The following is a 72,089-nucleotide window of genomic DNA, read 5'->3' on the forward strand; positions in this document are numbered from 1 at the left end:
ATTTATGATCTAATAATTGAGCACTGGTTGCCTGGGAAAGCTACAACCAATCTTTTTTTTTTTTTTTTTTTTTTTCATTTCCCTGACTTGTGTATTCTTGTTCTAACAATCTAGAAAAATTCCCCTGGCATTATGCATAAAAACTCATTACTCACTTAGCGTGGAGAAAGCATATACCCTTCAAGCCTCATTTAATTTGTATCTACAAGGAATGAGGAATACTAAGCATGGTCTCTAATTATGATTCTAAATAGTGAGGTAAAACTTAAAGTAGTGACAACCCGTGAGCCTAGGTAATGGTGGTATAGAGTGCACTAGGGTGATGACAGAGACTGTCAGCTACAGCTGAGCCTCTGGATGATGGAAGTTTTCACAAAATACTGATAGAAGTCTGTTTGAATGGCAACTTTTCATCAAGTCTGTGAGTATTTAATGCATGTCACATACTCTCATTCCATGAAATATGGCAAGTTGCTTATTTCCTTGTGTGTATATTAAAAATTTGAATGAATTTAAGTTTAAAATAGGCAGATCATTTTATCTTTGATAGTAATTTGGGAATTCTTCATTCTCCAATCGTTATAATCCATATTTGCCTGTCATTTAACAGCCATGTAATATTCTTCCTATCGTTAAATTTGGTCTTAACCCACCTGTGTACATAGTGAACTGTAACTAGATTTAATGTGCAAACTACAACCTGAGAATATAATCTTTTAAAAAATAACCAAGGGGCTGCTGCTGTGGGGCAGTGAGTTAAAGCCTTGGCCTGCAGTACTGGCATCCCATATGGACGCTGGTTCATGTCCTGGTTGCTCTACTTCCGAACCAGCTCTCTGCCATGCCTGGGAAAGCAGTGGAAGATGGTCCAAGTTCTTGGGCCCCTGAACCCACGTGGGAGACCTGGAGGAAGCTCCTGGCTCCTGGCTCCTGGCTCCTGGCTTCAGATCCGCTCAGCTGTGGCCGTTGCGGTGATTTGGGGAGTGAACCAGTGGATGGAAGACTGCTCTCTCTCTCTGGCTATCTCTGTAACTCTTTCAAATAAATAAATAAATAAATCTTAAAAAAAAAATTACCAAGCTTCGGGGCTAACATCATAGCATAGCAAGTAAAACTGCCACCTATAAGGCTGCCATCTCATATGGGCTCCAGTTCCTTTGCCGGCTGCTCCAGTTCTGTTCCATCTCCTTGCTAATGGCTTGGAAAAGCATCGGAGGATGGCCCAAGTGCTTGGGCCCCTGAACCCTGTGGAGACCTGGAAGAAACTCCTGGCTGCTAGCTTTGTTCTGGCAGAGCCCTGATCGTTGTCTCTCCTTCTCTCTGTGTGTAACTGTGCCTTTCAAATAAAATCACAAATCTATTAAAAAAAAAATAGGAACCATCTTCAACCAAACATGACAGTACAGCTTTCAGCCAATCAGGCTGCAAACTTTTTGGACAAGTTCAAATCAGGCAAATGCTGAGCTGTTACCAGACTCTTTCCAGATGTCACTTCCTTTTTCTGCCTATAAACACTGCCTGACCCTGTAGTTGGAGGAACTTTATGAACGTTTTCTCTTTAAGGGTACTACCCCATTCATGAATGATTTCTTTGCTTAAATATAAATTCTGCTAAGTTTAATTTGTCCAAAGCATTTTCTTTTCACACTACAAAAAGCACGTATGCTCTTACATCAGTATCTCCAACATTGATTGATAAAGTAATCTTTTAAAAATCCCACCATTAAAATAAAGTTAGATCTGGTCTGTTTTCAGCTGTACCATATACAAAATGTAACTCTTTTTTTTTTAAGATTTATTCATTCACTTGAAAGGCAGAGTTACAAAGAGACACACAGAGAGAGAGAGAGGGTTTCTCCAACTGCTGGTTCACTCCCCAACTGGCAGCAAAGCCCAGAGCTGATTCAATCAGAATCCAGGAGCCAGTAGCCTCTAGGTCTCCCATGTGGGTGCAGGGGGCCAAGGGGTGGGTCATTCTCTACTGCCTTCCAGACCATAGCAGAGAGTTGGATCAGCAGTGGAGCAGCCCAGACTCGAATCAATGCCCATATGGGATGCCAGCACTGCAGGCGGCAGCTTTAGCCACTGCGCCACAGCGCCAGCCACATTTCAGTTACAAATTGCCTTCTCTTTATCTCACTCAATATGAAATAATATTAGAGGACCATGGTCAAATGAACATTTGAATGGTAAATAATCATAGGTAATTTGAAAAAATGTAATAAATGTTCCAAAGATTGTAGTGAATTCAACTCATATAATAGATCAAAACCAATTTCTAAGATGCATCTTGAGGGCTGGTGCTGTGGCACAGTGGGTTAAAACCCAAGCCTGCAGCACCAGCACCCCATATGGGTGCTAGTTCAAGTCCCGGCTGCTCTACTTATAATCAAGTTCCCTGCTAATGTGCCTGGGAAAGCAGCAGAGGATGGCCCAAGTACTTGGGCCCCTGCACCCTTGTGGGAGATCTGGAAGAAGCTCTTGGCTCCTGGTTCCAGGTTTCAAATTGGCTCAGCTCCGGCCATTTCTGTCATTTGGGAAGTAAAACTGCAAATGGAATACCTCTGTCTCTGTCTCTACCTCTCTTTGTAACTCTGTCTTTCAAATAATTAAACTAAATGTTTAAAAAAAGATAAGATGCATCCTTGATTTACCTTTTAAACATTTTATTTGTTTATTGAAAAGGCAGAGTTATAGAGAAAGAAAGAGAGATAGAGATCTTCTATCCACTAGTTAACTCCTTAAATGTCAGCAATACCCAGGGCTGGGCCAGGCCAAAGCGCAGAACCAGCACTCCATCTGGATCACCTGTGTGTGTGGCAGGGACCTGTGTTCTGGGGCAATCATCTTCTCCTTTCTTTGTCACATTAGCAGGAAGCTGGATCACAGTGGAGGAGCCAAGGACTGAAACTAACTCTCCTTTGTGAGAGCCAGTGTGACAAGCGGCAGCTGAACCCTCAGGGCCACGGTGTTTGCCCCCACGCAATCTTGATTTAAATGTCACTGATTTTTTTTGTTTGTTTGTTTTTACAATTGCCTTGCGTAATTTTGTGTAATTTTATCTGGGATTTTGGAGTTATTGTTCCTTTTGATATCCAAAGAAAACCACTTGAAGCACTTTTCTAATATACTTCAGAACAGGGGATAAAGATTCTTTCCAAGTTTTCCTAGAATTACCAAAGGGCAGGGAAACTTACTGCTCCTGTCTCTCTTTCCTCCAAATTTCTTTTGTTTTTAAACATTTATTTATTTATTTGAAAGGCAGAGGCAGCGAGAGAGAAGTCTTCCATCCACTGGTTCACTCCCCAAATGGTTGCAAAGAACAGAGTTGGACCTATCAGAAGCCAGAAGCCATGAGCTTCTTCTGAGTCTCCCACTTGGGTGTAGGGGCTCAAGAACTCGAGCCATCTTCTGCTATTTTCCCAGGCCACTGCAGAGAGCTGGATCAGAAGTGGAACAGCTGGGATCCAAACTAGTGCCCATATGGGATGCCAGCACTGCAGGCAGCAGCTTTACCTGCTATGCCACAGTGCCAGCCCCATTCCCACCAAATTTCTTGTCCTGTATTTCTTTAGCATCTCTCTCTGTCATCTCCACTTTGCTAGTAGGTAGGCGTAGAATCTTCTTTGGTCTAAAAAATTTTTTAAAAACATCATTTTGGTGTAACCAGGCTATTACTGAAATTTGAAGATGATATGTAAATGAAGCTTAGCACAGCAAAACTCCAATTCAAATATAAGAACTCAAAATTCACTGCTAATTCCGCATAAGGCATCACGGGGTTACCAACACTTCCTAAGCTTAAAAACTCTACACCTCTGATTTATTTTTCATCTCTGATAACACTGTTTTTCCATTTAAATTTTTGTGTATTTATTTTCATTTTATTTGAGAATCAGAGAGAGAGAGTGAGAGAGTGAGTGAGAGAGATCTTCCATGTGCTGGTTCATTCCCCAAATGGCCAAAACAACACTGACACTGAACCAGGCCAAAGCCAGGAGCCCAGAACTCCATCCAGGGATCCCATGTAGGTGGCAGTGAACTAAGTACTTGGGACATCATATGCTGCCTCCCAGACACAGTAGCTAGAAGCTGGATCCAAAGTGGAGGAGCTGGAATTCAAACTAAGCTTTTCTGATATGGAGATGGGTCCCAAGGGTTGGTTTACCGCACTGCAGGGAACCAAGTACTTGGGCCATCTTCTGCTGCTTTCCCAGGTGCATTAGCAGGGAGCTGGATCAGAAGTGGAGCAGCCAGGACTTTCATTGGTGCTCTTGGGTGAGATGCTGGCATTCCAAGTGGCAGCTTAACACTCAGTGCCACAATGTGTGCCCTCACACCAGTTTTTGAAGAATAAAACAAATAATCTTACATGCCACCTAATGTTTTTAACCAGCATTTATATGAATTTATTTTTCTTTATGTAGTAGAAACTGAGATCTAAGGCTTTCCATTAAGAAGTCCTAAGTTGCTCTTGGTTGCTTTTGAACATTGTCAGTTTCTAGTATAAAATATTGGTTGTCATAACAAATACTTAGGAAAGTGATTTCTTTGAGGAAAAGTAAAATATAAACAATCTATAGTTGTGCTTTTTAAAAAATTTAATCCCTTAACATAATTAAATGTTACTGGGAATTAATTTTTCTTAAAATGAGTCAGATTATTTTTGACAAACTGTCCTTTTGTGCCTAACAGTCTTTGTGACGTGTAGCTAACTTCACACCAACTTGTCTTCCCTGAAAATTCTGAGATAGTTGTCAATTTCTACTGTTTTTGATTATGTTTCTGTCTTATAAGTAGAAAAACATTTCAAGAACCAAATACAAGGCAACTATATCTTATCTTATTAGAAACTATAAAACTTTTGATTGTTGTTCCAAATTAAGTATAAGCGTATTGTCATCCTCTAAGGAATAACATATACATTACTTGTAAAACTGTTTTATTTCATCTTGTACCTCTATTTCCATCCTGTGTTTATACACAAGCTTTTTATTCCAATGCTGGACTGCAGTAAAATATGTTAAGTGAATTTGGTGATGTAGAGCATGCTATGTAAGTCCTCAGTTGAAATGATGACCAAAAGAACAGACAGATCTCTAGAAGTAATCTCCAAGGGATAAAAGTAACACCAAAAACATAGTCTTCTGTGCAACCTGGTAAACATTTGTAGTTCATTTCATACAAATACAATTCTGCTTCATTTTTTATTATCATTAACATAGCAAAAAATCATAAAAACCAAGAATATGCTATACTAATTAGAGCTGCCATAGTAATTAAAGTCTTCTCTAAGCCAGGAGGGATGCTGGGCGTTTCCCATGCCACTTATCTCATCTTAAACATTCCAGAAAGTCAGGTATTATTCATCTCAGTTTTGCAGTTGAGCAAATTCAAGAAGAGATTGTTTGTATAACTTGACTAAAATCATGTGGGTAGCAAGGGCTGGATTCCAAATATGCACTGAATCTCAGGATTCTTGAAGGGCATCTATCTTAGCTATTCTGTACAATAAATTACATTTAATTTGAGCTAAGAAAAATCACAATATGGATAGTTTGGTATTCGTAATATGTGAGCCCCCATTGTGACACAGTTGAGGAAAAGTATGTAAGACACATCAACAGCATCTACAGGACTCACAGGACACCAGAAATTCAAGAAGTGGACTAATTTCTTGCATCCTGTTCACCTTAGATTAAGCATTAGTTAGAAAAGAGACAAAAAGCCTTCTCTCCTTGAGTTCCTGCTGCCTTGGTGCAGTCATTCGGTAGGTTTTTTTTCCAAGCTCTCTTTGACTTAGGTCTCTGGAGACTTGCATGTCTGTCCCAAACGATGGGCTCTCTTCATCACTTTGGGAGCACTTGCTCTTCACAGCCCTGCATTCTAGCTTGGTCTTTAGTCACCAGTTCTGTTAGAATTAATAATCCGTGCTCTCATTCTAAAGCCGCCTGTTTAGACACACTTGGGTAGCTGTTTAAAAACACAAAAGTTGGGGATGAAGCCCAGATCTCCCCAATCAAGTTCTCCAGGGTGAAATTCAGGAATCTTTGTTTTTAACAGGCACTCTTTGTGATTCTGTTGTGGAGACAAGTTTGGGAACCACCTCAGAAAGACTCATGACTCAGGCTGACCTAAAAATCAAATCTCCAACCAGGACATTTTCCTCCCTCGGCTTCCTGCATTGGAATGACATCCAGTTAGCATTACCACCCTCATCTCAAGTAGAAGCGCTGTTCCTCATACAATCTAACATTTGTGCATTTATAATCCTCCAGGATATGACCTCAGGAGTTGGGCGGTAGATGCTGACAAAGCGATATATAAATCCACATTTGGCCTCTTTCCCCTAAAGGTAATTTAGATTTTGGTCAAATTTCTATATTTGAAAAGCAAAAAACATCCTTAACAATCACCATGTCATAAACTTATACTTACTATAGAAGAGTAATTTGTGTACACATTTCACATATGCAAAAAGTTGATGCTAACAGACATCTAAAATTTTAGTTTTAATTCTTAGAAATTGTAAAACTCTCTCTAGTTTCTTGTCTGAAGTATGACAAATGCTAGTTATAGTGGGAAAAAAATCTTTATAAATAGGATTTGAAATGGATAACCTTAGTCTGAACAATACCTACATGAACATTAGTGTATTTGTGCCGAAACAAAGGGAAAGAAGTAGCATGCATACTAAATATAGCATATAAGCAATATTGCACCCTTACAATAATAAGTTATTATACTCTTATAATAATAAAATTAGCATTTGTAGAATAGCTCATTTTCCAGGAACTATGCCAGCCCTTCAGTTACTTATCTAGTTTTACTACATTTATTGGCAAATATTCAGTACTAATCTCTGTTACGCATGAGAGAGATAAAAATAAATAATACAGGATAATTTCCCCTCCACCTCTATTTTCAGTCTATTTTTTTTTTCTGTTCTGGAAACACAAATGATGTCTTTTTTTCCTGGCTAAATATTATCTAGTTAACATAACAATGATTCTGGTCTATTAAAGGTGTTACTAACAGTCCTACAGGCCTTCCCTAACTAATTTTGAAAGAAATGGGAGATAAGAGTGAAAATGTTGGTAAAGTCAGAGTTTTGAATTTTAACTCTCTCCTTTCTCAATAAATGAGCTACTCAGTTTTAAGCTAGAACTTGCTCTATCAAGGATAAAATAACAAGAAGAGAGCCATGAACAATAAATACCTAAGATTTGTTGAGAATGTATCAAATCCACAGAATGCCTTACTTTACATAATTTAATCAAGCTGGAAAAGACCTAAAGAAATGTCTAATTTAACCTTTCCTTTTCTTTTTTCACAATTATTTTGTGACTAGGAATCTGCCATTCTGGAATTCAAAAAGTTTGTTTAGATTATTCAGGCTTCTAGTTCCCAGAGAGTTGATCTTGCCATTATTTATTATTCTCCTGCCATTTGATCAATTTTTGAAAGTCCCTAATGCACCTTAGCAAAGAAATAGGAGTCAGAAAAATACTGTAAAAATGAAATATTTCTAATGTTTTTAAATTATAAAGTTTCCATATTTTGAAATATATTTATGGTGAAAATAAGGGTGTCATGAGTAAACCATCACTTTCTTATAAAAATTATTGGCAAAATTGATGTATTTTTATTTTCAAATGGATTTGTTTATTGGTATGCAGAAATTATTAAATTATTCCTAACATATTTGGCCTATCTATATTTTAAAATTCATTTCTTTTAAACTAGAGTTCATTTTGTATCATTTCATATCCATGAGAATTAAAATTTATAAATAATAATACTTGAACAAACCCAAATATCTCAGAACTTACTTAAAATTCTTCTATTATTGAATTCTATTAATATCTTCATGTATATATGTTTTCACAAAGTTTGAAATATTTCCTTGCTATCTATTATGAACTGTAAGAGTATAGATTGAAAGCTATGAATCATTGAGGGTTGTGGGCTTATATACCATTTCCAAATCACTTTTCATGGTATTTACCATCTGCTATAAGTAAATCCCCATATTTGATTATTTTATTTTCAAAATAGAAGGTCCTTAATAATATGTATAATGGAGCTGGTACTTGTTAGAAAAGCACACATTCTAATAATGTTGAGAACGTAAGAGTTAGAACAATAAGACCTGGATCTTTGTTACTTTTAAATCAGATTCGTTATGGAAATCCTTAATAGCTTTGACAGCTATTTGTTTAATTATTGGCCACAGTCTGAATTATTTTTATTTATTTATTTATTTAGTTGAACCTCTGAGTGAGAGTGAAGGAAGGAGGACGGGAGAGAGAGAGAGAGAGAGAGGGAAACTTACATTCTCTGGTTCACTCCCCAAATGCTTACAACAGCCAGGGTGGGCCTGACCAAAGTCAAGAGCTGCAAGTTCCATTGGGGTATCCCAGGCACATGGCAGGAACCCACATACTTTGGCCATCATCTGTTCCTTCCCAAGGAAATATTAACAGAAGCTGGACTCCATTCAGCTGATGTGGAATGTAGGCTTCCCAAGCAGTGGTTTAACTCACTGCACCACAATGCCCTCCCCCATTGTCTTGTTTCTGAACTGATAAATTTTGCAAGCAATATTCATTTATCTCAAAATAATAATTAGTAAGTTTAATTTATTATTAAACATCCTATAGATTTGAATTAAAAATCAGATCACAAAGGATTAGTTTTTATAGAGATTAACTGTCAATATTTATTAAAATTAAAAATTGCATTTATCACCATTGAACCAATATTTCTACATCTAGCAATCTAGTCTCACAGAAACACACTGATAAGATTTATAAAAAGTATTGTAAATGACTGAGAATCACCTAAAATGCCCATGAGAAGATTAATGGAATAAATTATGATAATTGACAGGATGGATTCTCTGCTGCTCTCGGAGTATAGAATCTCTATATGTCCCATAGAGGGCGGTCTCCAGAATAACCATGTGTCAGAATAAGGAACGTGTTGTGTGAGCAAAGTGAAGTCCCAGTCTTTACCGTAAGCAATATTTTTAGAAAAAAAAAATTATATCCACATACATATATCATGTTGTACATTGTTTGAATAATTCAAGTTTGAAATCATCTACCTATTTCATTTAGAAACAAATAGGAAAGGGGACACCACTGTGGCATAGTGGGTTAAGCTGCCACCTGCAGCACCAGCATCCCATATAGGTGCTGGTTCAAGTCCTGGCTGCTCCACTTCCAATCCAGCTCACTGCTGATGTGCCTGGGAATGCAGTGGAGGACCACCCTCCATGTTGGAGACCTGGATGAAGCTCCTGGCTTTTGGCTTCAGCTTGGCCTAGCCGTAGCCATTGCAGCCACCTGGGGAGTGAACAAGAGACGGAAGACCTCACTCTCTGTCTCTCTTTCTTTCCCTCTAACTCCGCCTTTCAAATAAATAAGATAAAATTTTTAGAAAAAGAAATGAAATAAAGAGAGAACTAGGACAGATGTTTAGCTTAGTTAAGAAGCACACATCCCACATCGGGGTACTTCCTTTCAATTCCCAGCTCTGGCTGTTCGACTTCATCTTCCCACCAAGGAAGACCCTGGGAGGCAGCAGTGGTATTTCAAGTGAGTGAATTCCCAACTCTCTCACGGGAGACCTAAATTAAGATCACGACTCCTGGATTCACCCTTCGCCCAGCTCCAGCTGTTTTAGCTATTTGGAGAGTCATTCACTGAGTGAGAGCTCTCTGTCTTTGTTTAAAAATAAAAATAAATAGCTGAATGGTACTGTATGCATAAAATGTGGTGACTTACCAGCCTCCTGTTAAATTATGTCTAGTAGTTCCACATAAGAAAAGCATATTTTAATTGCTTCATTTGAATTCTCAAAATAATTCTCAAAATAATTATTTCGGATATAAACCTAGTAGCTACAAAATTTAAAAAACAAATGTTATTCTTAGGCCCAAAAGTTGCTGAAAACAAATTATATCTAGACTAACAAAATAACTATTCTGTTTTCTCTCACTGTTGAGATGAATTAGTAATACAATAGTGTTAATTTATTTCTGTTTTACTGGATACTATATACAGTCTTTAAGAAACTCATTGCAAAAAAAAATAAACAAACAAACAAACTCACTGGGGCCGGCGTCGTGGCTCACTTGGTTAATCCTCCGCCTGCGGTGCCGGCATCCCATATGGGCACCGGCTTCTAGTCCCAGTTGGGGCGCCGGATACTAGCCCCGGTTGCTCCTCTTCCAGTCCAGCTCTCTGTTGTGGCCCAGGAGGGCAGTGGAGGATGGCCCAAGTGTTTGGGAAGAAGCACCTGGGTCCTGGCTTCGGATCGGTGCTGCGTCGGCCATAGCAGCCATTTGGGGAGCGAACCAATGGAAGGAAGATCTTTCTTTCTGTCTCTCTCTCTCACTGTCTATAACTCTACCTCTCAAAAAAAAAAAAAAAAAAAAAAAAAAAAAAAAAAAAAAAAGAAAGAAAAGAAACAAATTGCAAGGTCATTTGTAGAAAGAACAAGTGAATTTCCTTATGGTTTAAATGAACAACTACTTAAAAAACTCAAAATCTATTCTAAGTTACACTTCGAAGAGGCACTGTAGTGACAAATTATAATTCATTGTAAAAGATTCACACTTTGTTGAGTGGTTTTAAGTTAGAACGATTTCATTCTAGGAAGCAAGGTAGTTTGCTATAAAATCACTTATTGAATTTACTAACAAACCAGAACAAAAGTATATAAAACCTAATAAAAATCTCTGTTAGATTTTATTTATGTATTTATGTAGTCAACAAATAACTGATTTTGAAATATATTATAAAATAAATAATATCATTCATAGCTATATAAAACTTATTGTCAACACAGTCAACCCACCCAGAAAGACAATATTACACTTAAGTGTTCAATGATGCTTTTATTGCTCTGTCAGTTACAGAAGTTGTATATACTTATATCTGTCACATCAGGTTTATTAAACCAATCAGGTAGTACAAAAAGAAACAGCCTAATATTTAAAAAGTGTATCAGGACTAAAAGGTATTCCTTTGTCAGTAGAAAAATATTTTTAAGTAGAACAAGAATCCTACTTAGAAAAATTATAAAATGCAGCAACAGAAATATATTTTGTTTTGTCAATAGATGCTTAAATAAATATAAAAATAAATTTTTAATGAATTAAAATATCTTCTACATACTAATGAAGGATCATTCATTATTACAAGTAAGAAGAAAAATATAATAGATATTTCATTTAGAATATGTTAAAATTATTTTGTGTGTCTACTATTTCAAACTCAACTCTATAAAATATGTTTTTCTTATAAACATATAATGGAAAGAGAAATTCAATAATTAACCATAAAATTGGCTAAAAAGATAATATCGTGTTGCTTTAAATCAGTAATTCTGTGAAGTACAAATAAGATTAAAAATGAATATAACACTATGGGGAGGAAGGCAAAAAAAATTAATGTAACATCAAAAAACCTCGTAGTATCATAGAGACTCAGTGTTCCTCTAAATTTTTTTAAAGCAGAATTACTTTTAATGTTTTAAGTCTGCAAAAATGGGTATTTGGATATTTATGTACAAATACACAAGTATCAATTACCACAAATAAAGATACAAATACAAAATTTCAATTCCTTAAAATGTAGGTATTCAATTTAAAAATTGAGTAAGGGGTACAGAAGTTGATAGGAGGGAGTTTAGTTAACCAGACAGATGATAAAGTAATATGTTAAGAATCCTTTATGGAAGGGGAATTGGATAAGAACATAAATGAGTATAACCTAAGCCAGAATATAAATGATGAAATAAACAAGAAATACATCTGAAATATTTGTGAGCTTACACATAAGAGATTACAATTGGTTGAATATAACAAAAATGTTCCATAAAAGTGATAGCACATTACAAAGGCTGGGAAAATGGATAGGACTCCAGAAGGTAGCAGATGGAGAGAAAAACAGGCATTCTGTGGGGAAGAATGCACTAGTTATTGCCTGTGAGAATCTAAGTCTTTTGATAAAAATAGAGTTGTCAGCTTTGGTTTACTTCTAGCTGCACACAGCAATTTCATAGTTAACCTCTCAGGTTACTGAAAAATTTTGAAAAATCCATAAGTACTGTATTTTAAGGTTTCTTATAAGTAATGAAAAACACTAAACTTTCTATCAAGTCCTATAATTACAACTTAAATTTTCTCTTAAATTAATAATGAATATCTTAGTATTCACAAATAAGAACATGGTATTTTAGTTTTTCTGTTTTCATTAATATATTAAAAATAGCTCTAAATTGGAGACTCACTATGGAAATTGATGAATGATTATGTACTATATTGATTAGAAGCACAAATACCTGTGTATAATTAAAGATCAAATAGAAATCCTAAAATGAATTTAAAAACCAATAGTTTTCCTCTCTACCAAGGGTTTTAAACATTATTTCCTATAAAATTTAGAATTGGCTTTTGGATTGCATCATTGTCTTTACCTCTATAAAAGCAGAATTGATTTATACAATCAAATTCTCTCTCACGTTCTTTCTTTACAACCTCTTTTGAACTCAGTAAAGTTACATAAGAATATAAGCAATGTATCTTTTTTCATGATTTTTCTCATTTAGGGTAATCCAAAGAGATTATTTTCACTTTAGGAAAGCAACATTTACAATTGTTTTATCACTTATGACAATCTTTTGCATTTAATCCCTCCTAGTAAACAGTGAACTTGTCAACAGCTCACCACATTGTTTCATAATTTAATGGCCTATTAGGCAGGTAAACTTTCATTTCACAAGTGATTATTATTCAAGTCCATTTGTGTGTGTATATATATCCCATGTTGCACTGTACTTATTGTTTATCACTGTATCTTTTATCGAATGGAAATTTCTACATTTCCTACCAGCCAACTTCAAAAATGGCCTACAAATATCTTAGTGCAAAAAATGACAACACAGATGCTATACAGTCTACATACCTTCCCAAATATGAGTGAAAAAATTAGGAGAGGGAAAAATACAAGGATATATGAAGAAAATTTAAGAAAGACAAAGAAAACAGTTAATGAAGTTGAAAAGTTGAAAACATAAAATTTTAAAAATGAAAAAGTAAAACTGAATCAAAACCTACAATACACTATATGTAAAAATAAATGAAAAGAAACATGAATTTCAGTATTATTCACATATTAAAACTAAGTCAAATATTTTAGTTACATATGCACTGGCTCAGGAAAGAAGATGTCAGCTACAGAAAAAACTAACTGCATCAGTAGTCAGTTCACATAATAAAATGATAAAAACTATTTTCAGTATGATTTTACCATGTGTTCACTGACAGGCAGGAAGGAAAGGAAGAAACAAGGGAAGGGAAAAGAGGAATGGAGGAGGGAAAATAGAAAGACAGCCAGGCAGGCAGAGAAAAAAGAAAAAAAGGAGGGAGAAAGCAAATTCATAACCATTCATTCATAATCAAAACCAAGTATAGTTTGGCATATGACAGTGTTCAAGATGGAAACTAAATAATCCACTAAGTTTCTTAGGTTTTTGGTAGCACTCTGGAGATATTGTAGATCCTTTAAAAGCTTTTTAGATGAAGTGCTAAGAAAACAAAAAGAATTGTAATGTAAAATAAGCTTTCTCCATATGGGATTTTGTACATTCAGAAACAAAATGCTAACAATTATGCATATAGAACTCTATTTTACCCACACAAAGGAGTAAAATTTCATTACTATAATGTGTGTAGATAGGGTATAAACAAACAAAACTATGACTGGTTTCCTCTGTAACCCACATCATACTTCATTCAAGAATGAGCCTGCAGCGAAACTGGTCTGATCAAAGGATCTGCATTGCTAGATAATAAAAGTTCATGCATATCTCCTAATAATTGTATTCTTCTTTAGAAAATTCACTGTGTGTGTGCAGCACTTGGCCTTGCCTCATCTGTTCCCTCCACTGTGTCTAATACACTGCCAGTCGTTATTCGTGTCTCCAGAGCAACTTGTCACTTAAACCTAAAAGGTAAAGGGCTCAAGAAGTGACAGACTTAGTAAGTTACACAGACTAAATATTAAAAGAACAAAGATTTAGATTAATATAGTTACAACATAGTAGCTGCCATTTTCTTTTACAAATTTCAATGGCAATGCAGAAAAAAAGATGTTTCAGTATGTTTTAATTTTACTTCTGTCATGTTTGAAGTTTCAGTATTTTGACTATCCACTATTAAGAATTGTTAGCTTATATAAATCATTTTTCATTGAAGCTGTGATAAATTATCTATGATTCTCAATTATTTCTGTGTTCTATACCTACAGGCTCATTCTGCTACTTTTCTGATAGTTCATTCTTGAAATTCTTAAGGTAATACTTAAGGTCATACTGGAAATCTTATAACCAAAAAAAAAAATGGAGTTCACTAGTTTTTACTAACTACCGAATACTTTAACATGATTCACAATTTTCAGAAAGTAGTATTTCAAATAAAGTTTCCTATTAAATTACGCAAACACAGACAACATTCAAGCAGATCGGAAAAGCCCATTTAAATTATGTTGACAACAACACCAGGTCTCCTGCAGTGTTCTCAGAGTCCTGACTGTGGTTAGAGCTGATACCAGTGTCTGAGTCTGTGTCATTGGTGTAAGTGTTAAATACTCTTTGAGTGAAGGGAGGAACCGCCCCGTCGCCGTTGGGAGCTTCTGATTCCTTCCCTCTGTTTTCCTTTAGCTGACATCCATCCTTGTTGCTAATGTGAATCGAATCGAGCTCCTTGGCCAGCAGTTCATACTCTTTTGCTTTCATCTGAAGCAATGAGTCACTATATTTAATCTCTTTCTGGATACCACTCAGATGAGAGTGGATTTTCAAACCAGCTCTCATGCTCTTCTCCAAATCACACTTCACGCTTTCCAAATTGGAGCTTTCCAGTTCACTCGCAGTTGCCCCTTCTGCATCTTCACCCGCGTCAACGCAAACGCTTCTCACCTCCTTTTCTATCTCGATGGAGAGCTTATCAATGAGCATCCTGTAATATCTCAGCCGCTCTTCCAGCTGTACCACTCCGTCACTTTCACTCAGGTCCTCCAGAAACTGGTTTTCCCCGCACTGCAAGTCTAGCTTCTGCTCCACTTCACTGAAACTGGGCATTAAATATGCATTCTGAACATAGTTTTCTCCATCGTTTTCTACCCGATCTAGGTGAAACCTAGCCTCACACTTCTCAATTTCCAGATCCAGCTCTTTCATTCTTCGGACTTGCTGATGAATGGTATGGTCTTGGGAAATAATCAGATGAACGAGCGTCTCCATGTTATCTCGATCATGCGACACTGTATCCTGTTTAATTTTAGCCAGTTTCCGGAACGTTTTTCTGACGATTCTCTTTTGTTTATCTGGTGGCAATGTCTTCATGTAATGGGCTGGGCTGAGCTCCCACAGTTTTTCTGTGTTTTGCACTAATTTGGCCTCCGCTGTCCGCCACAAGGGAACTGGAAGAAAGGCGTCTGCTTTCACCAAGACAAACTGCATGTTGGGCTGCTCGTCTCCCCAAGCCTTCCAAAGCTTCAGGATTCGAGTCAGTGGAGGAAGCACCCGTTCTGAGCCCCTCCACTTCTCCAGGATGCAGTAGTCGCTGGGGCTCCCCAGAAGAAATCGTTTTTCTCCAAACGTTGTCTGGTGTTCCTCGAGCAGGGCCTGGATGACATCAGCGGAGGTGGTGCGTTTCGTTAAGCCGCAGACAATCTTCTCCTCTTGGCAAACCCAAACCACAATTTCCCTCTCTTCGGAATCCATGTCTTTAGTGGGAGACCTGGAACAACAACAACAAAAAGACACACACGCAAAACACACATTATATGTCAAGCATCGCTACTGTAAACTTACAAGGTAGTGTTTCATTACTATCCTTTTTGAAAGTCTAGATTTAACCGTAAAGGGAGCTGCATTTTCAGGTTGGAGCGACATTCAAAAAAAAAAAAAAAAAAAAAAAAAAAAGAAAGAAAGAAAAATCCGGAAGAAAGGATTCTGATTATTTTTACCACTTGAAATGGTAAGTGCTGAGGAGACAATTATATCTACTCCCACTGCACATTGTGCAATGCATACATGTATAAAAACTTCACAACTGGTACCCCATAAATAGGTACAATTTTTACGTGCCAGTTAGTTTTTTTATTTATCAAAAATCAGAAGATTTAATGAAAGAACAGTTTAAACTATAGAGAATACCTTAATTCCCTTTTTATTTCCTATGTAGAGTTCAAATCATCAGCAAGGTAATGATACTTTCGCTTTTCTTCAGAAGTTAGTTACAATATAAACACAGTTAGAGCTGCTCCAGTTAAGACACCAATCAAGAGGGAAATGAATAGCAGGAGATGGAGTAAGACTCTTCTTTTGCAGCCTTAAGCCTGGAGGAGGACCACGAAAGCATAAGTAGCAATGGTGGGACAGTTATTGGAGTCAAGGAGTCAAAAACTGTTCAGGGGGCCGATGCTGTGGCGTAGTAGGTTAAGCATCTGCCTGTGGTGCTAGCATCCCAAACGGGTGCTGGTTCGAATTCTGGCTGCTCCACTTCCAAATCAACTCCCTGCTGATGGCCTAGAAAAGCAGCAGAGGATGGCCCAAGTGCTTGGGCCCCTGTGCCCACGTGGAAGACCTAGAAAAAGGTCCTGGCTTTGGATCAGCCCAGTTCCAGCCATTGAGGTCATTTGGGGAATGAACCAGCAGATGGAAGACCTCTCTCTCTCTCTCTCTCTCTCTCCCCCTCCCTCTCTTCCTCTCCTCTTCCTCTCTCCCTCTCTACCTCTCTCCCTTTCCCTCTCCCTCTCTTTTTCTATAACTCTGCCTCTAAAGTAAATAAATAAATCTTTTTTTAAAAGTTTTTAAGTTTTTTAAGTTTTTAAAGTTCAATATTAGAAATAGCGACCATTTCATTCAACACATGTTTATCGCATGCCAGTTGTGTGCCAAACCTATCTGAAGAGACTAAGGGTACAAATGCAAGAATGCAGACAGGATTATATGACCAATTTAAGATAGTTGTGAATGCAATGAGAAAAATAAACTGAGTGAAGGGAGAGAAGATGATTTGAAAGAAGGGGAAGTCTATTTAGAATACTTACAAGTCACTTTCCTTATGAGGAAAATGTATAAATTATCAAAAGATCATCAGAGACTAAGTACAGGTTCAGCCACTGTCTGCAGTACTGGCATCCCATATAGGCACTGGTTCAAGTCCCATCTGTTCCACTTCCCATCCAGCTCCCTATTGATGTGCCCAGAAGGGGAGTGAAGGATCGTCCAAGTGTTTGGGTCCCTGCATCCACATGGGAGACTCAAATGAAACCCTTGGCTCCTGGCTTTGGCCTGGCCTGTCCCTGGTCATTGTGGCCATTTGGGGAGTGAACCAGTGGATGGAAGGTCTCTTTCTTCTCTCTCTCTCTCTCTGTATTTCCTACTCTCACTGTAACTCTGAATTTCAAATAAAAATTTTTTTTTATAAAAGGAACTTTTATGGCAGTGGAACCGTAGGATATCAATAGAACATTGAACTGGTCAGAAAAAACTTCTCTCACTACAAGCCATGGAGAAAAGTGGGCAAGAATGTGTGGCCGTCTATGTCTTTTAAAATTAATATTAATCTTCTTCTTGAACTAATGCAGTTACAAAGGGTTTAGGAATGGACTAAGTGACACCTTTTGCTGACAAAACTGTCATGTCCTCAAAAGCCCTTACTGTTGTCTGTTTGCAGTAGTCCCTATGTCCTATCTGAGAAACTATCTAATCTAATATCTTATCTGATTGAGAATCACCAGTTCTGGGTCTATAGCTGAGGAGGACACACAACCTATAAATTCTTCAGGCCTAGAGTTGTGAGGAAGACTGAGAAAAAAGGAGCAGAGAATTCTTTTGAATACCAGAATAGTAATGGTATCAATGACAATACTTCTCCAATAGTTTCATGATCCCCACTTGACCTGGGATTATTCTTGATTTGGAGAGCTCAAATTTTGTCTATTGTGGTCTTTTATTGAACTTTGCTCATTTTCATCACATGTGGATAAGTAGTACTAATATACCTTATACACAATGAGGAAAAAAGCTATTAATTCCATGTTACACCTGAGAAAATTAATACCTTTATTACTAAACTCACAGTCTGGCTACAAACTTCTTCACTTTAAAAAAAAAAATTCTTTTCTAAATGCCCTTGTATTTTCTTGGGTCAACTAGTTCTAAATACTCAAGGGAAATTCAAAACCATCATTCAAACAAAATAATTTTCAAAACTTTTACCACTGGACTGAACATACTTAAAAGTAATGACCAATAAATCTTCCACAACTAGTATGTGCTTTGTCATATCTATAGTCTACTTTACAGAAGGCTTAGGATGTTGAAGAAAACTGTACTTATTTTATAATATGGTTCCAAGCAAGTTTCTTTTTATTTATTCAAAAAAATTTGCTGAGCATCTCCTCTATAGCTGGCACTCTCATGAGAAGTGTGAATGATGCAAAGACACACACGACTTACATGCAGCATCTCTGGTTTGTTGAGGGAACTAGTGCTAGGGCTGGAAAGAGAACATTTGAGTTAGTGTCAGTGTTAATGCTAAGATCCTTATTACAGCGTGGTGCCCAAAGGCTGCACTGACTTAAACAATCTTCAGCATATTTTCATAAGGTAAAATAAACACTTAAATCAGAAATATAGGAAGGAGACAAAAATATTCAGAATGAAACCGATCTAGAAATCTTAAATAACCATAACTTTATGGAAATAATTGTCTCCCTGCAAACCTCATACAAATAAAGAATTTAACACCAAAATTGGAATAAGCTAAAATGTTCCTTTCCCAACTTTTGTAGCTTTACTATCCAATAGATGTGATATCCACAAACACATACACAACAAAAGGTTAAAAATACAAACTCATCCCAGATAACTTGATTTGTTACATAATACAGTATAGCTAACTTTTCTATCTAATGGATTCCAATCCAGTGGTTGAGACACAAAACCTGCTACTCTAATGCCAGACTGTCATTATGACATATAAATATACATACACACTGCAAACTTAAAAATGTAGTTTGTTGTGATTTGCTTAGCTTTTGTGTGTGTTTGTTGGAGGTGAATAGATAAACATTTTACAATTCTTAAACTGCCCAGATAACATATAGTCATATAAAAATTGAAAACTCACTTATCTTTACTTTTTTAATTTATAAAAATCTCATATTCTAAAATTGTTGGTTTATATCCCAGTGTTTTACTTCCATGTATAAACAATCTCACTGTTAATGTGATAGTTCCTATTTTCAATCCACTGAAGATGCTTCTCTTTTACACATTTTTTGATAATTACTAATATTATCACCATTCTACAGATGACAAAACTGAGACAAGAGAGAGGGAAAGCAATTTGCTTACAGTCACAAAGCTAGAGAGTGTTTTTTCAACTGTGCCTTTAGATGTTAACCCACAACTAATTCTTGAAAGTAAGCTGTAATATTAAAGGAGCAGGGCCACAAAAATTGAAAGCATATGGTGAGGTTAATATGTATGGCGGTTCCAAGAATGGGCTCTCTGGACACTCTGGGATGGAGGTAACCAAAGGTAAACATCCTGATAGGAGGCTGAATAGAAATTTGTTTGCAAGTTTAAGATAGTTTTTCTTCTTCTTCTTCTTCTTCTTCTTCTTCTTCTTCTTCTTCTTCTTCTTTTTTGTTTTGACAGGCGGAATTAGTGAGAGAGAGAGAGACAGAGAGAAAGGTCTTCCTTCCGTTGGTTCACCCCCCAAATGGCCGCTACAGCCAGCCCGTTGCACCGATCCGAAACCAAGAGCCAGGTGCTTCCTTCTGGTCTCCCATGTGGGTGCAGGGCCCAAGGACTTGGGCCATCCTCCACTGCCCTCCCGAAACACAGCAGATAGCTGGACTGGAAGAGGAGCAACTGGAACAGAATCCGGCCCCCGACCAGGACTAGAATCCGGGCTACTGGCGCCACAGGTGGAGGATTAGCCTAGTGAGCCGGGGTGCCAGCCAAGTGTAAGCTAGTTTTAAAATAACTGGAGATTATCTGGATTATAGGATTCAAAATGTGTTACTTTTATGTTGTATTTAAGACTAAAAGCATTCACTCAAAAATTATAGTTACAGTATCAGAGTAAAGTAATACCACATACATTTCATTCATTCCGCTTTAAGACTGGAATTTTATTCTAATTTGGTAACTGTTCACTCCTTCAATTGGCAAGCAGATATGAAATATTGTAAACCGGAATTTAGTTGCATCATGGCTTCAATGTATCAGACTTAGCATTCCTAATATCTTATTACCCATTAAGTTCCTTGAATAAATTATATGATCAGAAAGATTTCAGTTACCTACATCACCATTTATAGCAAAGCAATTTACCAGATGGCCACATGAAGCAGGCAGAAACAATGATGGATGAAAATTTATAATACTGCCTTACATAGTACTAAGTAGGTAATCTTACATTTTGGTTCTCATTAAAATATACAAGAACTAATAAAAGTTAAAGAATTTTACAGTGGAACACACATTGAAAACTTGAATAAGATTATAGTATTGCTTTGACTTGACTTAAAGCTCTTTGTCTATTTCAAGAATATCATGTAATAAAAGAGGAAAAATGCTCAATATTTAAACTATAATTCCCACCAGTACAAAACTCTTTTTCCCAGGTATCTGTTCTGCATATTAGGGACTGGAAACTGAACTAAAAGTAATTTGAAACATCAATAGAAAACATTCAAGAGATTTTATGGCACAGTCTAAATATATTTACCACAGCTATAACTATGTAATAAATACTGACATTCCACATGCATATTCTATAGTTATATGAGCTTTAATACTTTATTAAATTTAGTAATGTTAAATATTATCTTAAGTTCTTCCATATATGCTTTTTTGTTGCTTAAAAATGGGAATTTTTAAATTGACTCTACTGTCAATCAGGATCTTAAATTATTTTTCCACTGATACTTTATTTTAACATCATAAAAATTATGAATTAAAATGGTTGGTTTATAATTTAAAATAGAACATAATCCATCAAATATCCCTTCAACAATCTTCCACTAAGAAACTACAATGCACACAGCATCAGAGAATAAATTAACAACTAAAATCTTGAAGTCTTAAGATTAACGTACCAATTATGTTTTCTGTGTCAAAGTTAAGATCCAACAAAATATACATCTACAAAACAGGGATTAAGTTTGAAGGCAGACAACATGAACATAAATGGATAATATTTGGCCATTTTTATTCAGTTGTCCGAGGAAAAGAGCCATTGTAGTTGGCATGCAGGAGAATCAAAGACCAGCATTTCTTCCTGTATAAAGAAGACAAACTTCAGCTGAAATGTGATATATGAAATTTAGAGGGGTAAATGTTCAAATTGAGCCTTCTTTCAAAACAATAAAAAATCATTAAAATGTCATATTATTTACAATAATTACATTGTAAGTTATGCTTCTAAAACCCAGTATTGTACTGGAAAATTAGGATGCAAGCCACAGATATTTATGGAAAATGTTTGGAACTCAACGTATTTTTCCCTAGAAACTTGCAATAATTCCTTATTTCCAAGGCCAGGCTGGAAAACGCAGTAAATACTAACACAGTCTAATTACCATGCATCAGAGTGATTTAAGTGAAATGCTTTTATTGCTTAAGTCTGTAGAACAAGACTTCACGCTTGGAAAGCAGAGTTAGTTCCAAGCTACTGGTGGCATCTGTGCCAGGGGATTGTGAAGGCCTCCTCCTGTTGCAGAATAAAGAACTATAAAGCTTTGGAGTCCTCTCTGAGTCCTAGCCAAGGGCCCAAAGACAATTCTCTATCCTTTTTACTACAATTGCTTTTTCTTTAAACAGCAAATTTTAGGCTTATCTTCTACTAGGGATGATTATGCTTTTCAGAAGACATTTGACAGCATGAGAATACCTGTTTTGGTTTTCGCATCAGGTCTGCAGGTGCATTCGTATCTAGTAGAGTAGAAGACAGGATCACAAACATCCCACAATGTACTGAACAGCCCCTCACTGCAAAGGACTGTCTGGCCTAAAATGCCAAGGGTGATGCAACTGAAGAACTGTGCTCTAGATTTAAAACAAAATATACCTGCCTCACAGCCTGACCTTCACCCCTTTCTTACATCTTTTAGTGACCCTTACAGTAACATGTATAAAAGCAAAGATAGGGAACAAGGAAGACTTTACATCTCCATGCTACTTGGCATTCTGTCCAATGAGATATAAGTGGAACTTTTTTTTTTTGCTGTTTCTTTCATCCTACACTCAATGGCTGTGCTTGGTTTTACTAATCCCGACCACCTGGATCTCCCTCTGCTAGTTCCAGAACTGATTCTTAGCAATATTATGGTTTGCATTTAGATGCTGTGAAAGCACAAATTATTTAGAATAGGGTAAAATTTAGTGCAAAAAGCATCTTCCATTGATAGTCTGGTAGATCATCCTTTGTAATGCAGAAACAATATTTGGACATCTGGCTACTAAATATGGGGAGTGGGCTAGGGGGTGTAAAGAAGATATTTGGATGATATGGTGTGCTAGGAATGAATTCAGAGAGCAGTGAGCGCCAGGACAATGGAGGGACTGGGAGTCAGCAAGTAGGCTATCGCTATCATTCCTCTCTCACTCCTGCCTTGAAGTGGATCCTGCCCTGGAACTAGTGGACAATCTGAGATTAAAATTAGGAAGAGAGGTGTTTAGGCTCCCAAAGTTCAGCACAGCTGGAATGTAAGACAATATCTGTAATCTGTACAGGGTGAAGAAGCAATCCCCAGAGACACCGTGGGAAATGACAGAGAAAAATATCTCTGCATTCACTTAGCTCAGGGAAGTTGTAGGTGTGGAAGAAAGGCCTACATAAATCAGAGACAATCTTTAAAACTACCTTAGCAAAAAGCTACACTGAATATGACAGTATCTTATTTTTTTGTTAAGAATACATTCTGGAATCTGACACTATGAATAACACCACTGCACTAGAATTGGCAGCAATAAACTAAATTAAAAAATGGCCATTTGTGGTTTCTGATTTCTGAGCATAAAGATTACTAATAGTGTACATTTTATCAACCTTTAGCTAAAACAGGCATAGTATCATAGAATGCCATTCTCAAAAACCCTAACCATTTGTAGAAAGTTAGATGGAATAAGAGTCTAAAGACATTTAATTTAAAATTAGTATATATCAAGGCCAGCGCCACAGCTCACTAGGCTAATCCTCTGCCTTGTGGCGCTGGCACACCGGGTTCTAGTCCCGGTCGGGGCGCCGGATTCTGTCCTGGTTGCCCCTCTTCCAGGCCAGCTATCTGCTGTGGCCAGGGAGTGCAGTGGAGGATGGCCCAAGTACTTGGGCCCTGCACCCCATGGGAGACCAGGAGAAGCACCTGGCTCCTGCCATCGGATCAGCGCGGTGCGCTGGCCACAGCGCGCTGGCCGCGGCGGCCATTGGAGGGTGAACCAACAGCAAAGGAAGACCTTTCTCTCTGTCTCTCTCTCTCTCACTGTCCACTCTGCCTGTCAAAAAAAAAATTAAAATAAAATTAAAAAAATTAGTATATCAATTTAGACCTCGCCTATCAGAAAGAATCCTCGAACTTGAGGCTTAACATGACTATTGTGAACTTGGTAGTTGAGGAACCGGTATTTAACAAAATAGCAAAATAGCAGGAGTAAAGAACAAAGAAGGATGTGTGAAAGAATACCCTGGGATAAAAAAAAAAAAAATAGTGCTGGTGCTGTGGGGCAGTGAGTTAAGGTACCAATGTTACTCCTTTATCCCGTATTGGAACATGGATTTGAGTTCCAGCTGCTCCATTTCTGATCCAGCTCCCTGATAAGACACCCGGGAAAGCAGCAAAAGACTGCCCAAGTACATGGGCACCTGCCAAACACAAGGCGATATGGATGGAGTTCCAGGCTCCTAGCTTTGGCCTGGCCCAGCCCTAGCTGTTGCAGTCATTAGGGGAGTGAGCCAGCAGATGGAAGACCTCTTTTCTCTGTGTGTCGCTATCTATTTTTGTAATTCTTTCAAATAAATAAAAAACATTTTTAAGAAGACTACACTGGGTCATAATAGCTTACATTTATTGTGCACTGAGTGTGTGCCAGCCATTGTACTGACTGCTTAATTTTCATCACAACCTTATCAAGTAAGTTCTATTTCAAGCCCATTTACCAATTATAAAATTGAAGCACAAGACATGAGGTATTTGTTTAATGCTAGCCTCAGTTAATAAGGATGGAAAAATAAATTTGAATAAATGGTTTAGAATTGAGTTGAACAACTGATGAACTCTCTATCAAGTCTAATATGATAATCAACCAAATTTTCTGAGAATGAGATATGAAATGAGTCAGAGATATGAAACCACTAAGAAAAAAAAATTTTGTCATTATAAGAAAACAGAATATTTACCACTTACTTCAATATGTTATTAATACATAAAAGATCATCTGTCAACTCAATATTCAATGAGTGACTTTCTTGGCTATCAGGGGCTTATCCTGCACAGACTCCTATTTTTTTTTTTTTTTTTGACAGGCAGAGTGGACAGTGAGAAAGACAGAGAGAAAGGTCTTCCTTTTTGCCGTTGGTTCACCCTCCAATGGCCGCCACGGCTGGCACGCTGTGGCCGGCGCACCCCGCTGATCCGATGGCAGGAGCCAGGTACTTATCCTGGTCTCCCATGGGGTGCAGGGCCCAAGCACTTGGGCCATCCTCCACTGCACTCCCTGGCCACAGCAGATAGCTGGCCTGGAAGAGGGGCAACCGGGACAGAATCCGGCGCCCCGACCGGGACTAGAACCCGCTGTGCCGGCGCCGCAAGGCGGAGGATTAGCCTAGTGAGCCGCAGCGCTGGCCCAACTCCTATTTTTTTTAACCTGCGTAAGAAGTAACTATAAAATTATTTTACAGTTTATCTGGTGGATCTATGGATAAAATACCGAATTGTCCATTCTATTCAGTTTTCTTTTTTTTTCTTTTTTTTTTTTTAAAGCCACATTTTCTTATTTTTTTTTTCTTTCTTTTTTTTTTTTTAACTTTTATTTAATGAATATAAGTTTCCAAAGTACGAATAATGGGTTACTATGGCTTCCCCCCCATACCGTCCCTCCCACCCACAACCCTCCCCTTTCCCACTCCCTCTCCCCTTCCATTCAGATCAAGATTCATTTTCGATTATCTTAATATACAGAAGATCAGCTTAGTATACATTAAGTAAGGATTTCAACAGTTTGCTCCCACACAGAAACATAAAGTGAAAAATAATGGATGATTTTTTTTTAATGATGATGAAATCAGATCAGACCTATTGTCATGTTTAATCCCAGTGAGAGTCAAGTTGGGAGTTGATAGTTTCTTTTCTTTTCTTTTTTTTTTTTCAGAGGATCAGTTTAGTATGCATTAAGTAAAGATTTCAACAGTTTGCACACCCATAGAAACACAAAGTGAAATATATTGTTTGAGTACTCGTTATAGCATTAAATCTCAATGCACAGCACATTAAGGACAGAGATCCTACATGAGGAGTAAGTGCACAGTGACTCCTGTTGTTGACTTTACCAATTGACACTCCTGTCTATGGCATCAGCAATCCCCCTATGCTCCAGTCATGAGTTTCCAAGGCTATGGAAGCCCCTTGAGTTCTCCGACTCTTATCTTGTTTAGACAAGGTCATAGTCAAAGTGGAGGTTCTCTCCTCCCTTCAGAGAAAGGTACCTCCTTCTTTGAAGACCTGTTCTTTCCACTGAGATCTCACTCACAGAGATCTTTTGCCAGAGTGTCTTGGCTTTCCATGCCTGAAATACTCTCATGGGCTTTTCAGCCAGATCCGAATGCCTTTAGGGCTGATTCTGAGGCCAGAGTGCTATTCAGTTTTCTTAAAAAGATTATTTACTTATTTTTGAAGCAGAGTTATTCCATCCACTGGTTCACTCTCCAGTTGGCCACAACAGCCCAGGCTGGACCAGGCTGAAGCCAGAAGCCAGCAGCCAGTTGCTTCATCACAGTGGTCCACATCAGTGACAGGGTTCCAAGGACTTGGGCCCTCTTCCACTGCTTTCTCCAGCACATTAAGAGAGAACTGGATTGGAAGTGGAGCGGCTGGCACTTGACGTGGTGATCATTTGGGATGCTGGTGTCACAGGTGGTGGCTTAATCTGCTGAGCCACAGTGCTGGCCCCTAGATTTTAAAATATATTTCAGAGCCAGCACTGTGGCTTAGTGGGTAAAGCCACCACCTACAGTGCCAGCATCCCATATGGGCAGAGATTTGAGACCTGGCTGCTCCTGCACCCATGTAGGAGATCTGGAAGAAGCTCCTGGCTCCTAGCTTTGGATCAGCCCAGCTCCACCAATTGCAACCAGCTGAGGAATGAACCAGCGGATGGAAGACCTCTCTCTCTCTCTCTCTCTCTCTCTTCCTCTCCTTCTCTCTCTGTGTAACACTGACTTTCAAATACAAATAAAATAAAATATATTTTCAAAATGGGAGTAACACTTCGAAGAAGTAAAGTTTTCTCATTTCTATTATATTGTGAAACATATATATATACGTATATATATGTATGTATGTCTATATATATGTAGTAAAGTTGAAGGAATCAGATATGTTAAGTTACTGGCTTTTTCACTTACTAAACAATTTTTTAACTATTTTAATCATTCTTGATTATATTATAACACATCAGGAAAATCAGCAAAATACAAATTTCAAATAAGAAAATTTCAAATGTCTATTCATCTCAGAACCTAGAAACTGTTAATATCTATTTCCTTATAGTCTTTTTTCTATAAATGTTTATTTTACATATAATGTTAATATTAATAATAATAACATTTAATAAATACTTACTACGTGCCATGTCCTGTAATTTGTACTTTACATGTGTTAGTTCATTTAATCATCACCCTGAGAGAGAACAATCCAACATGGGAAGCGAGATACACAGCAGACTCATAGAATGGCAGATGTCCTAAACAGCACTCCGGCCTCAGAATCAGCCCTTAAGGCATGCGGATCCAGCTGAAAAGCCCATGAGAGTATTTCAGACATGGAAAATCAAGACACTCTGACAAAAAAAAAATGACCTAAATGAAAGATCTCTGCAAGTGAGATCCCAGTGGAAAGAACGGGTCATCAAAGAAGGAGGTACCTTTCTCTGAAGGGAGGAGAGAACCTCCACTTTGAATATGACCTTGTCTAAATATGATCAGAGTCAGTGAACTCAAGAGGCTTCCATAGCCTTGGCAACTCATGACAAGAGCCTAGGGTGATTACTGATGCCATAAACAAGAGTGTCAATTTGTTAAGTCAACAACAGGAGTCACTGTGCACTTAGTCCTCATGTAGGATCTCTGTCCTTAATGTGCTGTACATTGTGATTTAATGCTATAACTAGTACTCAAACAGTATTTTTCACTTTGTGTTTCTACGTGGGTGCAAACTGTTGAAACTTTTACTTAATATATGCTAAACTGATCTTCTGTATATAAAGAGAATTGAAAATGAATCTTGATGTGAATGGAAGGGGAGGGGGAGCGGGAAAGGGAAGGGTTGCGGGTGGGAGGGAAGTTATGGGGGGGGGAGCCACTGTACTCCATTAGCTGTACTTTGGAAATTTATATTCATTAGATAAAAGTTAAAAAAAATCATCACCCTGAACCAATAAGGGATTTTCATCAATGATAATCAATTTATAACTGAGTAAATAAATGAATAGAACACTTTACACATACTAAATTTTATTTAAAATTATTCATTAATTTTTCCCAATGATCTTACCTACACTTTAAAGCACCATATTCTGTTGTATAGACTGTCATTTTAAAATTTATTTTAAATTTACAGTTTTATAATTCAAAAGACAGATAGATAGAGAGAAGCAGAGACAGTGATGGTTCACTCTCCTATGGCCTACAATAAGTGGGGCTGGATAAGGCCAAATTCAAGAGCCTAGAATTCAATAAGAGCATCTCAGTTGAGTGGCAATACCCAAGTACTTGAACATCATCTGCTGCCTCCCAAGGTGTGCATTAGTAGGAGGTCAGATGGGAGGTGGAGGAGCCAAGACTGGAGCCAGGTATTCCAGTGTGGGAAACAGTCATTCTGAGGTATGACTTCACCACTGCGCTGAACGCCCATCCTGATTATCTTTTGTTTAAAGATTCCTTAAAGGGAGTTACTTAAAATCATGTCACTTAAAAAAGTTCAGGAAAATTTACATTATTCTATTTTTCCATGAAATTTCTGGAGACCCCTCATATACCTAAGCTAGATGTTTTCATCTAAATAACACCCAACTCACAAAGTTATAGTTAAACAATATATGACCACAGATATGAAGTTCTTTTTGATAGAATTTAGTAACTGCTAGTTCCCTTTATACTTTAGCAAGAAAGAAGACAGCAATGTGTTTATACAATGACACCAAGTTCATGTTTGTAAATGTCAGTATATTGTCTAGATATTCAGCAAACAGAGCCAAATGTCAGCACTAATTTTGGAAACTTAACAATGGAAAGCAATAAATGATTCAGTTAATTTTCTAGTTTTATTTGAATGCATCAACTCTGCAACAAGTAGGTGATGGGTCAATATTTGGATAGTCAAACATATTTGGCGAATATTTATCTAGTACAGGGTAGGCAGTAAATGGACCTTCGACTACATCCAGCTCACTGTCTATTTTTGTATGATCACACACTAAGAACATTTTTTATATTTTTAAATGTTTTAAATGTAGTAAGAATTATTTTATGGCTCATGAAAATTATATGATTCAAATTTCAACATCCATAGTTTTATCGAAGACAGCTCTGCTCATTTTTTACATATTACACCAGGCTGTTTTCACCCTGCAATGGCAAAGGTGATTTACTGAGGGAGGGAGACTTGTATAGCTCACAAACTCCATACACTTACTACCTGATCATTTGCAAAAAAATTGCCGGCCAGCGCCACAGCTCACTAGGCTAATCCTCCGCCTTGCGGTGCCGGCACACCAGGTTCTAGTCCCAGTCGGGGCACCGGATTCTGTCCCGGTTGCCCCTCTTCCAGGCCAGCTCTCTGCTGTGGCCCGGGAGTGCAGTGGAGGATGGCCCAAGTGCTTGGGCCCTGCACCCCATGGGAGACCTGGAGGAAGCTCCTGGCTCCTGGCTTCGGATCGGCGCAGCTCCGGCTGCTGCAGCCATCTGGGGAGTAAACCATCGGATGGAAGACATCTTTCTCTGTCTCTACCTCTGTCTGTAACTGTCTTTCAAATAAATAAAATAAATCTTAAAAAAAGAAAAAAAAATTATGGATAGGCATTTGACACAGCAGTTGACACGCCTGTTAAAATGACTGCATCCCATATCAGAGTGTTGGGGTTTGAGTTCTGGGTGAACTCCTGACTGCAATTCCCTGCCAACGGACACATCCTGAGAAGTAACAGGTGAAGGTTCAAGGGGTTGGGGCTCTACCACTCACAGGGAGAACTGGATTGAGTTCTTGGCTTCCAGATTTGACCTGGCCCTAGCTTTTGTATTCGAGGAATAAACCAAGGGAAAGTAGATTCTCTCTCTCATTCTCTCTCTCTTAAATAAAATGAATAAATAACAATTTCTCTCTTAAATAAAATGAATAAATAACAATTTCAAAATCCCAAAGTTTTTAAAGAATGTGTGATATATTAATATATGTTGAAACAATCTGGGAGACAGTTGCAAGTGTTCTTGAAGATTTAGAGCGTTGTTCAATTTGTTCTTAGTAAGTTCTAAAACATGGGATGTCCCTGCCTGTTGATTTTTGAAAGCTATGCTGATTGGCGCTGTGCAGAAGTTTAAGCTGCCACATGTGATGTCAGCCACCATCCCATATCAGAGCGACAGTCTGACAAGTACTGGTGGCTCTGCTTCCATTCCTGCTAATGTCCCTGGTATGACATCAGAACAAGGCCCCTGTAATCCATGTGGGAGATCAGGATGAAATTCCTGGTTCCTGGCTTTGGCCTGACCCGGCTGTTGCCGGTTTTCCTTTTTCTTTCTCTCTTCTCACCACCTCTCCATTTCCCTCCTCTTTCTTATACCTCCCTCTTCCTCTCCCTCTCTACACCCCTCTCTGTAATTCTTGCCTTTCAAATAAATAAAAATCAACAAATCTTTTTTAAAATGTGCACACCCATACATACATAAAAAATAAAGTTTAACTAACTTCCCCGGCTATGCACCAAGGCAGCGCATGCATGTTGGGGCTACCTTTACCTTTTTCTAGACATTGTACCAAAACATCCACTTTCATACTTTAATTTGTACCATTCCTTCAAATAAAGAAATTTGGTACGCAAAAAAACAAAGTTTAAGTAAAATTAAAATTAATGAAGCTGGTAAATGATATTGATGCTCTGCTCCATAAAATTTTACTATAGCCAATTTTACCTAGTGCGTGGGAAATGTCTTCAGTGGTAATAGTTTTTGATTCATAGCACTGCATTCCTAGGAAGAGATAAACACAGATCCTTCAACCATAAATAATACAGATTTTTTTTAGGTCACTAAGAAAATTCAAATCACTATTTTGACAGATGAAGAATGAAAAGACTTCTGTAAAAACTTTCCTCCAAATACAAGCTACTAGCATTTTTCATAAAATAGTTTGAACATAGGAATTCTTCAAAAGATTATTCTTTGAAAATCTAGGGTAGTCAAAAATTAACAAACACAGAATCCTGAAAATGAAAAGTTGGTGTGTTTCATCCTCTACCGATGCCAGTTTAATTTTCTAGGCAGTAATGGCATAAACCAGTCATGCAGGATAAGCAAAAGCCCAGACATTCCATAACTGCAGGGAAGCTGTGGTACATAATTCCCATAAACAGAGCAAAGGGAAGGGAATGTGTAAAGAATGTGCATTGGAGACCACTTGGGGTTAAGTAAACTAAGCTCTTAGCTCAGATTCCGGAAATTGATTATAATCCAAATGTAAATATTTAACATGTAGTATTAACCAGATGAAATGCTGAGAAAATATCTAATCTCATTGGAAATTCTAGCATTTACTTCCCAGTGTTACCTGTGCCTGGCAAGTACCTTGGGTAGCCTTACTGATTTGTATTTTGTAGAGAAATATTTCGTAACAAAGCAGAAGGCCACTTATTAAAAGGACAGCTACCTAGCCTCAATACTTTATTTAATGACACTGTAGTTATTTCAATACTATTAGCATCAGTTTTCCTTTGGAAGACAAATCCATAAATGATTTTGCCTACTTAGTGATGATTGTATGTTTTTAGCTTGTCCCTCTAAATGTACCTGAGATATGTTGCCATATTTGAATGGCACTAAAATATGTGAGAATTTAAATTTTCAAGTAATATAGCTGAAAGTACCAGATAACTCCTTTATCCCCAATTTTTATTTATTGAACAAACTCTATAGTTGAGTACAACAAAATGTGACTTTAAATGAGAAGCTTCATATAAAATGATCTACTCTTCAAATTGATCATGAACAAATTACCTAGAAGCAATAATACCTGGTAGAAATGACAGCACATTGGGGCCTATTAATACATTAAGGCAAAGGAAAAATACTTGAAAGCATTATCAGTGAGAAAAAATAACAGTCATGTAATCAAAAGTAGCTCTTGTCCACTTTTCTCCTTGAGGTTTTGAACTCTTTAATATACTCTGAATTGCACTGCCTGTAACTCCTCTAGGTCTTTGTTTCACAAATTATCCCTTCTCAAACTGCTTATCTTTGATCTTTCCCTCTGGCCCTTTCCACTGTGTGTGCATTATTGTAATGGCTTGCATGTTACCATACATTCCTGTCCTTCACAAACTCAAACTACAGTCCTAATCACTCCCTAGTGCACCTCTTTCCAGGAACTCTTCAACCCACCAGGAAGTGACATTTGCTGCAGCTAACCCTCAATGACTGATTTCTTCTGTGGTTATCGGGAATCTCCTAACTGACTTGACCTGACCTTCTGTAATGGAATGCATGTGACCTCTGCCTCCCTGTCTTGTAACTCTTAGCCTTGACCTCCATGAAGCTGTTCTTGTGCAATTCTTGTTACTTCTATCTTTACTTCCTAGCTTCTCCTGCCCAGTTGCCACGCAGACCTTCCTTCTTCCCTTTTTTTTAACAGAGGAAGTTGTCATACAGGATAAGATTCCCAAGGTGATAAAGTCTTTGTAGTTCCATAAAAACAAAGAGTCTATTTCCTCACCACTGGAACAGACCTCGGGACGTGCTGTAATGGATGGAAGATTACAAAAACCACGTTGTGGAAGTTCTGGAGCCCAGGCTCAGGAAGCCTTGTGGTCTGCTTCCTTTCTTTTGGGATGGTTTTTAGAGGCCTGAGATAAAGGATCACATGGAGAGAGAGCGCCCTGGCCATTGAAGCTGATGCACCTGATACAGCTCTCACCCAGCCAGCTGCTTATGAGACAGCCCAGGGGCAAGCAGCTGCAACAGACTTGCCAACCAGCAGAATCATCAACAAGAAGTGTTGTTTCAGTCCCTAATTTGGGGGAATGTTCTATTAAGCAAGTTACATCTGATACGGCTGGCATCCCCCAGGTTTCTATGAGTCATTTCTTATCTCACTAAACATATTCTTTTGAGCAGCTGTGACAATACCCACAACACTGTCCATCTATTGTATGATGATGTACGCAAATATAACTTTTTTGACCTTAAGCTCTACACTATTTCCAAATTCCTTTCTTTTATGTTTACATGGCATCTGAATTTGTATAACCCAAAGAGAGCTCAAATTTGACCCATTAAAACTGACATCTTCCTTTCATCTCATATCCTGAATTATTCCATTCTCCTGATTTCCCGTCTTACTGAATGTGATCACCATCCCTCATTCTGTCTCCCAAGCTTGAAAACTGTGTTTTCACACAACTGTTGTAAATATCCACCCTTCTGTTTAACTCTGTTATCACAGTAAGCTACTATATTATTATGAAATCTTGCACCTTCATATTTGTATCCCACAGTATTACCACACTGCCATTTTTTAAACTTCAAATCTAGTTTTGAACCTTCCTTGATTAAAGTCTTTAAATGATTCCCAAGTCCTTCATTTTAAATCACTCCCCGTCTTTTCCTCCCACCCTCCCTGTCTCTCTCCTTCTCCCTCCATTCTTCTAGAATTCCTTCCATGATCTCACCCCTCCAACTCAGAAGGCAGCATTCTTAAATGCATACTTCACACTAGTCATTCCTAACTTCTTTTTGATCTGTGACAGATCTAATAAGAAAACAACCTGCTGTCACATAAATCACCAAATGTATCTACTACGCTTATATTTTGATTCATGGTTTTCTATAATCTGTTTCCTTGTTCTGAATCACCATTGCCCCCTACCCCATTCTCCATCTGACTCTTATTCTGCTTCAAGTATTCTTTCCCTTAGGAAAATTCCCTGACTTTCTTAAATAATCCCCTCCACAACCTGGATGGAAATAGATGCCCATTCTTGATGCTTTTGCAGAACCCAGAGTACGCCTAGTAACACTCTTTCTACCTTGTGTAATGCTTGCTTTCTTGTTGGGTTTCTAGTTGGATCTGGGCTAGAACTTTTACCTCTGAAATTTAAAGGTAGGTATTAAAAATTTCCTTTTGGGAGAATGATAGGGAGGGGTTATGAGAGGTAAGTTAAATGAATTTCTCAGCCAGTAATCAAGATCAGGGGTCTGAAAATTATGGTCTGGTGGCTATAACTATCCCATCACCTGTTTCTGTAAATACAAATTTCTAGAAAACAGGCCCATTTCATTATCTATTATCTATGACTGTTTTCTTACTACATTGACAGAGTTGTTGAGATAGTTCCATTGTGGCTGGGAAAATCTAATCTATGTGACCTGTTTTAAAATATTTATTTACTTATTTATTTGAAAGAGAGAGAGAGAGAGAGAAAGAGAGAATCTTCTATCCACTGATTTGCTCCCCAAATCGCTGCAACATCCAGGACTAGACCATGCAGAAGCTAGAAGCCAGGAGCAGGAATTCCATCCTTATCTCCCACATGGATGGCAGGGGCCCAAGTACTTGAGGCATTTCCTGATGCTTTTTCAGGCACATGAGCAGGAAGCTAGATTGAAAGTAGAGTAGCTGGGACTCAAATTGTACTCTGACATGGGATGCTGGAGTTACAAGCAGCAGCATAACTCACTGTGTAACAATTCCAGCTCCTACTATTTGGCCTTTTACAAAAAATTATTGACCATTCCACTGTTAAATTTTTATTTATTTTCATTTTGTTTGAAAGACAGAGATACAGACACAGAGAAACTGAAACACGGAGACAGACAGATAAATCTTCCATCTTCTGGTTCACTTGTCAAATACTCACAGTAGCCAGGGCTGGACCAGGCCAAAGCCATGAGCCTGGAATGCCATTCGTGTCTCGCATGTGGGTGGCAGGGACCTAAGTACTCAAATCTTCTTTCTAGGATGTGCACAGAAACAGTGAAGCCAGGACATTCATTGCTAAATTTGAACTATAAAATTTATCTGATCCGAAAATTAGACTTTATTTATTTCAGTAGTAAAACATTCTTTCAACTTCAGTATCTATGCAAGTATTCTGTGCAAGATTCTCTAGATTAAAAGTGACTGTGAAAATATCATGATTTTTATACAGAAGAAATTTACAGTCTAGTGGAAGTAATGGGCATGTTTGGGAGGAATTTCAAAGTTTAGGAGTAAGTGATCCTTAAAAGGATAGCTGCTTTGTGAGGCCCAAATGGAATTAACACAGGATGAGTCAGCGCGAAGGCTGTGAGTGGGAAACCAGTGTGTTTTGCCATCAAAGCGCCACTCCAGGTGCACTGTGCTCCCTATTAATCAGCCCCATATGGACGTCAGGAGGGGTGAGAGTAGGCTGGATAAAAGGCTGCTTTCACAGTCCTGTCTCAGGTGCAGTATAGCCAACCACCAGGTGTTTGGAGGTGGAATATTTGAAAACATTGAAATGACACCTTAAAGTTGTCTCCTTATCTTGTTCTTTCCCCCAAATTATCTTGCCATTCTTTTGGTTCTTTATGATGACAAGCATGGGTTCCCAGTTACTAATCGCCAAAATTGCAATGACATTGATTCTTTTTTCCATGTAAATACTATCCAGACCCATTGAATTTTTATTTCCTATAATTTCTGTCTCCATGGTGAGTATATCTTGCTTCTCTCTGTATGTAAGAGACTCCTCTAACTCTCTCCCACCTGTCCCATTCCTATTCCTTCTCAACTCTCCCCAATATTTTCTCTATATTTCTCTCTGGGTGATCTTTATGGTACACAATAATCAAGTCATTTTCTGGCTCACAGCTCTTTCATTGGCCCCTACCATAAAACAAAGAAGGTGGCAGTATGTGTTTGGCCTTCTACCAACTATAGTGATATTATCACATTAAACACTTTGCCTTTCTTCCTGTTTCTTCTTTCTTTAACTAAAGTGTTCTGTCCATCTTAAAATAGTCAAATCTTACCTCTCATTTAGGTTCCAACCCAGCTGCTGTTCTTGAAACCCACAGAGGGATACTACTCTCTCCTTATCTCTTAAATCACACTTTATCCCTTAACTCTAGTCATGAGCCCAAGGCACTACTATCCTGCTAACCATCTCCCATGGATGTTTAATAGGCATATGAAACTTAATAAGGCCAAGGCAGAATCATTACTTTCCCCTAAAAGCTAATCCGGTACGAATATCTCTGTGTCAGGAGCTGGTGCCTCCACCCACAGTTGCTCCAGCCAGAAACTTCAGAGACTTCCTTCATTATTCCTTTTCCTCCCCAACCATTACAAATCTCTTAAGGTCTACTTCCTCTCTCTCCTCCTCTGCTATCATGATGTTAGTCACCATCCTTTGTTTATACTATTGAAATGATTTCTCAACTGGATTCCTTGCTTCCATTCTTCATCCTATCACAGTTACCTCCTCATATGGCAGCCAATTTGATCTTTTGAAAAACGTAAATAAGGGACAAGCATTTATCATAGCAGCTAAGATGCCCCCATTCCATATCAGAATGCCTGCATTCAATTCCTTGCTCCAGTCTTGAATCCATTTTCCTGCTAATGGACACCCTGGGAAGTAGCAGGTGATAGTTCAAGTACTTTGGTCCTTACCACCCACACGGGAGACCCAGACTGAGTCCTGGGATCCAGGCTTCAGGCTGGCCTAACTCTAGCTATTGTAGGTATTTGGGGAGTGAACCTGCAGCTACAAGAGACCTCTCTGTCTCTTTCTGTCTCACTCCTTTTCAAATGAATAAAAGTAGACAAAAAATTTAAGACAATTTAAAACCATAAATATGATAACTCTCCTGATTAATACCTGTCAATAGAGTTCCTTTACATTTAAATGCAATCAACAAGCATCTCAAGTCCACAGATACCCAAATAACCATATCCCTATCTCGGTTCTCAGGTACATCCTGTACTAATGGACTCCTTTTGCACTGCTTTTCCTTCCTTTCTTCCACAAGTCCAAGCCCAATTCCACCTCAGTGACTTTACACTTTCTATCCCATCTGTCTTCTTTAAGAGCTTTACAAGCTCTGATTGCTTTTGTTCATTCAAATCTTTATTCAAAAGCCTCTTCTTTACAGACCACTTTACAGGCTTCAATTCAGCCTTCTGGTTTCTTTCTTTATAGCAAAAACTGTATCTGAAATTTGTAATTCACTAACACTGTACCATATACTTAATGAGAGTACAAACTTGGACTCTCATTCTTACTACTTTATCTCTAGCACCTGGAATAGCATGTGGCACACATTACACACTAAATAAGTATTTATGGTTGAAAATGTGGATTTTTATTAGAACTCTTTAAAATGTCTTTAATGTTATTTATCTGTGTCTTCTGTGTATGTTGGTCAGCAAGATCCTTAAAAATACGATCCATATCTGACGTTAATCCTTCATAATGTGCAAAAATTTAATATCTGGGGATGTTTTTTAAATCATCAAGCAACCATCACTTTGAATTAAAATGTGAACAAGCTGATGAATGCCTTTTCTTTCTATCTTTTTAAAGTATTTATGTTACTTGAAAGGCAGAGAGACAGAGAAAGGGAAAGACAGAAAGACAGAGAGATCTCCCATCTACTGATTCATTCCCTAACCGCCTTCACTGGGAGGTGCTGGGCTGGGTCATAACCGGAAGTAGGGCCCTCAATGTGTGTCTCCCGCATGGGTGGTGGGGACTCAACCTGCTGTGTCCCAGGATGTACATTAGCCGGGGGCCGAAAGCACAAGTGGGGCCCAGACTTGAACTCAGCACTCTGAAATGACATGCAGGTGACCCAAGTGGTGCATACTTCTTGACGGAAGCCCTGTTGGACATCTTCCTTTGAAATGCTAAAATAAATTTAAGAATCAGTGCTATGTAAAGTGGCACATGCAAAGCATGTAAGGCATTACATTGCATAAGCTACCATTTCACTTAATCCTCTAAATTGCGATTATAATAATTTCTTCTGATTAAAAGTAGAAACACTAAAAGTGATGAATATTTTAAGAAAAGTAACATTTTCATATCTCATGACTATTGTTAATAATTATAGGAAAAAGAATCCTTGAGTTTAACTACTACAGTAGACCAGACAGTCAAGAAACAAAGGCAAATATTTTGTGGTCTGCTCCTATAAGTTGCCTGGGTTCCTGCACTACTCATCAAGATGAAGCCTCAAAGGTCCACCATAGGGGTCAGTACTGCGGCATAGCTGTAAAACCACTACCTGCAGTGCTGGCATCCCAAACAGGCACCGGTTTGAGTCCCGGCTGTTCCGCTTCTGATACAGCTCTCTCTTATGGCCCGGGAAAGCAGTAAAGGATGGTCCAAGTGTTTGGACCCCTGCACCCACATGGGAGACCTGGAAGAAGCTCCAGGCTCCTGGCTTTGGATTAGCCCAGCTCCAGCCATTGCAGCTATTTGGGGAGTGAACTACCAGATGAAAGACCTCTCACTCTGTGTCTCTACCTCTCTAACTCTGCCTTTCAAATAAATAAATAAATAAATAAATAAATAAATAAATAAATCTTTTTGTAAAAAAAAAAAAAGTCCATTATAGCATCTTAGGTGCCTTTTCTAATTGTGATAAACTCATTCATATGAGAATGCAATTGTTTTATGTCTACCCGTGGAAATATCCATGGTTTTTCAATAGCATCTCTAAGAGCTGACAAGCAAATGTGAGCCCTTCTGCACAGAAATAAAAATAAGTACCCTCAGGCTCTGCTGTGGGACACTGTGGTCTCCTAAGAATAACATTCTTCCACTGGATGCTTTGTTCCCTTAGCTAGCCATCACTACAGAGAATTTCAGTGGGATTGCAAGTGATCAGAGTAAATAAGGAGCATTAGGTAACTAAGGTATTTGAAGTGGTTATGCAATATGCTAGTCACTGACTGAGAACAAGCATGCACTGTGGGGTACATCATTAGGCCACAGACAAAAATCTTCTATCAGTGAGACACCATAATTAGTGAGCAGGAAAATTTGCCCAAGTTGGGCCACTATCTGCATGAATGGAATTAAAATTTAAAAAACCTATAAAGAGGTAGAATAATTCAACTCCATAATCCAATAAACTGACCGAGTTAACAAGATTATTCGAATGAATGGTAGTCAGCTAGAGCTGAGCTTGAGTCTGACACATGTAAATACATCCATAAAATATTTCAAAATGTTTCCATTATACCTTCAGTTGTAAGTATTGCTTTCTACCAACCCAACCAGGATTAGGGATTCTTGCCAAACTGATGATAGTGCTGCTTGCTTCTGGACCCCTCTCTTTTGATTATCCTGAGTCAGTCCTTGCTTTGTGTGATTCAGCCCCCTCCTACATCTTTTTGTACATCTGATTGTGTTCCCTTCTCTTGTCCAAGCCTGTCACATGTGGGAGTTTAATAAATGCTACCTAATTATGATGATGGTCTTTTTATTTTCCTTCACCTCGGTTTACTCCTCTCTTACTTAGTCAGTCATCACAATTTATTGAGTAGCTACTCTAGAGAAATACCCTTCCACAACTCCCAGAGATTATACTCTCATTTTCTAAACTGTATTATAAATATTATGATTTTATTTACCCTGTCAAATACAGTTTCCCATGGAAGAATGGATTTTTTTTTTAAGTTCATGCATGAGTTATTTAACTATAATGCTGTTTTCTCCAATTAGGAGTTTAATCTCTAAAGAATGGGGTTGTGTCTTTGCATGCCTGGCACAGTAAAAATACCAAGTGTATCAGTCCTAGAGAGAGATAATTAAAATGCAGCTACATGTAACATGCATCGGTACAGCTAGACTTAGCAAATACTTTAGCAAATACTAGACTTTAGCAAATACTAAACATTCAACAACTATTGATATTGTTATTTGTAAACTAATCATATCTTTCTATAAATGAAAATTGCCAAGATACCATCTTTCTTTTGTTGAGGTTATATGACAATGCATAATGTTTTAGGTGAAATAAGATTACAAAATGCTCCCGTTTGCAATTTTGTCTTTTAAGTTAACTTGAAGAGGTAAATAAGCAGTATGATAAAATTGAATTCTACTCCGAAGAAAATATTTGAGAATCATAGAAGCTTAAAATCGAATGGAACTCTAGACATCTAATTCAAGCTCTCATTTTATAACAAAAAATAAAATTAAAATATTTTAATTACGTGTCCTTTTTTATCAAAATATAAAAAGACACATAAGGAAACATCCCTTAATTACACTGTGCTATGTACTGAAAAATCATTAATGGCTCAAAGAGGGTAGCAAAATCCATATATTTCATCAAGAGCTAAGTATAATTCTGTGCAACATGTAGATTCTTTTGTAGCTATGTTTAATAATTCATAATCTATCTCTTTATACATAGGGTGAGAGTGAGATCACTGGTAATCCAGAAATTCTAGTGAGTGAAGGTTAGGATTTCAATGCCTCCAAATTCCACCATAATTAGGTACTAAAAACTTGGGTATAATTTATAACATCTTGAATTCAACAGACCTGAATAGTGAGTGAATATTTATTTCTTAGGATTGTGACAAATCTTCTATATATAATTGATTTAACCCAAACACTTGATGGTTTAGGATCAACTCTATTTTAAAGGTGAGAAAGTTAAGTCTTCAATAGACAATCAGATTAATGGCTTGCAGAATGGATATGAGTTCTCTTTGCCACTTATTCACTGTTCTATGTCTTACTTGCCTCATATGTGAAATAGAGAAAATAACAGTTCCTTCTTCACAGCATTCTTTTTTACTATTACATTAGTTGATTCGTGTTAATCACTTAAAGCCTGCTAGGCTAAAGGAGGGCCATAAGAAATGGGAGCAGTGGTGTATTCATACTGACATTAGTGATGCCTAAGCATCAGGTCTCCCTCAGTTGCACGTCACTTCCCAAAGTCCCAGAATGACTTCAGCAATTTTTCTTTAATTCATATTTGCATAATCTTCTACTTAAAGAGCGTCCCCTTCCCCAATACTGTAAAGTGCAGATTTGCCCTTGTATATTATCATTGCAGTAAAGTCTATAAATATTTTCCCTGGGACACACAACTGGTAATATCACAGCTGAGATATGTGCTATGTCTACGTGACTAGACAGTAAGAACTCTTTATATTTTTAATTTACTTTCACTGTATTTGAAAAGAAGATTTTCCACTTGCTCCTTTCCTCCCCAATTTCTGGCAGCTGCAGGGCTGGGTCACACTGAAGCCAGGAGCCCAGAACTCAATCTGAGACTTTTAGGTGGGTGGCAGGGGCCCAAGTACTTGAGTCATCATGTCCTGCCTCTCAGAGTGCACATTAGCAAGAAGCTGGAACAGAAGCAGAAAAGGAGGGATTCGAACCAGGCCTTCAGGTATGGGGTGCGGGTGTCCCAAGGCGGGGGGGGGGGGGGGGGGGCGGGTCTTAACAGCTGCGAAAAATGCCTGCCCCTAGGGAGCCGGAAATCTTAAGCAAAATATTTTTCTGGCTATTTTGAGCACTTAGCTTTTGTCTTATAAACTCCAATTATCTGACACAAAGGGCATACATCCTCCTTTCATATGAGAAAACAGATATTTCTCTCTTATCTCAAAAGAAGGGGGAAATGCTCCATATTCAGCAATGGGGTCTATGGTAGCCAGCCCCAGTGAACAGTCAAATCTCACTCATGCACATACATGATTGCATTTCAGGTCTTTTAGGGGAGGTAAGAGCATTGCTGGAGAATGAGTAACGCTGCCTGTTTGTGAGATACGGCCCTTTACCACCAGAAAACAAGATGAGTCTGAGCAAGGGTGATGACAGCTCAGCCTTGGACTTACAGATTCATTTTTTTAAGTTACCACACACCCATCCAATAAAAATGTACTGATCCACTACTCCAATCCAGGTAATATATAGGGATCAGCTATGTTTTGACAGTGTGTTCAATTTCTTTATCCTATCAACAAACATTTATTGAACCCCTACTCATTGATTATTTAGAAAGGAATTGTACAGATAAGTTCTCTGTTTTCACCAGGCTCATATTCCATGAGACATGTTTATAGAAATCTTAAATCAGTTCATAGAAACAGAGGGTATTACAGCCTCCAGATATAAACCGTTGAGGGTAATTCTTCTTTGTAAGCCCACTTATATCCATTGATCTTTCTCACTCTTGAAGTATCTTGTTTAAGGTAAAGCATCTTTCCAAGGCTCTATTTCTTTCATACAAATAAGTTACTTTGTGATCACTTGGGTGATCATTTATGTTAGTAATTATTTTCACCTTTATCCAACAAATGTGCAAACTTTCTCTGAAAGGTGTAGTATTACAACAGGCTATACAGGAATAGAAACCATATATTTTAAAAAGTTGTAAACCATTAACTTTAAGGAAATTAAAGTTGTGTTTTTCCCGTGCTGTGCTTCGATATCTTTAAAAATTCCTTAAGCAAACAGACATCAAAGAACATCAGTACACACAAGTATGCTGAACTTCTATATATGTGGTACAGATACCATGAGGCCTCATTTTAGAAAAGTCATCTGTCAGGGTTTCCTTGTTAAAAACTGGAATTTTTATACACTTGGAAGAAATAAACACATACCCTACCTTCAACTTTCTTCCAATTTCAGATCTAAGATAAAAAAAGAGTAAGGCTACATTTTTGTGTCCATAGAATTATTTAGTGCTATCATCTGACCTTCTGAAAGTACATACCAATTAAGTAACATAAAATTTACTGAGTTATGCAGTCTGGCAATAAAATATCATCTAAATAAAACTGTTAACCAGCTTCAAACTTTTTAAAATGTTTTTCAAAAGAATTTATTTTAAGAACTATTCACCTTGTGTTATACATTGGGTTTTAACATCCATAATATCTTATTAGATTCAAGCAGATTTAAGATGACTTAGTTTTGTTTTGTTTTGTTTTCTGTTTTTTTTTTTTTTTTTTTTTGAGAATAATTCAAACTTTTTCCTAGAGCTCAATTTTGGCCAATGCTTTCTGTGATATTTTTGCCAGGGATAAAGTATTCCAGTCATTGTGCCCAGTGGGCTGTATTCTGTCAACTAAACTGCTTCTGTTACTGGGTATCATTAGGGGAAATCACTTTCAAGAACTCCTGAGAACTACGAAGATTTACATACTCAAATATCCAGCATTTCTAAATGCAATTTCAGAAGCATCTTAAATCTTTCTTTGAACAGTACACAACACATTATGCAATAATTTCCCACTTGCAGAACTGATAAATCACCATTCTTCTAATTATAGAGAAGAGATATTCTTGACAGCAACTTTTATCCTAACCACAAAACTTAATTCCTCCTTTTGAAGTCGCAGTCATTGCATGATTTATTTACAGCAGTAATATAACAATGTCTGATTTTATAAAAATGGCCACATATGCTATAATTCATCCAAAAGCAAATTTAATGCAAATTTTGTATATCAATTATAAAATAATAGACTATAATACTTACTTTTAATATATTCCTTGCTATCCATCACAAGTATATTTTTGAGACCTCTAATTTTAGGTTGATATGATGAGACTATCTCTATACCCTGTGATGGGGATTGCACATATATATGTAGTTACACGTATATGCATGTATAATGTAATGCATATATATTACATATATATATGAAAAGCCTGGAGATGATGAAGAGAGGTATAAAGTAGTACCTGAAAATAATTATAGAGGCCTTTTTAAGTGGATTAGATCTTTTATATTCATCAATTTCCTTCCACTTTACACACCACCATCATGAACAATCTGTATTTTTTATTTCTGACAAATATATGGGATACTACTTCCCTACAATAACTTCTGCTTCTAGCAATGTTTTGTGAAATTTCAATCGATTCTATATCCCCAATTTTATTAATTAAAACCCTAATGAATCATTTTTCATAACCAAGTGTTCCATAAAGTTTTATACTAATATTCCAGTTTAAAACAACTTTTACCTTGAAAATACAATTTAATATAAGGATAATTATTGTCACAAATCAAATCCATGTGAATACTTAAATAGGTTAACAATCTAAATCCAATTAGTAGATGTCTATATGACTATATAATAGATCAGTAATTCATTATTTACTTCTTTGGCTTTTAAGTAAGAAACAATGGCTGCTAATGACATTTACAACCTTGAAAGGTTTGTCAAAAAAGTATCTAGACTTTCCACATGTTTATTCTTCATTCTGGAGAAAAGAGTGATCAATGAGACATACATCACTCTTTGACATTCATTCATGGAATATTCGGTTATCCTGGAACCAAAGTAAATAATACATCACCTAAGAGCAAAAGCTACACTGCAATCTGTACTTTCACAGTTATAGGTTACTGCAATTAGAAAAACTTTTTAAATTAATTCTAACTACACACATAAACAATTTTTAGACTGACACTTTGTCTTTAATTTATATAAAAGTTGGAAATAAAAATCCTAAAGCATTTGCATGGCTAAATATAATGGCTTTGTGACCAGGTATTAGTCTCAAATTTTGTTTATTTCCTAGTTTTTCTTCTTAAAATACAAAAATATATAGAACAGTAGGATTTATTTGGGTCAATAGCCATACAATTATTTGACTATCTCCGTAAGTATTGGATTTTATCAAATATCAACCAATCCCATATAAAATACTCACAATTATATACCAGATGACATCACATGAGGAATAGAGAATACAATAACTACTATGTTTCTAGTATGAATAAAAATTGTAATTTTAGTTCACAAAATTAAATAAATAACTGTATTGCAGGCCCAGCACATGCCAGGCACTGTGCTGAGCATGGAAAGATAACAGTGTTTAACCGGGTATGGCCCCTCCCTCTCCAAGCTTTATAGCCTGTGTTTTCTCCAAGTTTCTACGCCTCCTATTTTGAAGCATCATTTGCATCCTGTTTGTCTCTAAAACTCTCAAATATACATTTGCTATGTGAACAATGAGAGAACTCTCTCATGAAGTTCAGTCTTGGATGAATAAATATCACTCCAAGAGTAAACAAGAATGAAAAAGCAGACACATGTAAACATGCAAGAAATTTACTAGGAAACCTTGCTCAAAATGTTATGATCTCAACTTGCCAAAACTCCTTTTAGCAATTCATCGACTTCCTGCTTATAACCATGCAATTAGACCTAAATAGTTCTGCCATTGTTTAAGTTACCTATCATAAGGTCTACCAATATATTACTCAGATCCTTTCTTTACCTTCCACAAGGAATATTGAAGAATTTATTGGCGCTTATCAAATGACTTTCTTAATTTCAATCACATTTTCTATAAAAGGATAGATCACTAGTCAGTTTAAGGGAAGATATCTGGTTTCTGTACATTGAAATAGGATTATTCAAACCATTATGGAACCTAGTAGACAAACTGGTAAACTAAATCATATAACTAATTTTCACTTGTAGTTTCACCAGTGAGATGGTAGAAAAACAAAAGGCTTCATAGATAGCAATTCAAAATGACTCCCAACAATACACTACTTCTATTTCAATAGACTGTAACTTACTCACTACCTAACTTATGGTACTCATTTTTTTTCTCTTATTCAACCACTGCTATGGTTTAATTTTTTTCTTAAGGATTAGAAAAATATAAATCTGTAAAGGGAAGCACCCAATTAGAATGGCTTAAGCACTTTCTCAACTGTTTACATCTTTGCCAAAGCACCTGCATTATTGATAAGACATCACTTTGGGAAGCACTATTCCATTTTTCAGAGTAATTGGGAATACTATGAAACTCTATTTTTAACTATTCTTTCAACTCCTTCATAATTTTCCACAGAAAATGTCATATTAAAAATGTTTGTAGACTCACCTCCTTGAATGAAAGTTAGTTTTCTGAATAGAGTAGATGGTGCAGTAGCAAAACTAAAGAAAGTGGGCAATGTACTTCCCCAAGTGAAACTCACAGGGGCTTGCAATGTTTTATTGGGCTGTATCTGGCACACTGTGGACGAATTCTTCTATTGGAACAAAAATCCCCAAATAGCTTCCACTACAAGGTAGTATGCCAGAAACACACTTGTTTTATAAAATCATGTGCTTTTCCAAAATACAAATGCCAACATAATGCTACAAAAGTAGTACTACAGAACAGCACTGAAAATACAGTCAGGATTTTTTGTTGGTGGGGGACACTTCCAGAAAAATACACATTTAAAACAAAAACCCAGTTCTGATAAACATCACACAATGTTTTTTACATACCCAAATTACTTTAACATACATAGTATGACTAAAATTTATAAATATCTATTTATGATAAAATATCAAGTTACTAGGAAATAAAATAAAGTTTTACAGTATTTACCATGGCTGTTTTTTCATAGAAACTTAACTAAATCATGATGCATATGGCATGAATGAAGTACAATTTTTGAAGTAGACATTTGTGCACACACTAAGGTATGGAAATTTAAAGTTGTATCCCTCTATATTGTCATGCCAACACTTTAAAATAATTATATCATTTCCTACCATGTAATTGTATCCTTTTAAATTTACACTAAGCAAATTATGACAAGTACAAACAGGCAAGATTGAGAGAAGATCAGTGGAAAAGCCCCTATATCAAAACAAACACATTCAAAAAAATAAAGCCCATGCCTAAAATTACCCTCACATTTTTTGGCATAAAAACATAACACTTGAAGTGCAAATAAAATATTTAATGGAACTAAGACACACACATAAGCTGAAGAAAATCTGTGTGTGTGTGTGTGTGTGGTGTGTGTGTGTGTGAGAGAGAGAGAGAGATAAGTATATTTATTTGTCTTATGGACCTTGCAGACTTGACATATCAAACTCAATCAGAGTGAACTAGCAGTAATGAGAATTAGGGAGGACAGCTGTTGGAATTCTCGTTTAGTGCCCAAAACTACCGTCGAAAGAATCAGTTCACATAAAGTTCTCTGCAAAGTATTTTCACTTGGGAACTTTCCACCTCCCAGTCTCAGGGGAACCAAAGCACGGTTTCCAGATTCTATCAGTACCTGCGTTTCTTTATTCCAATGAGTGCTTCTCAATTCTAGTTACATCTTTATCAAAGTGTCAAACCTTTCTACTGCATTCTAAAGTCTTGTCTGAAGCAACATGAAGCCTGTCATCCTATTTCCCTCAGATGCCCAGGGCAGCAAAAAGAGAAATCACTGGCCACGCTACTTATGGAAACAGGACTAGCCAAAGGTGGGGTGGAGGGCAAGAGTCGAAAACAATCATTCTTTATTGTCTTCTGTCCGATGCCATCATCAACACTGGGACAGTGTCATACTGGACCTAATGTCCCTAGGATTTTGTCCCTCCAAAGACCGGATTAAACACCCCCACACACACAAACACACACACACACACACACACACACACACACTCGACTTTACCTGTTTTTATGCCGAGTCTTTAGCAAGTTTTTTCCAAAGGGAGCCATGGTCTACCAGGCGAGTCAGCAACAGGTACAGAATCTCCAAGTGGCCAGGGCTGTGGGAGCTGGGTTTTTCTGGATTTCTGGGGCGAAGGAAGAAGGACTGGAGCTCCCTCCTCACCTCCTCAGATGTTCAGGGGTTTCAGCTCATTAGCAGCCGGCTGAGAGAGTTGCTGGAAGTTGTGCAACTGCTGCTTAACTTTGAACTGCGGGATTGTTGTGGCTGCTGCACCTTTGGAGACCTGCCCAGCTTCAGCCTCCAAGAAGGCGTTTGGAAGCAGGAAAAGAAAAAAAAAGAGAGAGAGAGAGGAAGGGAGGGGGGGACTCTATTGTGTTGAGTTATTTGCAGACTAGCTAAACTTTAAGAACTGCCAACCCCACAGGCATGGTAATACCCATGGAATGAGAATTTCACTCAATTTGGAAACACACCCCCCCCCCCCCCCCCCGCTTTCCACACCCAACCACACAAGGTGAACTCAACACACATAAAAGGATTGAAAAGAAATACCCCTCAACCTCCCAGCCAGCTCCAGTCTGGGAAAAGTAATCTGATCGTGGCAAAGCATGAGTGAGGGCCAAGAACACTTTGCCTTATCGACTCCACACAAAAATCCCCTGCCTTGGGTGCCCGAGCTTTCCGACTGGTTTAGGGAGGCGCGAAGCTGCAGCCCCCGGACCAAGTGAACTGAGAGACCACTGGAGATTGGAAGCCCCTGAGCTCAGGATTCTAAGAATGGCCTTCCACTCCCCTCCTCCACACTTCCAGGTTCATCTTCCAGAAGTGGAGGGGGCCAGAGGGTTCCGCGGCTGACGGATCACAGCAGCCCGCGCCAAGACCAGCGCCGGTTTGTGCCGGACTCTCTCCCGGCGGGACACCCCGACCCCTGCCTCCTCTGCTTCTTACAGGGCCCGGACGGTCCCCCGGAGTTTCGGACGGAAACTGATTGATTTGCTCCCGCCCCTCAAGTGTGGGAGTCCAGTGTGCGCTGGGGTCGAGGGGTGGGCGGGCTTCCCGGGAGGGCTCCGGGTGGAGGCGGCCCCGCGGGAAGCCCTGTCGAGGGCGGGAGGTTCTGGGACTGTTCCCAGGGCGCTGTTTCCTCTCAGGCATTCCCACCCCATACCCCGCCAGGCTTCTAGTGTGGCGCTCCTGCTGCGGTGGATGACGAGGGGGCGGGAAAGCAACCGAAAGGCTGCGGGCTGGCGGGGCGCTGGGCGCAGGCACAGAGCGTGAGGCTCACGCTCTGCGTGGGAACAGCCCACTAGTGTGACCTCGCAAGTGTGTGCACGCACTTAACGAACTGTTGTATCCGGGACGACTGCACTCAGAAGAATCATGTTCCTCTGTGTTTACTGTAGCCCTTCTCTATTCCTCCTCTGTGTGTTTTATATATTATTTTATGATGGATGTAAAGTCTGTCATTTTTGTCTTGATAATTTTATAAATTGTATATAATATCTCTATTTATTCTTCCAAATCTTTTTAAGTTGAAAGCCTTTTTTATAATTCTGGAAGACAGCGTAATTGGATGGGAGAGAGAGTGGGAGATGGGATGGTTGCGGGTGGGAGGGAGGTTATGGGGGAAAAAGCTGCTATAATCCAAAAGTTGTACTTTGGAAATTTATATTTATTAAATCAAAGTTGAAAAAAATACATGGCCTAAAATGGATTTGTTGTCAGTGGTAACAGAAAAATCTTTAAAACAGCAAAGTTAGTAATAGCATGTTTCATATTTATAAACATATATACCAAACTGTAAGAGTACACATATATGCTTTATGTACTATATATACAATATATGTACTTTAAGTGCAACATAAATTAACTAAACTTGTGAATATTTATGTTAGAGTTCTTGATTTTATTTTGCTAGCATATCACCAAAAAATAAGATTTAAAATATTATGGAAGTTTTCCCAGTTATTCTAACCTGTTCACTATAATCCCTTAAAGCTACGCTACTTACTTACTACAATGATCGAAATCAGTTTGCGAAAATTTTACATTTACAAATATCTCTGTTTCCCATAGTTTTGATTTTCTTAATAATACTACATATTTTTGTGTATTGCACTTTTCCATAAAAGAATTTAATGGAAAAAGAGGAAACAATATTATCTTTTTTACTAGCATAATCTTATGTTGAGTTTCAAGTTATCACAAATGAGTTTCATTTAGGATGTTATTACTCATATAAAATAACCTATTAATAGTTTTCATGTCAAGGTCTCTGATGTACAAGAATTAAATACAAAGAGGTTTGTCCACATTAAACATGTGCAGTTTTTATTTGTCAATTATACCTCAATAAAGCTGGAGAAAGACACAAATGGTTTAATGTTCCTCAGATATTGAAAACTGAAAGGAATAAAAAATGTGGGTGCTAAAACCTAAATGAAAATAATCAAAAGAACATATTTAAAAGAAAATCATAAAACTGTGTTTAAAAAGTCACCATCTCTAGTAACCAAGTGCTGTAAGGTGAAACTGAAAGGAGATTCTCTTTTGCATCTACAAATGGGCTGAATTTTAAGATGATGATGTTAAACTCGGACAGTATCATTGCCACAGTATATAACTCTACCTGAGCAGTACTCACTGACACGTGACCTTTAAGAACTGTGTCTGGGTATGTTCAGCAATAGCCTCCAAAATATTCAAATGCTTTTTGAAGTTTTTTCTCACAAGAACATTTCTAAGGAAATACCCAGCTTCATAAAAAGGCTTATGCTTTATGCTAGTTGATACTGATTTTGAGAACTAAATGAGGAGCAAACGAAGTACAAAGACATTTTGTTAGTCTAAGCATTAACTATTTTCTTTATGGGGTGGAGGGTATTAAGAAATACTATCTCAATCTTGCAAATAAGGCAAATGAATGACCACATGCCCTTTGAATGATAAAATGGAACATTATCTGATAGTCTCTTTCAAAGACTACTCAAAAAATGCATTTTAAACTTATTTATTGGTTAGACGGAAACTCTAGAAGTGCACATTAGATTATAAAGAAAAATTGGATGTGTAGTGAATGATTTTTGTGCAGGGATAACACAAATGATATTTTAAATTTCATTTATTTATTTTTATTTTTTGAGAGGCAGAGCAAGAAGGAGGGAACAAAAGGAGAGAGGGGAGAACAAGAGCAAGAATGAGAGCATAAGCCAGAGCGTGTCTGTATTCCCATGAAAAAGTCTCTACTTTTTTACTTGTTGAACATTGTGGTTAGTGGTGTATTAAGCCTGTGGTTTTAAAGTGAGTTGAAAGTATGTTATTGCAAAATGTAAAGGAAAAACAAAAGGAAGGAAGGAGGGGGATTGATGGAGAGAGGGAGGGAAATATGGTTATCTTTTAGAACTATAGCTATGAAATACATGAAATCTGTTTCTTTATATTAATAAAGAGGAGTCTATACAAGCCACTCCAATATGGGATGCAGGTGTTCCAAGTCCATTGTGCCACAATGCCTACCAGTACAGATGGTTTTTGTCTAGTAGAAAACATAATCCAAGAAATTATAGTTTGTGTATTTGAAAGGCAGAGTTAGAGAGAGAGAGGAAGGGAGAGATGGAGGAGGAAGGAAAAGAGAGAGTGTGAGAGAGAGAGAAACATAGAGAGATATTCCATCCACTGGTTCACTCCCCAAATGGCCTCAATGGCTGGTGCTGGGCCTGTCTGAAGCCAGCAGCCAGGTGCTACTTCTGGGTCTCTCACATGGGTGCAGCAGCTCAAGGACTTGGACCACCTTCTGCTACTTTCCCAGGCATATTAACAGGGCTCTAAATCAGAAGTGGAGCAGCTGGGCGCTCATATTTGATTCTGGCGCCACAAATGGTCGTTTTGTGTGCTACACCATAGTGCCAACCCCAAGGTTATAGTTTTATTGCCTTGTAGGATGTCAACCAACTGTGTATCTAATTTAATTTTATCTCAGCTTGCAGTCTTCAAATCATTGCACATAACAGTCCTTCCTATCTTCTTTTGGATTAACGTTTCAATTCCATTGGCATTTTTAGGAATGAGTCATTCTTTGATTTTTGCCCATCATATATTGGTATAAAATTCATGAATTTTTTATATTTATACTTTAGAAAGCTATGAGAATGCATCAGCCCTTTTCTGAACCTATAGAAAGTTTTCATAGAAGATGATTACTTACCTATATAATTCTTTCTTTTCTTAAAGCATAATATGTGTAAAAATGGTCATTGATAGTAGATTCTCTTTCATATCTGAAAGAATAAAGCAATGGAAGAATAGAAAAGATCAAATTCCTTAAATATTTAGATCTCTAATGAAATCAAAATGGAAGATGGTGCATTATATTTGATAACAAGGAATGAACATTAATTTAATTAAATAACAATTACTCTTTGGTTGAGTTGACATAAAAAAGTAAAAATCATGTTAGAACATGTATTCTAATAGAAAAGGCTACTTTTGAAGGACATATAACCAAGAAAATAAAATAAATGTAGGATTTGGGGGGATAGTTCTTTTTTTTTTTTTTTTTTTTTTTTTTTTTTTTTTTGGACAGGCAGAGTTAGTGAGAGAGAGACAGACAGAAAGGTCTTCCTTTTTCCGTTGGTTCATTTTTGAAGCATAGACCCAACCTCTCCTCATGCTAAGAAGTCTTTTTTTTTGACTTTTTCTTTATTTTTTTTAGACTAAGCAGTCTTGATTGCCTTTCTGTCAACTACATTTCATAATTATTTGGGCTGATATTTACCATACACAGAATGGAGAGCAAATTCTTGGCAGAACCTATTAACTGTTTACACCAATGTTAATTATCATCCTCTACCAATACATGTGAAAACTCTTGGTTGCCAGGTCAAGGTGAGAGGGAGGAAAAGGGGAAATGTGAGGCAAAACCTACACAATAGAAAATATTTAGGTCGTACAAGTCAAAAGATTTGATCAGTATACAATATGAGGGCTATACTTAATACCGTACTCAGGATTTTTATTGAATACATTACAGCTGATGTTGCCACAGGTGGGGGAAAGTGGGTAACTAAAGGAGCAGATAGATATGTTCATTCAGGTATAGTAGGCATTTCACTCTCTATCTTGTAATATCATGTTATAGACCGTAAATACACATAATAAAATGTATTTACTAAAAATGGTATCTTCATTCCCAGGGTTAAGCATTTTTAACCTCTTAGAAAATTAAATACAAACCCTGTAGCTTGGCATTCATGGCTCCTTATTGTACAAGCTTTTCTTTTCTTTTTTAAATTTAATATTTTTAAAGATTTGTTTATTTATTTTAAAGGCAGAGTTATCAGGGAAGGGAGGGGGAAAGATCCTCCATTCACTGGCTCGCCTGGACCACAACCACCAGGGCTAACCCAGCTGAAGCCAGGAGCCAGGAGCTTCCTCTGGGTCTTCCACACGGGTGGTAGGGGCTCAGTACCTGGACAATCCTCCACTGCTTTCCAGGGGCATTAGTGGGGAGCTGGATTAGAAGTGGAGCAGCCAGGACATGAACCAGTGCCTATATGCAACGCTAACAGCTTAACCTGCTGTGCCACAATGTAGGCCCGGCTACAAATTTCTCTGACTTTTAGTTGTAAGATATATAACTTCATTGAAGGTGGCAGATATGATATAGGAATTAAGAGCCAGAGTTTTGAATCCATGCCACAACTCCCTTAAAGAAAAAGATTTACTTATATATATTTATTCATTTCAGCAAAGTTACAGAGAGAGGGAGAGATGGAGAAATTCTCACATCCTCTGGTTTACTACACAAATGGCCACAACAGCAGGGGCTGGGCCAAGCTGAAACCAGGCACCAGGAAATCCATCTAGGTCTCCCACATGGCAGGAGTTGCAGGCTGCAGGCAACAGCCCAGTAGAGATCTAGAGTTCATTACTTAACCTGTCTGAATCTTGGTTTTCTGATCTGAAAAATGAAGGAGTAACAAAAATGCATACTCATTTTTTCATTAAATGTAAATATAACAGGATTTTTTTCTTTTGAAAAACACGGTTTTACATAAATGTGTTTTGTTCTTATTACTAGAAATGTCATCTCCATATTTTAATGAATAAGTTGGCCTACTGGTATAATTGTCATGGGTATCCTTGGTAAAGACCACTTTTTCTGAGGGGCTGCATAAAAAGAACAGGAGAGCTGAAATTCTGTGTTTTGGATTATACAAAGGCACTTGACTGTGAGCCAATTTGTCACCACCCACAAGGTATTCTGTCAGGAAACAACATACCAGATAGCTTGTTAGATCGATCAGTTTATCTGATTTACTCAAAACCCCAGCATTGTTTAAGGAAAAATAGTAAGACATCTAACCTGTTTTGTTTGGATTCAAAAGAAGAACTCAGAAATGATTAAGAATTGACCAGAAAGATGGGAACAGAAATAATTAAGCATTGGACAATCAAGATGTGGTAAAAGAGGCTTAGTGCGAAACAATGCTGTTTATAGCAGAAAGTAGAAAATCCCCAGAAGTTAGTGGAGAATAAATGGTTAAACTCAGTTCCAGAGCTGGTACCAGTATTACCTGCAATCAGTTTCTATACTCTGCAATTCGTTCGTGTCTTAAATTCCCTCATAGTTATGGAATTTGTATCTAACTATTACAACAATGATGGCTTCTCCCAACTAATCTTTTAAAGAATGGATGCTGGTTTCACGGATTGTGAAATTTCTTCTGTAGTAGATTTTAAGCATGGAAGAAATAACTATATTGAATGATTTAGATAAAGCCCAGAAGCAGAGCTTCTGTTTCAGCTAGTATTCTATAGTGCAGTATATTTTGATTCTCCATAAAAGTTTAGAGTGGCACTCCTAAGCTTTGTAGGATACATAGTCAGGTACCTAATTAGTCATCCAGCTTCAATAGGCAGTTCCATAGCCTTTAACTAATTAAACTCAGTATTTGGGGAGCTGACTCGTTGGGTGTTGGCCAGATCCTAAATAAAAGGTTGACCCGTGTCCTAAATAAAAGGCTAAATATCTTCACTTAGTATCCACGGCTGTTATTAACTCTAATGAGATAAAATGACAAATCCATACAAAGCTGGCTACAACCAGAGATGGCTCAACTTCAAAGAAAGTTGGGAAAGCTGTGCAACAGATACTTTCATAAAATTAAATACAAGCACATGAGTATATAAACACTCACAGATATGCATTCACCTGCTACTAAAAATAGTGTTATAATATTATATTTTTTTTGCACAATGTATTTTTACATTTGGTATTTTTTATCCCTATAAGTTCAGCAGGAAAGAAAATATCATCTCAAATTTATAGAAATAGAGAAATACAGAAGTTTACCACCATGTGATGGCTGAATTTTTACTCAAAACAAAGTCAAGGCCAAACTAGAATCAAAGCTGATTTTATATTTGATAATGAAGATACTCTTTATTTCAAATTTCTTGTTATAAAGGAAGAACATGAGACTCAGAAATAAAAGCAGTTGCTCAAAGATATATTCACATGGAATAGAAGCAGAAACAGCTTTTGTTGGCTGTGTTAATACTCAGTTACAGCCTATTTTCAATTGACATGTAAAATGGAAAAAAACATCCTAAGGACTAAAACAGATCCTGAGATTCATCTATGTAAGAAGTGGGTATTGTGGCGCAGCAGACTGAATGAATAAGTTGGCCTACTGCTTGAACATCCCCATCCCAGATAACTGTGCCTGATTCAAGTCCGACTGCTCTACTTCTGATTCAGCTTCTTGCTTATGTGCCTGATAAGGCAGAAGATGATGAATCAACTACTTGAGTCCCTGCCACTGATGTGGCACATTTGTGTGGAATTTCTGCATCCTAGCATCAGCCTGGTCCACACCCAGCTGATGTAGACATTTGGGACGTAAACCAGTGGATGGAAGGTATCCTTGTGGGGCCGCCACTGTGGTGTAGTGGGTAAAGCCGCCGCCTGCAGTGCGGCATCCCATATGGGCACTGGTTTGAGTCCCAGCTGCTCCACTTCTGATCTAGCTCTCTGCTGTGGCCTGGGAAAGCAGTAGAAAATAGCCCAAGTGCTTGGGCCCCTGCACCTGTGTGGGAGATCTGGAGGGAGCTCTTGATTCCTGGCTTCGGATTGGTGGAGCTCCAGCCATTGTGACCAGTTGGGGAATGAACCAGCAGATGGAAGATATCTCTCTCTCTCTCTCTCTCTCTCTGCCTCTCCTTCTCTCTGTGTAACTCCAGCTTTCAAATAAATAAATAAATCTTTAAAAACAATGGTAACCTTGTCTCTCATTACCTCTCCCTCCCTCTCTATCACTCTGCCTTTCAAATAAATAAATGAATAAATCTTTTAAAGAAAGAAGTTGCCCATTCAAGTCCTCAATTTACTGCTAAGGGTTCTGAGTCCAGAAGGAAGTAAATTAATTTCCAATCTACAGTAACAGGGTAGAAGCACAACTTTCCTGATGCAGTATTTTTTTTAATTATACAACTCTGTATGTTCAATCTATTTGTAAGCATTTAAATGTCAAAGGTTCATATCTCATATCTATTTCAATGGTAATAAAGAAACAAAACTGTTTTGATCCATTATTGACATTTCATTTATCAGGTGATTTGATACTTTAATATATGCATACAATATTGAATGATTAAATCAAACTAATGGACACATCCATCAGTTCATGTACCTATCTTTATTAGTAGAAAAATTTTTGAAATTTATTTCTTTAGTTATCTTAAAATTATGATTCTCAATTAAATATAATGTGAATTTACAATGAAATTTCATAAACTGATGAAATTTTAGTGAAAGTTTTTTTAAAGATTTTTTTAAGATTTCTTTTTTTAAAGATTTCTTTATTAATTTTGAACATCAAAGTTAGAGAGAGACAGAAAGAGAGAGATTTTCCATCTGCTGGTTCACTCCCCAGATGGCAGCTATGGCTAGCACTGGGTAAGACCAAGGGTCTCTCATGTGGGTGGCAGGATCCCATGTACTCAGGCCATCTTCCACTGCTTTTCCCAGGCCATTAGTAGGGAACTGGATTGGAAATGGAGCAGCTGAAACTTGGACTGGTGTCCATATGGGATGCCAGCTTTGCAGGCGGTAGTACCTGCTATGCCACAAGACCAGTCTCAAACGTTTTCTTGGGAAAAAGGGTTTACAGAGAGATGCATGATGTGACTATTACTTGAATCCTGCTTCTTTACAATTTAATGTGTCAAAGATTAGTAATTTTTAAAATTTAGAACTCTCTTTTAATAAATATGGGATGGGGCAGGCATTTGATGCCATGAGTAGATGCTACTTGGGATGAGAATTTCTCATATTGGAGTGCCTGGGTTCAAGCCCTGGCTCTGCTCCTGACTCCAGCTTCCTGACAATGAGTACTCTGGAAGGCACTAAGTGATGGCTGGAATACTGGATTCCTGCCATCCACGTGAAAGAGCCAGATTGAGTCCAGAGCTGCCGACTTCAGCCTAACTCAACCCTTGTTGTACTGGAAGAGCTGATGTTGAACCAGCAAATGGGAGACCTCTCCTCCATCTTTCTTTCTCTTTCTCTCTCTCTCTCTGTCTCTCTCTATCTCTCTCTATCTCTATCTATCTCTTTCTCTGTCTCTTTCTCTTTCAAATATATACATACATATTTTTAAAGGATAGATAAGGAAATGAAGGGTTATACTTCATGTTTACATGCAGGATATTAGACACTAACTTAGGTAGTACAGACGGAGAGATTTTTACTTCAGGGAATTGGTAACAAGAGTGGTGGAAAAAAATAGAGAAACTAAGCTGAATGCCAGAAGCCAATAGCTATAAAGAGGGGAAATGATGTTATTATTCTTCAATTCAGAACATCTAAAATATAGTACAAAGAACAATAATTCGCTCTTTTAAAACCCTGGGGTTTGTTTCAAGTATTATTAGCACCAAAAATAAAACCCTGAATCTTGTTTTCCTCTTTGAAATGCATTCTGTGAGTGGAATTTGAAATAAGAAGCTGTGGGATTTGAAGAAAATATCATGCAATTATAAATGCTGGAAACTTTAAGGTTGAAAACAGCTACATTATTTGTGTTAAAAAGACACAGAAAGAACCACAGTTAATGACTTTGCTATTATTATTCCCTACCACTTATGTTTGCTTTGTGCTTAAAAGACAAATTCACTTGAAACTAATTTGGTATTTGATACAATAAATGTTTATTGGATACCTAGGGTGCATCAGCCATTGCATTAAATGCCTACTATTCAGAAATGAAAAAGACATAGTTGTAGCTTTTAAAATCTTGAGCCAAATGGGAAACACAATTATAAAATATCATTCTTTGAATTGAGATTTGTAAAACTTACAGTGCTGCGAGGGGAGGGAAAAAAGGAATTAAATATATTTAAGACAAGGAAAATCAGAAAATCTTGGAGAAGCATGTGCTGTTATTGTCATTTTACAGGTGTTAAAAGCAATAATAGTTTAAACATCTCAATTTGGGAATTTTTCCTTATTATTTTTTCCCTTTTATTAAGTATATTTGGGGTTATTCCCTTTTTAAAATGTATTAAATATTTAGTGAATTGAACTCACCACTATATAAGTTTTCTTTTCTTATAATTTGGAGAACATATTAGTCTTACATGTAACAAACCGCTAAGTCCAATAGTTATGAGTTGATTTGTGTACCCTCCCCAAATTTATATGTGGAAGCCTTAATCCCCACTGTGACTATATTTGGAGATAGGGCAGTAATTAAGGTTAAATGAGGTCATTAAAAGTGGAGCTCATATCCTTACAGGAACAGAAAAAGAGAGCAGAATTTTCTCTCTCACCATGCATATGCATATGCATATGCATAAGAGAGGAGATTAAGAATACAACCAGAGGTGGTCACCTGCAAACTAAGAAAAGACCTGTAAGAAACTAAATTTTCTAGTATTTTGTAGCCTATAGAACTGAGAATATGAATTTCTGTTGCTTTAGCCACTCTGTCTGTGGTATTTTCCTAAGCCAACAAAATAGACTTACACCAACAACATGAAGTAGGTGAACTTGACTTGATTATTTCCTTGGGGAAGGACATCAACCAATTTTTTCCCTTGAAAAGACATTACCTTCTCTTACCATTCTTTGTTGCTCCTGAACATGAGGCGGATGAGTTTGCAGCTGAGTCAGTAGCAACCTGGGAAGTGCAGGAGTCCAATTCTACACCTTCTGATTGAACTTCAATGTACAGAATGTCTCAGTGAACAAACATGTCCTGCTGGACTGAAATGATACCCAAGTTGCTAAGGGAGATTCAGATTCAACAGTAAGGACTTTCAGACTGCGTCTGTCTAGGGTTCATCAGAAAAAAAAAATCCTATGAGAGACAACTCATTCTGGAAAACATGCAACACACAGTGGCTATGGATTTGCAGACTCTAAGTGTGCAAGTGGGTGAGTGTTGATTAGGAAGTAACGCGTCCCTCTGTGATGTGAAGGTCATCTCTTCTGCAGGGTTCTGAGCTTGTTAAGACAGGGGTCACAGGTCTGACTTTGCTCACCCACTTGAGACTGAATCCCAGTACAGCAATAGCAACTGGAAAACTAAGACTGGAAGTGAGCTGCTCACATTTTCCATCTTCCTTCCCAGTACTTTCTGTAAGGTAAGGCTGCTTTGTTGTTATAAGAAAAGAGAAAGGATGATGTGAGGGACACAGGAAGATGTGATATTAGATTTCTAGATGAAATAGCACTTACTCCAGTAATTAATATGGGAATTAGAAGAAAACAAACCAAAAAAAAAAAATAGTGTTTAGACAGCTACCCTAATATAACTTAGATGGTAATAAAATTGCTTCTAATGTGTAGCAGAGCCTTAAAAACTACAATATTAAAATGTTTATGAGATGAAAACAGACTTAACAGAACAATCTTTGGTTTGGTTTTGAGGTGTTAAAAATATCTCCACCAAGGCCGGCTCAGTGGCTCACTAGGCTAATCCTCACCTGTGGCGCCGGCACCCCAGGTTCTAGACCCGGTTGGGGCGCAGGATTCTGCCCCAGTTGCTCCTCTTCCAGTCCAGCTCTCTGCTGTGGCCCGGGAGTGCAGTGGAGGATGGCCCAGGTCCTTGGGCCCTGCACCCACATGGGAGACCAGGAGAAGCACCTGGCTCCTGGCTTCAAATCAGCACAGCGTGCTGGCCACAACGTGCCGGCCTTAGCAGCCACTTGTGGGTGAACCAATGGAAAAAGGAAGACCTTTCTCTCTGTCTTTCTCTCTCTCTCACTGTCTAACTCTGCCTGCCAAAAAGAAATATATATATATATATCCCCACCAAGTTTTTGATGCTCCTCCCTTTACTAAGTGAAGGCTGATTCCACTGTCTGTGAGTGCAGACAGATCTTAGAACACACTTTTAGTGAACAGAAGTGGATTAGACTTAGTGTCCTACTTCTACAGTCCTCCGCTCTACCAGCTGAGCTATCGAAGGATACCAGTGTCCTACTTCTAACAAACAATGGCAGAAATGATGACATGTCCTTATCAATATCAGGTTGGAAAAAGATTGGGACTTCTGATTTCCTCTGGGGGAAGTCATATTTTGTAAGCAGCCCTATGGAAATAGGAACTAAAGTCTCAAAACTCACGTGCCTGTGGCCGTGTAGAGCGTTTAGAAAATGTTCTGGTTCCTTCGGATTTTGTAGCCCCAACCTACAGTTTTAACAGTAGTCCCATGGAGCTCTTGAGACAGAGCCACCCAGAAAAATTGCTCCCAGATTCTGGATTTGTACAAATTGCCTTACCTAATAAATATAAGCTACTAAGTTTTCAGGTCAACTGCTACACAGAGTTAAATAACTATTACAATTAGACTCACTAATTATAGGAGAAAAGCAAAATACACAGGAAAGGCAAGCCACATCTTAAACATTAGATTGGCTGAATGTTAATAATAGTAATCCCCACTAACTACTAGGATGTACATTAGTGATGTGTATTTAATTGCCATTCCCTATTTGGGAAGTAATTTTCTGGCATGCTATCTATGAAAATTTTTAACTTACCAGTTCTACTTGTAAAAATCTAACTTAAAGTAATATCTTAAATGTCCAAAAAGATGCAGTTTTATAACAACATATGGAGTAATAAAAAATGAATCGTGTAACAACCACTTATATGATATTTAGTACTCATTTTTATATCTTAATTCTATAGATAAGGGGAAAACGGGAACAGAAAAGTGAAATGGCTTCCTTGAGGTCACAAAGCTACAGAACAGATATTTAAAGCCATGCTCAATTACAACAGGCTACTTCTCATATAAAGAAATAGTTTGAATAAACTTTAACAGAAGAATATTTAAAAATAACATAGTTGTTATAGATACTTGATGTGAATATTTAAAAGAATAAGGCAGATTTATTGTCAATTTCATGAAATGAAATCAATGATCATTCTCCTTTTAGTGAAACTACTTGTCATAATTGCTAGCTAAAATACCTGAAGGTTAATCAAGCAGGTGATGCTAATGAATATAGGGACCTGGCCTGCTCTTGCACAGTGCCACTATATAGAACATGGATGCATTAAACTTTCTGGTGTTTCCAGAGAATATCTGAAAATCTGTTATTTTCTAATGTGAAATATTGCCATATTAAATGAATGGCAACAAATTATATTTTTAAACATGCCAAAACCAAATATGACATTTCTGAGTAGAATACCTATGTGTGATATTCCTATAAATTTACCATAATTGAGAATTATTCAAAGCCATCTAACTTCACTGAAATATAATTGACTGCATCATCATATCTGAGGAAGTAGACAAGACATTAGCCAGCCATTGAGGCATTCAAAAGTGAACAGAAAAAAAAAATTATGCTTCCAGGCAATCTCAGCTAAAGAATTGCTCATCTCAAGAATCAATGTATCAAATACTGCAAATATAATCGATTCTGCATATACCTGTAACTGAATGGTTCAGAACTTGAACACTTGAGTCAGGCTTCATGTGTTTGAATTCCAGCTCTGCCATTCACTATTTAGACAAACTCTGTGTTTCTGTGTCTGTATGTGCAAAACAGCCATATAATTTAATATGATAGAGACACTGTGAGAAACTAATGACTCAATAAATATTAGCTATCATTACTATGCAGATTAAGAGTTAGATAACCAGAGCTTGGTGTCAGAAATCATTCTTATCACTTAATAGTCTCTGGATTGACTTCTCTGTCCCAAAACAGTTCTCGATTATAATAGCTCTGTGTACAATAGGAGAATATCAGCATGGGAGTGTGAGAACACACACTGTGGCAAAGATCTTAGTATAAATTAAGAAATTGCTATTCTTTCATTTTCTTCATTTTTAGTTGATAGATACAACTGTGTGTATTTGCTGCAAAGAACACTGTTTTTATTAAGATTTATTTATTTATTTGAAAATCATAATTACAGAGAGAGAGGGAGAGACAGAGAGAGAATCTTCTACCCACTGTTTCATCCCCAAAAATGGCCCAAAGAGCTGGGCCTGTGCCAGGCTGAAACCAGGAGTCAGGAGTGTCATCCTGGTCTTCCATGTGGGTGTAGGAGCCAAACACTTGGGCCATCCTCTGCTGCCTTCTCAGGCACGTTATCAGGGAGCTGGATTGGAAGTGGAGCAGCTGGGACTCGAATCGGTGCCCATATGGGATACTGGCATTGCAGACTGCAGCCTAAGCTGCTACACCACAGCACTCGCCTCACAACACATTGTTTTGAAGTACATGCACTTTGTGGAATGACTACATCTACCTAATTAACAGTTATTACCTCACATTGTTGTCATTTTTGTGTTGAGAACACCACATTTACTGTGTTAGCCTTTTTTTAAAGAGTACAGTTTATTGCTAAACACAGTCACCACATTATAAAATAAATAGATCTACTATCTAACCGTAACTTTATAGCCTTTAACCATTATCTCTCCACACTCCCTCTCAATACTCTAGGCTCCAGTAATCACCATTCTACTCTAATTCCATGACTTCAATTTTTTTTTAGACCCCAAAGGCAAGTGAGATCATGTGGTATTTAACACAGGATTTGCTATGTTTCACTTAATTACTATGGTTTGAAGATTTGGTTCATGAACTCACAGAGATGTTTAAATTCCTAAATCATAAGTTGATGGAATTAAGAGGGTAGAAATAATTTAGTTCTTGTGAGTAGGAGTGGGTGGTCCTTAGGTCATTGAAACAGTGCTATCAGAATGCAGTTCTTGGGAGGTGATTGGCTATAAAGGCCTGAGATGGGCCCAGCTACCCTCTCTGCTTCCTGGCTTCCCATGTGATTCTTGCTTCCCATGAACTTTACCATAGCCGCCTCTGGCCTCACCAGACAGGTGCCCAACCAATGGGTCTACCCAAGCTTGATCCTCCAGAATAAGCCAAAATGAACCTCTTTCAATCATTTCATTGTAGTAATGAAAATATGACTAATACAAAGAATTTTTATTATAGATTCTAGCTCATTAGTTATTATCAGTCTGTTACAATTTTCAGTTCATGATTTATTCTTGGTGGATTACATAGATCTAGAAATGTTTCTTCTTTCCTTTTATGATCTTGTATGTTTGTCACATAATTTATAATTTTTTCTTTCATTTCATTTTTTAGTCTTCTCTTTCTTTTTTATTAGTGTATTTAAATGGTTGTTCATTTTGGTTATCTTTTTTTTTTTTTTTTTTTTTTTTTTTTTTTTTTGACAGGCAGAGTGGACAGTGAGAGAGAGAGACAGAGAGAAAGGTCTTCCTTTGCCGTTGGTTCACCCTCCAATGGCCGCCGCGGCTGGCGCGCTGCGGCCGGCGCACCGCGCTGATCCGATGGCAGGAGCCAGGAGCCAGGTGCTTTTCCTGGTCTCCCATGGGGTGCAGGGCCCAAGCACCTGGGCCATCCTCCACTGCACTCCCTGGCCACAGCAGAGGGCTGGCCTGGAAGAGGGGCAACCGGGACAGAAACCGGCACCCCGACCGGGACTAGAACCCGGTGTGCCGGCGCCGCTAGGCGGAGGATTAGCCTAGTGAGCCGCGGCGCCGGCCCATTTTGGTTATCTTTTAAGAAATTCAACTTTTAGTTTTCTTTTTGTTGTTTTTTTCTTGTCTCTATTTTATTTATTTTTGTTCTGGTATTTAAATTTCTTTTCTTCTATTAACTTGGATGTTAGTTTGTTCTTTTTCTAGCTCTTTTAGGTGTAATATTAGGAAGTTTACTTGGATTCTTTCTTCTTTTTTGATATAGATATATATTGTTTTAAGTTTTCTTCTTAGAATGGCTATTGTTTTATCTCATAAGTTTTGTATGCTGTGTTTTCATTATTGTTTGTCTCAAAATATTTTTAGTTTCCTTTTTAACTGTTTCTCTGTCATATTAGTTATTAAGGAATATATCATTTAATATTCACATATTTGTGAATCTTCTCAAATTCATCCTGTTATTGATTTCTCACTTTATACTTTTGTGATCAGAAAAGATCCTTGATATAATTTAAATATAGAATACATTTTTAGATAAATGGCAATGTAAGTCAAAATTAGTGGAAGAAAGCCATAAATGTAATATGGTAGAAATTTTTAGATTTAAATGATTAATTAGGGAAGAGAAAAATTTTGAAATCAACATTTTTATCATAACTCATAAAAGTTAAGATGGTGTTCCTCCTACTTCAGGACCAGAAAAGATGTTGGAAAAAAAGGTTGTGATATGACAAAGTAAAATAAAAGATCATCTAGAGAATAATGGTCTAGGAGCTCAAGGACTTGTATTTATTAGAAGATAACAACAGGCCGGTGCTGCGACTCACTTGGCTAATCCTCCGCCTGTGGCGCCAGCACCCCAGGTTCTAGTCCTGGTTGGGGCGCCGGATTCTGTCCCGGTTGCCCCTCTTCCAGTCCAGCTCTCTGCTGTGGCCCAGGAGTGCAGTGGAGGATGGCCCAAGTGCTTGGGCCCTGCACCCCATGGGAGACCAGGAGGAAGTACCTGGCTCCTGGCTTCGCCCGCTGTGGTGGGCTGGCCATAGCGGCCATTTGGGGGGTGAACCAACGGAAAAGGAAGACCTTTCTCTCTGTCTCTCTCTCACTGTCTAACTCTGCCTGTCAAAAAAAATAAATAAATAACAGAACTGATTATATCAAAGCATGACATTATTTAGAATAAACATTAAAAAGAACTATCATAAAGAAGTCATTTTATAGTGTTTAATGCCCTTTGCACATGTTTCAACTTGTAGTATTAATAATAGAGAAACTCACAAAGGATTGATTTCTCAAAATTGGTTGGCAGATGTTTGAGAATAACCTTCTCCTGGAACAAGAAATGAGATCAGACTCTGAGCAGTCCAGACTGAAGTCATTTAAGACTTGGCAGGTGAAAAGGAATTGAGAACCCACTTAGAGTACCTGAGCCTGCATTCTTTCTTAGCACATTGAGTGTTTAATTCTTGTTCTATATGATTCTTCTCAGTTCCACATTCTTTGTGTCAATGAATTATGTTGACATTAAAACATGACCCAGAAATGCAGTTCTTGCCTGGTGTTTTCATTCTGTACATACGTGTGCCTCCACCTAGAGTACAAAGTGAGAAATGTTCTTCCCCTGGTCACCAGCGTTGACTCCCCTAGAGCTACAACTTCTCCCTAATTCTTCCTTTCACACATTCTGATCTCCCACCCTAATTAAAGAATTCAGTGCAAGTGAACTCTCTTAGGTTCTACATAATACTCATAGAAAAAAGAAAGATTCTGAGAAGAAGAGTTTGTATATTTGTTTACAATATGGACCACACCTAAGCCTGAAAGGGAGAAGAACATGAACAACTAGAATCAAAACTCAAAATTCTATTGGATTTTCTTAAACTAAATGTTCTTTTAGGTTAAAAGTCTTAGCCTGTCTTATTTGGCATGGCATTTTCTACAGCAAGTTAATGCAAGATTTCCTTGTTACTTGGATCTGGTATTAATGTAATGACGATTAGTTGTTGCTTTGGAATGAAGCCTTGTTCAGTCCTATCCACACTCTGTTTAAGAAGACTTATCCTTACTTAAACCCTCTACAGCTCTTTTTATTTTTTTACCCAACACAATGGGAATAACATCATCCTGTGAACTCTGATTCATGGGCTGCTACGTTACATGAAATCAAATTAGCCCGGCATAATGCCTGTCATAGCACAAGTTTTTAATTTCAGATTGAATTTTTGGATTGCTCTTGGGCCTGTGGTATTAGTTACAGTGCTTGTTTTTAGACTCAAACAGCTTGCCTGTTCACTGTAGTCTTCTGCTTCTGCTCTCCAGGCACAACTTTGCTCTGCAAATCGCAGGCACTGGTACCCACTCTGCTTGGGGTACTGAAGCAGGTACAGAAATAGTCTTAGACCATGAAAAGATAGGGGATGGGTAGGGAGAGAAAAGTACAATATTTCTTTCAATAAAATAGGTAATTACACTCATTTGTAAAACTAAGAAACATGAAAGGATAGCATGAAGGATTTTGTTTCTTACCTGTAGAGCTTTTATTTTGGTCTTACTGAAAAAAAAAAAAAGAGGCTCATCAGGACAATTTCCTGAGCATTAAACACAGTGGGTAGTGATTTTATTAGTATTTCAATATTTTCTTAGAAATATCAGAAAAAAAGATTACAGGTGAAGTTAGCAATAACTGCAGTGAGGAACACCTTTAACTAAATGCGGTAGCTTACCAACATGTGGGCCCCAGCAAAGCACACATTGTAATTAGAGTTTAAATTGCAGAATAGGCTTTCACTTCAGAAATCCACCATCAATTTTTCCAAGTAATGACCTACTTGATGCGAGAAGAGACAGGAAGAGCCAAAGGAAAATGAGCTGGGAATCTGTAAAGATGATATGCAAAGCATAGTTAGCTCTAGATTTTGGTTTACGTTTGCATAAATCTCTGAGGTCTCCGTTCTATGCATTTTGTGTATAAGGGCATGTGGGTGTGCCTGTGTGCATGCACGTCTCTATTTCCATGCCTAGAAAATGGACGTTAATTGAACAGAAAAATCAATAGGGTTTACCATGAGTTTGACATCATTGTTTGTTCAGATGAATCAGAGTTACAGCTCCAAACCAGAGACTCATTTAGATAAATGAAGTAAACCCACACGTGTCCTAACCACATGATCCCAGCCAGGGTGAAGTTCTTAAACGATTTTTGAGAGTTGACTTTCCTGGTCAGGGGGAAATGGATGACTGGAGAAAGACTGAGAAAACTGACTATTGTAAAGGTTCACATTCAATATAAAGATTAATGCTAACAAAGGATCTTTGCTCGTGGGTGAAAGAATATTAAAAATGGAAACAACGTGTAAGAAGCTTAAAATAATGAGCATTATAGTTTAATTCAGTATGTTTCAAATGCCAAGTCCTTGTAAGTATAAGAAGCGATACTGCAGTCAGTAAGAAAGATTCCTATCTTTTGAGCTGCTTGCAAGTTTATGTGATCAGTACAAACTACTGATGAACATTTAACAGAGGCTGAGAAGAGAGATAGATGAGACTACTCTCAGAATTCAAACTTAAAAACATTTATGTTGTTTAGGTTATAATGCACTGTCTTTAAAATGATAAGGGGCTGGCGCCATGGCACAGTAGGTTAATCCTATGCCTGTGGCGCCGGCATCCCATATGGGCACTGGTTCTTGTCCCGGCTGCTCCTCTTCCCATCCAGCTCTCTGCTATGGCCTGGGAAAGCAGTACAAGATGGCCCAAGTCCTAGTGCCCCTGCACCTGCATGGGAAACCAGGAAGAAGCTCCTGGCTCCTGGCTTTGGATTGGCGGAGTTCCGAACCAATGGACAGAAGACCTCTCTCTCTGTCTCTCCCTCTCACTGTCTGTAACTCTACCTCTCAAATAAATAAATAAAATCATTTTAAAAAAATGAGAGATAAAGTCAGAAAGAAAGAAAGACAGTGGATGTTTGGTATAGAGGTTATGATGCTTGTTGGGACACCCATGTGCCATAACAGAATGCTTGGGTCAAGTACCAGCTCCACCACTGAGTCCAACTTCCTGCTAATGCAGACCCTGGGAGGCAATAATGATATAACTTGAATGTTTGGGTTTTAGCCACCCATATGGGAGACCTAGACTGAATTCCCCGCTCCTGGTTTGCCCCAGGCCAGTTCTGGGACTGTTGTGGGCAACTGGGGAGTGAACCAGTTGCCTCTTTCCCTCTTTCTCTCTCTCTCTCCAATTCCACCCCCCACCCAGTGTGTGTGGAGGTGGGGTGGGGAGAGGTTGTATATGAGTAAAGAAGCTCCTGGCTCCTGGCTTCGGACCAATGTAGCTCCAGCCATTGTGGCCATCTGGGGAATCTGGGGAGTGAACCATCGGATGGAAGACCTCTCTCTCTCTCTCTCTCCCCCCCTCTCTCCCTCCCTCTTCCCCTCCCCCTCCCTCTCCCACTCCATCTCCTCTCTCTGTGTAACTCTGACTTTCAAATAAATACATAAATCTTTTTTAAAAAAAGTTACAAATTAAAAAAGAAAGAGACAGACCAGATGGTCAAAGGAAGATGTAGGACAGATCCCAGGTGGCACAAACACCTCAGGCTATACTTTGGCTATTCAGCTATAGAGAGGCTGAGAAGTCTAAGAAGCCTCCAAAGGTACTGCAGGCAAAAGTGCTATAGAACTGAAACACTATTGTTCATCAGGCAGTTCCAGAGTTCGTGCATTGCTAAGTTAAATGAGCTTTCTAATGCGAATTTCCAGGTATCTCCGTGAATTATTTTGGGTTATTTCTTACCTAATAAAGATCTGAGTTAGGTCACAGAAGAGGACAGAAGTCTCATACTATAGAGAGGTTACAATTAACCCAGACAAACAACATCCATTTAAAGTTAGTGAATTTAAACTAAAAGGTCAACACAGGATCAAAGAGGAATGCTCTGACTCTGACAGTTGCTCTAATAGATAGGTGAAAGTTGGGAGGATTCACATAAAAATCCTTTAGAATAAAGACAGCACATTCATCTCCACATAAAGGTACCTAAAATCTTGTATTCAAGGTATTATTTAGCTACTTTCTAGGGTATTTTTTAAATGTAAGTATACATACTTAATCTGTTCCTAAAACAAATTATTCAACTTTGCTATAGCTGGAAGGCATTAGTGCTAACAAGGAAAGGCGTAAAACATTTAGAGAGATCAAGGTTTATCTACATCATAATTTTACCAGAAAAAAGTTACACATCCTTATTTTTCAAAAAAAAAAAGTACATAGTATGTACTTGATTTTGAGCCATTTGACATGGATTAACATGTTTTACCCTATTTTTTCATATTTATCATGCCACATCTAAACTAATTTACACATTCTTCCCTTTTACTAATAAACTACTATCAAGCATTTTAAGTTGATTGTGCTTGCCATTCAAAAGCAGAGAAAAAGATTTGAACATAAAAGAATACATAATTTATTTATTCATGAAAGTGGCTTTTAAAAGATTTTATCACAAAGATGCTTTGAAAATGAGGAAAAGGAAAGCAGAATACTCAAAAATTCTAACTTTATCAGTTAAACAAAGTCGTTTATACTGTTATTGCGCCCCCTAATGGTAGCAAAGCAAAAAATCCATACTTAAATATATTTTCATGTCTTTCCTAATTAATTATCCTTTTATGAAAATTTCCCCCAGGTGAATAGTGTTCAATACTGTGCTATATGTAGGTCCACAAAAAAATTTTTAAAACTAAAGGTAATAAAATCATCAGCTGTTATTCAGTTCTGGAGCATTAAATTCCATAAATGACTCCTAATTCTTAAATAATTATTGTCTGGAATTAATCCCTTTTCACAAATTTATGGTTAAGAATAGAGAAGTTAATCTCATAAACATATACTGTAAAATAGAGATCAATTTTCTATAAGGGGAAATACAATTTTTCTCAATTGTCACTACTTGATCGATTTATATATTTAAAAATTAAACAAGTCTCAAACAACTTTATCTTTAAATATTCACACCCATAAGAGTGCTGCCTTTTCAGATTACTCCATGTATCCTGAAATAGCTAATGTAAGAAGATAGCTTCATTCCAAAAGGCATTTTAAGCAATTTTCCTCTGAGAACACAGACAAAGAATGAGTATCACTGCAACTCATGGAATACGTGAAGACTTTGCTTTAGAAATGGGACTTTGGTGGGTGGTGGTTACCTGGGTTTGCGTCCTCTCCCAAAGTGCAGTCTCATTACAGAGAACTGTAACAGGAAAGAATGTTGATGCAGTCGTGAACATCAGTGAGGAGGAAATTTTATGAAGAATGAGATATGACCAAGAATGAATCCAAAAAGAGCAGAGTAGTGTGGGCAGGAAAAAATATATTAAAAAAAAAATCAGTGGTAAGTCTATCACCTGCAAACACTTAAGTAACAGATAGCTAGGATTTAGAAATACAATAGTGTTTTTCTAAGACAATCAACCAAAAGTCAGGATAAATATTTCAGCTATTTTTCCAATTACTTATATTAAAATCTTTAATTTGTTAGGAAAACCATCCTATTGGAAGTATTCCTCTTTCTTTTTGTTCATGTTCTTTGTGTTCTCAAATCCTTGGATTTTAACTTATTCACTGCTTATATTCCTTCTCCTACTTTGTATTATCTAAAACATGTAATAGTTATGAAATCAAAAAAGATTTGCTTGGGAGATTGGGTTACTAAAAAATATACTCTAAGTCTTTAAGAAGTTCCAAGCCAAAAGGCTCACTAATTTGATGCATTCATTAATCACGGAGATTTTGTTTAAGTATTAGAAATAACAAATCTATGTTTCACAAAATCAAAATGACAACTTCTTGGAGTGGGGAAATGAGAGGAAATTGGGAAAGAATGGTGCTGGGGGTTCTCGGCTAGCACATAGTATATGAGAGTGTTTTTGAATGACTCGTTCTGTGCGTCAGAAATCCTGAGTAGCAGCAGCAATTAGGGAAGATCGTCACATTCACTCAAGCTTTATAAGTGGGGGAGGAGAGTGGGGGCCAAGGAAAGGGGGAAGAGGAAGTGAGGAGAGGGGGCAGGGGTAGAGATGAAGGAAGGGCACATCCTGCAAAGATAATCCCTGTGCAATCATGACATCATCCTACTTACATATATATTTATATATATATAGGGAATGGTCAGAGCATCTCTCACAGTTCACTCACTTTCGAAGCCAGCTGAAGGCAACAGGCGGTGCTAGAGAGAGCCCTCTTCAGCGTGTTTCTGAGTTACAAGGACTTGGCTTGCTAGAAGGCAGAAAGCAATGAAGGCAGCAATGAAAATCCAGCTGGTATGCGTGATGCTTCTGGCTTTTAGCTCCTGGAGTCTGTGCTCAGGTAAGCCCAGCTGCAATTCACAACTCCCTGAAATGATTTCTTTTTCATCCCTTACAGTGTGCTGCTACTTACGTTAATGTATCCAGGGAGAAGAATCCTCCCCCAACCCTCTTTATTCAGAATTTGCTTTTGGTGATGGAAACTGTGTATATTGTCGTCTTGCTCTGTCTTTATGATTACAAGAACTGAGAGTGTTTTTCCCCTTTTTAAATATGCAAAGTAATAAAAGGGATTTCAAGGAAACAATGCATGCTCCCCTTTGGAATGCAGCCACTACAGAAATACAAGCAGGCATGCATACAAACACACACAAACTTTAAATTAGGTTGGTCATTCTCTAATGAGAAGTATGGAGGCGGTGCCTGTCAGTGTTCAAACTCATCATTAAAGTTCATTCCATTCACAATATTTTGCTCTCATCCTTAGACATTTTCTTGAGAAGCAGTGGTCTCTACATTTCTTACTCTTGTCCCAGAATTAATTTTTTAACTTTGTGTGTGTTAGGATAAAGTGAAAATTGGTAGTTAATGAAAAAATGAAGGAAACATTATTTGTAGAAAAATTATTTCTTGAAACACACAAAAAAGAGAGCAAGCCTTTTATGAGAATACATTACATATAGTCTATGTATTAAAAGTCATGGTATTAATATAATTTTTGAATTATTTGCATGACATCAAAGTTGATTCAAAATGTAATTGGAAAATTAGTAATCTTATATTAATAGAAATGATTAAGCCTTATTGTGTTTTCCATTAATGAGAAGCTACACATTGTTAACTATCTGCCCATAACTCACTTTGAAATAAGATATCAGTATATAGGAGTAATATGAAATATAATGATCACAATATGCTTCAATTACTCCATGTAAAATAATTGAATGATCACAGCAAAGTGGAAAAAACCTTAGTATTTAAAGACAATAAAAATCATTTAAGTTGGTTATGTTTTTATAGCACATGGATATGATGATATCTAAATGTTTAATTCAAACTCAAGGTTTTTTTAAAACTATGAAATTAAAATCTAGCACCAGACATAAATATGATTTATGCAAAAGTTTTCATTTCTATAATCATTAAAATGACAGGTTAGTTTTACAAATCTTTCTATGTGAAATTATTATTTTACCTAATTGTTACATGAGATTAAAAGTATATTTAGAGCATATTGTTAAACACTGTGTCTACTTACTCTTCATACTATTTGCTGTAGTAAGTCAAAATTTATGGGGATTTTGGTGTACACTGTGCATCAGTGACTGGTGGAATTTGTCATTCCTTTTGAAAAACCAACTGCATTTCTAACAAATAGGAGGAAAGGACATCAAGTGTGATTTAGTTCCTAAGAGACAATTTTACAAATGCTTTCTCCAAGTGTGATGCTTCTTTTCAGTAACAATATCTAGTACAAGGAAGAGAAAAGTATTTTTATCCTCTACTTTGTCCTATATCAAAGAGGTTAATGAATATGGATGAATTCACTTTGCTATGGTGTTTGATAACTTATTTCTAATACCATGTAGTATTTATAATTTTTTTCATTTTTGAAATATTTATTAATGGAAACTTTTAAAGAATATCTTAAAAATTTGAGATATATTTTCAACATTATTGTGCATATGTTGATAGACAGCTCCACTTTAGCTTAAATAATTTCTTTAATTGCCTGTGACAAAATTGGTAAGTGCATATAATCCCAAATTCCTCTTTAAAGTACATAACAATATT

The 72,089-nt window shown here is 37.5% G+C and overlaps 2 protein-coding genes across 5 annotated transcripts in view; one reads left to right on the forward strand and one right to left on the reverse strand.

Annotated features, from left to right (window-relative positions):
* Nucleotides 1-10,891: 10,891 nt before the first annotated feature.
* RASSF9 (Ras association domain family member 9) lies at nt 10,892-48,175 on the reverse strand. 4 transcript variants are annotated; one of them, XM_051845719.2, is made up of 3 exons: nt 46,997-47,444; nt 34,435-34,530; nt 10,892-15,814 (listed from the first exon to the last, which is right to left on the reverse strand). In XM_051845719.2, the coding sequence occupies exons 2-3, from the start codon at nt 34,479-34,481 to the stop codon at nt 14,554-14,556; spliced, it is 1,308 nt and encodes a 435-aa protein (XP_051701679.2). In that variant the 5' UTR covers nt 34,482-34,530; nt 46,997-47,444; the 3' UTR covers nt 10,892-14,553. The 4 variants fall into 4 exon arrangements, with proteins under 4 accessions (XP_051701679.2, XP_051701680.2, XP_002711317.2 ...); XM_051845720.2 differs by lacking the exon at nt 34,435-34,530 and adding an exon at nt 18,544-18,583 and having other exon boundaries at nt 46,997-47,443; XM_002711271.5 differs by lacking the exon at nt 34,435-34,530 and having other exon boundaries at nt 46,997-48,175.
* Nucleotides 48,176-70,167: 21,992 nt separating this feature from the next.
* The window catches only part of NTS (neurotensin), a 13,558-nt gene continuing 11,636 nt past the window's right edge, over nt 70,168-72,089 (forward strand). Inside the window, exon 1 of the mRNA XM_002711375.5 lies at nt 70,168-70,356. Coding sequence (XP_002711421.1) covers nt 70,284-70,356 — 73 coding nt within the window. The 5' untranslated portion in view covers nt 70,168-70,283. The remainder of the gene's footprint in view (nt 70,357-72,089) is intronic.

This window comes from Oryctolagus cuniculus, chromosome 11 (assembly GCF_964237555.1).
Source record: "Oryctolagus cuniculus chromosome 11, mOryCun1.1, whole genome shotgun sequence".
In the NCBI taxonomy this organism is placed as follows: domain Eukaryota; kingdom Metazoa; phylum Chordata; class Mammalia; order Lagomorpha; family Leporidae; genus Oryctolagus; species Oryctolagus cuniculus.

Excerpts from the sequence above, each read along its gene's own strand:
- RASSF9 (XM_002711271.5), bottom strand. The coding sequence starts at position 47,043 with ATGGCTCCCTTTGGAAAAAACTTGCTAAAGACTCGGCATAAAAACAG. Across the intron at positions 15,815-46,996 it reads AAGACTCGGCATAAAAACAG|GTCTCCCACTAAAGACATGG; the intron begins GTAAAGTCGAGT and ends TTGTTGTTCCAG.